Below are 71,329 nucleotides of genomic sequence, written 5' to 3' on the forward strand. Positions count from 1 at the left end.
TCAATATTATTAATACAGCAAACCAGCACTGGCTCTAAATATGCACACACCAAGCAAACAAATCAAAGCAGCAAAAGAGGTCTTTGTGGTAGCACAGCTTCAAAGCTGAGGTTGTAATCACACAGAAGCTAAGGAATGCAAATGTGTGGTAATCAGAGTATTGTAACTCATCCATCCAAATGTTAATAGTATTTTCTCACCATATATTACATTAGCATTAATGGCTTAGGTTCAAATTCTGCACTGTTTTCTACAATTATGACTCATTTTTCAGCTAAGGGGACTATCCATGGTAATAAGCATAGCAGCAGCAGGATTTTTAAAGGCTTATGTGAGCACGCCGTGTGTGTGATTCTCCCTGTAATAACTTTTGAAACCCTCTGGCCAAAGCCAAGAAAATGCAAAAGCACAGAAAGATTGTTTAGGTGATTCAGCTCCTACAGGTCTGAGAAAATAGGGAATTGTGGAGAGAAGAGAGCTGCCACCGACAGGATGAGCTGCAGAATGAGCTCAGCCACTGCTGGACACTGGAGACCTCCCACCTTCCCAAACCAAGGGAGAAACTCCTCATCTCTCAGCTGTCCATGAATTTTGCTCCTCTCAGTGCCAATGTCCACAGAACTGCTTGTTAATTGAATGGTGTCTCAAAGCAAGCAAGAGGACACATTACAACATGTATTTTAGTGTGCCATATTCTGCAACTGTCCTAAAAGACAGAATAAACATCTAGGTTGCTCTGGGTGTACAACCTGACTGCTGCCCTCCCAAACAGAAACACCATCACAGAGACACAGGGCTCTGGTGCACCCAGGCTCCTACACTCGTGCCCTTCTCTGAATAATAATAACAACAACAGCAGCAGCAATGCCTGGATAAAACCCATTCATATGGAAAGCAGCAGCAGGCTAGACAACCCCTTGGCCTTGCATCATGCAGGGAATCTTGTTTCATCATGCTTTCCCCACCTGCTCTGGGTCTTCCTCAGGTATGGATAAGGTGCATGCAAAGAGTAAATTCTTAAGCCAGTATGAATTCTGTTACCTGAAAACACAGCAATGAATATCAAAGGATTTCATTCTAAGGGTTGCTCGAACAGACTTGCTTTTCCTAACCTAAAAAAGGAGAGCAGAATAAAAGCATGCTTGATTCTGTGTCATAACGACAGTGATTATTAAGGTGTTATAAGCCAGAGAGAATTGCCTTTATTTTATTAGAAACAGTCCTAGAAATTAAGTTTATTCCTATCTTGATAAAATCAAGTCTGTATCCTATCCGTCTCCTCCTCCTACATAACATTCAGGCATCTCCTCCTCCTACATAACTCAGGCGTGGTTGTGCAAGATTGTTTGGTTGATGCTTGCTCCTAATTCCCTGCTGCACTTTGCATATGTAAATCCCCAATCCCTCAAAGCAAACACACACAAAGCAGGGAACATCCCCGTGTGGAGAGGATGTTTCAGTATCTTCATTTCAGAAGTGGCTAAAAGGAAGAATGGCAAGAAGGAGTGGCTTGTCCCTGAGCCAGCTGGTGATGGAACCAAAGCCAGAGCATAGGAATTCCCGTGCTGGGAACTTAAGTTTAGGCTGGACCCCTCCTTTATTGCTCTCATCTGAACCCTCAGGAGAGTGGCCCAGCCAGCTCCGCATATGCTTATAGACACTAAAAACAGCCCCACTCTGGTTTTGGCGTTCATGTTTTTTTTCAATGACATTGAACTTTGAGCTGAACTTCACCTGTTCTTTTCCCTAATCATCAGCTTCCCTTTGCTTATACTCTTAAGCACGGATGAGAGCGGATGGCAGGTCGCTGGGTTAATCTGCATCTAATCCACAGCACAGTCACGATGGGGAGCAGAAACCGTGTTTAGCTCCCTGCTGTGAGCAGCTCTCCTGCCTGCTGGGGCTGGGAAATCCAGCAGGCTGATGCACTTCCACTGCTTTTCCACTGCACAGCCTGTAACAACAAGGTTTCAGCTCTGAATGGGACCGTTTCTGTGCCCTAGACAGGAGCAAACCTTCTAGTCTTTTATGAGCAGACAAGAATGTTTTCTTCTTGAATTTTTAGACAGCTGTACCCCAAGAAACTCTTTTTGTCCTGCTGTTTTGTCAGAGCATTTGGAGAAGAGAACAAGGTAGGCAACGCTGCTCATCAGACTCACTCTGCTTTCTGATCTCAGGGCTGTATTCTTTCCACCCTGAGTCACTGCTGTTGGAGTGCCCCAGTTTTGCCTCCCCTCACCCCCTGCTCTCTTGGTGACAACGAGGATGACTGTGCAGAGGCAATGCTCTGCCGTGGGATGCTTCCTTTGTGCAAGCCTTCCTTTGTATTTTGACATTTGTGAACATTCTCATCCTTTAGCACGCAGGCAGAGCCTGGATTTCAAAGGTAATCACTGCCTGCAGTGACAGCCTCAGACGAATATGGGTCCTGTGTTTTATCCATTCAGGCCCACAGGTAAATAACGTGGGGGTGGCAGGAATGATGGACACATGACCCAGGCTTCAGCCTCATTTCTAGCCTGTTTTAAAAAGGAGAGAAGCTTTCTGCAATTCTATGTTAGTTCATTCAACCTTCCCATCATTTCAGAGCCTATTAGCAGATTTCCACTGAATTTGAGAGATGTCCCAAATATAATTAGGTCTCTGAGTCTTTTTAGACCAGGCAACTGAAGAGAGACTTTACAAATTCTCCAGTGAGGGAGAGGCTGCTCTATGATTCCATCTGCCACAGACATTAACAAATCCACAGAGCTTTGCTTGCTCTTGAGACCCAAAATGATGGCAAACCAGACCTCTTTAGGTCACTCACTCCCAAAACAAACTTGTGCCCTAAGTTCATGAGGATCTGCTCCCATGAACCTTTATACAAGTGAGTGGTTTTGTTCTTACAGTGAATCCTGCCCCTGGGCAAGGGGTAAGGAGTGCCAAGACATCCTGTTTCTGCTGTGGAGGCACTGGCTTGCAGGACTTCTTTATCTGGGGAAACTCCAGCCTGGAGAGTTGCAGTTCTCAGGCTGCTTCAGAAAAGGAAAGATGATGCATGTTTTTGCCAGCTCTTGGAGGGGCAGGAAGCAGAATCACCTCAGTATTGGATGAACCTTTAAAAAAAAAAGTTGGATTCACTAATTCACTGAAGGTGGCCAGGGAAACATAGAAATGATTTAAAAAAATCCCTTAGGTCAATAACCAGTCTGCTTTTGGAGAGACACAAGGGTTCAGGGGGCGTAAGTTTAATTAAGCCAGTCAAAAACTGAAGGGAAAATTAGAAACCATTTCCAACAATGCTTTACAAAAGCTTCCCATTGAAACAAACACATTAATCGAATAGGAGCTGAGCCATACTTTGATACATGAGCCCCAGCCCAGGGTGCCTCTTGCTGCAGAGAGCAGCATTGTAAGGTTTCATTCAGAGCAGCAGTCTCTCACCGTTATCCTTTCCTCATTGGCAAACATCAGCTCCCTCCCTCTTTTTTTTTTCTCTCCCTTCAATTAAATGTTTAATTAAAGTACCATGACTCCCTTTCATTTGGAAAAGTAATTGAAGACACTAGTCTGTAAAAAACAGGCTGAGAAGCAAGCTGGAGTAGATAGAGCACAGAGCATCAGCAAGGCCTACAAAAATGCAGCTCTTAATTTGCCTTGGTGCCACATCTAATCGAGACGATGGTGAGGAGATACAGCTGCAAGAACATCTGGAAGGGGCTGATAAAGATGTCTTGGGATGGGTCTGAAGCAAGCACTGAGTGCAGCTTGCTTTTTTTCTGCATCCTGAATGGTCAGCTCAGCACAGCTGGGAGAGAAAAGCGAGGCTCACAAAAATACATTTTCTGCTAAGTTTCCATGCAGTGATTCAGGAGAGCTTGTTGAGTTGCTTGATAAGCAGTCTGGTGCCTAATAAGGATTTTCTGCTGTATCTTGTAGATCAGTCTTTGTCAGGTTACATGGTGGCTCATCACCCTGACACGTTCCAGGACTGGGGAACACCTCTGCTCTGGCTGCATGGTTCTTTTTCCAATATCTTTAAGAAACCTTAGCAGAAATTTGTGGTTACACAGATTATCTGGGCAGCCCACTTCCAGCTATTGGCTTGAAGATGCCCTGGTTAACTCTGACAGTTTGTTTTTTCTCAATCAGGCTTAAAAGCAGAACACGAGTTCCTGCTTTTCTATAACTGGGTGGAATTCCACAAAGTTTGAGCTTTTTATGCCTTCTGAATTTTCCATGCCAATAGCATTACATTTCTCTTCGCACATTTTTATTAGAAAATACTTGATTTTGGATCATTTTTCTTGCCATCTTCAATTGCTGCCTCGTGCCTCTGACACATTCACACACACCAAAAAGTTTCTGCTCTCTGGTGAACTGCTGCAATAGGGAGCTGCTCCCTGCAGGCTGTGCTTGGGGCTGTTTGCATCTGTTATTTCCAACCTAGATGAATGTTTGTGTGGCACACAGTCTTGCTTGATTGATTGAGGCCAAGAACAAGGCAGCTTGATTCATTACTGGAACAGTATATGTGCATGTCTGATTGATAGGGGAGGGCTTGGAAATGAACCTGGGTCAACAGTCAGGCCCAGGATCTATCTAGAGGAACAGGCATAAAGTAAAGCCTAACAGCCACCCCTGCACACTGTGGCTCAGAGTACATCATTCTACAGCCATGACTGGCTTCCTAAAATCCCCAGCACTCTGCTGCCCACACCTGAGGAAGTCAGTGTTAAAGGCTTCCCAAAATCCCCAGTACTGTGCTTCCCATACCTGAAAAAGTCAGTGCTGGATGCTGTGGGAACTTTGCTATTGGGGTGGGTGCGTTTTCTCCCCAGGTTTCTCTGGCTGCTTGTAGGCTGCTAGGGGGTCCGTGGAGATCTGATGCTCCAGACCCAGGAAGCTGCTAACCTTCTCAGAGAGAGGGTCCCACAAGGAACTGCCTTCTAAGGGGGTCTACAGCCTTCTAAAACCTCAGCAAACGGTGGCCATGGCCACAAGTGATCAGCTCTCAGTGATTTCAGCTCAGTGATTTCAGCTTTGCCTGTGAGGCTACCCCAGGCTGAGTCAGGGACAGAGAGACAGGAGCATCGTACAGCGATTCCACAGAGATCCCTTTATTAACCAGCAGCTCTGTGAAGGGAGCCAGGGACAACAGCTCCCAGGAGAACCGGGGAAAAACTGGGGTTTTTATGGGGGAGAGCAAGGGGGAAAGACCAATGGGTTACAAAGGATTAACATGGGTACTAAGGCACGGTGGGATCACTGAAGCCTTTGGGGATAGCTCAACATGATCAGAAAAGATGTGCCAACCTAAGGAACATCTTTCCAGAGGGTTGAGATAAGCTAATCACAGCCTATTCGAGGGACATCTCATTCAAGGGGCAACCCTCCAGGGCAGGGCTGCCCCATCAACCTCCACAACTCTCCCTTCTGAATTTAGTAAGAAGGCCTCCCCAACAGCTCTTTTAAAGCAACAAAAAAGGCATGAAAACATAAATAACACAATTAGAATCACAACAAAAATCCACAAAACACCTTCAACCAAAGATGAAACTCATTCCATTAATCTTCATTGTCCGAAAAGTTCATTGACCCACTCTGGGTAGTTTTCTACTTTTAAGTCCTTCACTTGTTCCTTCAGTTTCGGGATGTTTGCATGGATTTCGAGTGTGAGGAGAGGTTGAAGCAGCACATTTCCTCAAAGTCCTGGCAGCCATGTCCGTGGGCAAGCAGTAGGAGGTCAATTGCCACTCCATTTTGTAGGGATGCTTGTCTGGTAGTCTCCTCATCCCTTATTCAGCTGCTCCTTGGGCAGATGGACGGGGCTGCAGCTGAGAGCTGCTGGCTCTCAGTGTGCACAGTACAGCCAGTCAGCAATTTTCTGGCATGCTCCTCTGGCATTGCAAAATCTAATACACCAGCATGGAAACACACTGGAAATGTGTCAGTTTTGATGAGATCCTCCCAGAAGCCAGGCAGATGCAGAATGACATCCTCCTTGCCAAGCACTTTTTGAAAGCTTCTCTACCTCCCCCCAGAGCAGCCCACCTGGCAGGCTGGTGGGGAGATGGCAAGCAGGAGATAGAGTCTGCCAAGCCCCAGTCTCCTGGCTCCTTGGCAGAGGGACATCCCAGGGCTTCCTGGCTGCTGGACCTCCTGGCCAGCTTTTGGGCCCTGGAAATGCTCTGGAGAGAGCAGCCTACTCTGTGAAGTCTCAGGGAATTCCTACTTCAGCCCTGAAGTAGACACAGATTTCTATCTTCATATTCCTTCTCCTTTGGAATCAAATTTGACTGAGGCTTGTTTCCTTGGCTGGGTTTTTTATTTTCTTGTTTCCTTCATTTTTGAATACAGAATTTCCCAGGGCACAGGAAGAACAGTTTCTAGTAATCTCTTCTATGAGTAACTTTTGGTGAGAGGAGACTGGGAATCTTACAGGAATTTTTTTCCTCCTGTAATGCTTCTCCTCCTTGGGTCAAGCAAAGCACTGGAGTCAAAGATGTAAGGTGGCACTGGGTGGAATGTGCATTTCACTCTTTCTTTCCCAGCACCTTCTAACTTTTCAGAAAATCAGTTGATCAGGTACATAATGATCCTTTCTTGGTTTTTTTCTTTCCTTTTTTTACTGCAGCTTTACCAGAGTGACTTCACCTCAAAAGGTCACTTGCTGGGAATTGAACAGTAAATGGGACAACAAACAGCATCCTGATGTCACAGATCCCTGCCCTGGCAGAGGCCAGGCAGTGTCATGAAGAACCACCCTGGCCACTCTGGCTCTAGGGCACACATGGTGACAGCCACATGGCTCTGCACAGGCTGGGAAGAGGCACAAGAGAGTCTGTGGTGAGATCTGTCCAGTTCAAGCTCTCCAAGGACCTTAGCTGATGTGATTGTCCTTGTGCTGCCCCTGATCCTGGCAGATCCACCTCCAGCCTGTGTGAGCAAGGTGAAACTCGTGTGACCACTATGTCCTAGAGAGAACAAGAAGTTTTCACAGGCAGTGATCCAAAATGCTTCCCACAGGCACTCCCAGGCAATTTGATACAAATCAGTTGGTGGATTTTGAGGATTTTAGTTGAGGAGAAATACTTGAAGGCAGCTCTGGGGCATTCCCCTGTTCAGGAATCTGCAGTATGCGTCAGCATCTCCTGGCTGCTCTGTCCTGAGGGATGGAAAGGGAGGCCAAGGAGGGGAGTGAAAGACCAGTTTCCCCAGGCTAAGCTCAGAGACTGAGAGTGCTGCTGGAACAGTGACAAGACCCACCAGAGATGCCAGCAGGATCTCCCCTGCAGTAACCCCTTGGGGGTCATTAGGTGACGTTTCCTTCTTGGCACAGCTGCAAACACATTCTGTTGCCTCTGTTTTGCTCTGCTGGTGTTGTTTTCCCACTGACTTTAGTGTTGATGTAACATAAGCACTGCATCTCCTTGCCATCCTAGGATGAGGTATAATGTGAGGGAGGCCTGTTTTTCATTACTGTTGAACTTGCAGCACAGGAACTTTCTCTGACGCAGTTCACGAGGGGCTGAGGGGCAGGGAGGGAGGGTTAGTTATTACCTCTGTTTCCTCTTTGGAGCATGAGCTTCTCTATCAAGCTCTGCCATCTCTCCCAGGGGCCAGCAACTAATTCCTCCATACCCCTGCACGCTGGAGCCTCTCTTTATAAGAGACTTCCAATCATGACAAATTATCTGTGCTGATTTTGTGACATGAACTGTTACCCATTAGGGAATGAACTGGCATCAATAAATTCATTTCACTTACAACCTCACACTGTGCATGAATTGAAGTTCTAGAGGTGAAAGACATAAATTTACCAGGTGGGCAGGCACACAGCTTCCCCCTAAGACTGTGCACTTCACCTTTGCTACGTGAGCTGCTTCTGCTGGGCCAGCCCAACATTAATTTTGCATAGAGTAGATTTCTCCTGTTCCATGCACAGCCCATAAGATTTATACCTGCCTCAAGTAGCTGTGTGAATAACCTCATCACAGGACAAAATCCTGGTTGTGCTTTTACCAAAAAACCACACCAGCTTCAAACCAAACACAGCCTTTTGCTTTAAAAGATAAGCTAGTATTTAACTAACATCTTCTGATTTCCAGGCTATGCAGACTCAGTAATTAATGAGTTCCCCCATTACCCTGGTAGGGCAAGTGAGACAGCATTATTTATTAGTCAGAAAGGAGTTCCCATACGTGGGGATCTACATCTTAGTCATTCTGATGGTAGATTCATCAAATTATTCCAGCATATAAGGCTTTCCTTCTCCCCAAACACTCTTGTCAGTCAAGTGGCTGAAGATTTCACTCATTTACCCAAATGAAAATCTCACAATCCCCCGACAAATAAAAACTTCCAACCATTTAGTTAAAAGCCTCTTGTCATGTACATCTGCAGAGAAAGGACTAAAACAAAACAAAAAAAAAAAAAAAAGAAGAAAAGGCTTTCCCCAAAAGGGGCACACAAAAGTACTCAGAGTGGAGAGGAATGTAGCTGTCTTTGTTCCTCCACTCTCCTGAGAGCTCCTGATCATGACAGGGATCCTGTTAGGTTGTGCACTATGGACACCAAGAGAAGGCAGCCCTCAGCCTGGAGCACTCCCTGACCTTGTCCCCCTGTATGAATGTTTGGAATGGCTGTTTTGGAATACAGCTTACTGGACATAATATAAAATAGGGGAGTTTGAGGCTGAGATCTCTCCTTTCCTTTTGTTGAAAAGAATTAGACATGGTCATGGCTGACAGGGCTGTAAACAGATATTAAAGGAAAGGAACAGACAGGGATGTGCCCTTCATCACCCTTAACACATCCACGGGTGTGGGTGTTGCTGGATGGGTGGAGGGAGTGGAGCCACAGGGGGTGTTTAGGCTCACATTCTCTCCTTAAATTGCTTAAGACAGAGCACTGGGCATGCCAGGCTGCTCGTCTGACCCAGTGAGACCTTTTTTGTGTTCTTATGTTAAAAGGGAAGGCTGAAAATTGCCCTCAAAAGCCATAGGAAGAGAGGCATAGTTTTGTTGGGTCTTCCAAATGCGGTAAGCAGTGGAAACACCTCCGGGGTTTTTGCTGGCTGAGTTGCTTCCTTTTTGCTTTCATCCGGCAATCACACACTTTTCCCATCCCTCTGAGGACCAGGCCTACCCCCAGCAACAGCATACAAAGATCACATTTCTTGTGAATGTGCAGGAAAATCTGTACAGTGGCTGGGCAATGAGTCTGGTCAGGAAATAGCCCCTTTTACGTTGTTTTATTGTATTCTGGGGCTTGGGAGGGGGTTTAGCTTTTGGCAAAAGCATCAAGTGTAGTGATTTGGGAATACTGTTTAAATGCATTACAGTGCTTGTTGCTTAAAAGCTTTAGTCCTCTCTCCACTTGTATATTCTGTGCTCCCTACTTCAACTACATTAATTCAATGAACTGAATCTCATTTTTGGTAAGCATCCTGTTGACCTCTCTGTAGCTACAGGAAGCTCTTCACCACAAACATTGTCTCTCTCCAGTCATAGCTTGTCAGCTCCACAGAAGAGAGATTGTGGTCCCCTCTCTGCCTGGAAAGTGTTTATCTTGCTGCCATAAATAATTGGGACAGGCTAGGAATGGACAAATTGCCCAGGAGGATTTCTGAGGGAGAGAGCAAACCCTAGACACACCTCTGGTTGCCGATTTCCCCAGAGACTCTCCACTGCACATGAGAGGGAGGGATTGCAGGTCCTTCCGTGCTTGCTCCCCACGCAGAGCAGCAGGACCCCAACCCTTCCTTTGGGTTGTTGTGATGCCCTCCCCTCCAAGGACATTTAATGCAGACACAGAATACTCTGAGGCCATATGTGGCCAGGTGGTCACTCCCAGGGGCACCATGCCATGGACATGCTGCCCCTCCCTCCTCCCACCTGCATCGTCCCACCTCACCACTGACCAACCTTCTCCCAGCCCATCTCCCATGGGCAGAGGGCTTGGAAGGCTCCTGTGCCTTCAGGATCAGAGCCAGGCACACTGAACATGGGAGAGGTCACAAGGAGGGAGAAGGCAGGGAAATCCACATTCCTTCATAACATCAGCAGCAGGCAGGACCTGCTCATATTGAAGCTCTGGTGCATGAAGAATTGTACTCCAGTCTGATTGTTTTATAAAAATCTGCTCCGGCACCTGCCCAGAGCCATGATCACATCTTCAGTCATGTGGCCAAATGCCTTTTAGTTTTAATCATTTGATCAAATGCCCTAGTGAAACAGCCATTTGTTCAAATGATTGAAAGTTTGTCATTTGACCAAATTACCAGTCTGGCAGGATGACTAATGGGTCATGCCACAATGTCAAATTCTATTAATGTCACCTGGGAGAGACAAGTGAGGAAAGTAAGGGTTAAGGGGGGAAGTTTGTAGAAGTGTTTATTCCTTTGCCATGTACACCTACACACACACAGGTGTGGTCCCAAGGAACAAGCTCTGCAATCACCAGGATGGCTCCATATCCACCTGAGCATGAAGAAGATCTTCACGTGGACATCCCTCAAAACCTGGGGAGAACAGCTTGTGTCACTGAAGGAGCCCAGGGCTGCTCTGTCAGAGGGCAAAACTGGATCTGGAATCTACACTTGGACTTCAGATGAGGACTGCCACTGCTGGGACTTGTTGGAGGAGTAAACCTGGCCAAACCATGAGCCAGAAGCCACGGGTCAGTGAGAGCAGTCCCAGCACTTCTAATGCCTCTGGTGCTACTACACTTGCACTGCCTGGATCAGCTGGGGACACTGGAATAATTTTCTCCCTCCTTCCCCCTCGTGTTCCTGGAGTTGCCTTTCTGGGATGGAAGGAGAGGAGGGAGTGGAAGGAGAAAGACTAAAATGTGCTTCTGGAGGAAGTAAGAACTGACAGCAGCCATATAAGGGGGCATTAACCTTTCATAAACCTGCTCTCTGGCCTGTGACTGGAACCAAGGAATAAATATAATTCTTGAAGTAAGTGTTCTGTGTGCAGCATGGCTGTTCTGGTGCACGCTGGCTTCCTGTGAATTGCAGTTGTATTTACAGGGTGTTGGTATAGAAGTGAGATGGATTTTGCTAACATTAAAGAAGCAGCAGACTTCAAGCAAGAGGCCAGCACTGAGGAACCAACCTCTCTCCTTTTTAAGGAAGGATTTACCACAGACATTCCTAGTGAGTGATGATGTCCTTAGAAAACTCACACACCCTGTATGGCTCTGTCCCCACATAGGCAGGTGGGTCCTGTGGTGTGACCAACAGTTCCAGACCTCTGAGTGCTGGCAGGAGGAGGTGCTGGAACCAATTTCTGCCTCCCCCCTCTCAGCTGCCCACGTTTTGCTTCAAACAAGACATACAGGGGATGGTGGGAAACCACTTCTCATGCAGATGTACAACTTAAGATGTACAATTGTTTATTCTGATAGCAGAGCCCTGCCACGTGGGCACAGCCAGTGAACCCTACACTAAGTCAAACATAATAATAACAGTCTGATTATCTGACTTGAACTCTTGACCTGCAGATGTGACACACACCAGGCCAGGAGACAGCATGCTCAGGAGGTGTCTGTGTGCACGAGCATGTGCACACACAGGAGCATGATCTCTGCCTCCTCAGGTCAGCTGCACTGCTGCTCCCTGCAGCCTCTGAGCAGGCAGAGCCCTCTCCATCTCATCATGAGCCATTCGCTGTGCAGGTGAATGACGACAGAGGTCATTAGTGCTGTCAGTTCCAATACAGCTTCTTTCCCTCAGCCTGGATCAGCACTTCTGATCAGCATGTCAGGGCAATACGCCCTGCAGGCTGTTGCCCAGCCTTGGAGGTGCTGGCTTGAAGTGCATGGCTCAGCACTGTGCTGTGCCAGGGGCATGGTGTCATGTGTAAAAACAGGGCAGTGACTTTATCTGTGTGTCCTGCAGCCACCACATCTTTCCCCTTCTTGTGACTAGACCTGGAGTGCTTGAGATTTATCTGGTCACTGTGGCTCCTGCTGCTGACTCTCATCCCTGTCCTAAGTTGTCAGGTAAAGTTGACAGGAACTCCAGCCTATGCCCTGTCTTTCCTTTCCATTTCTTCCAGCTGGCTTGTGTACCTCTTCATTTCAGCCTTCTGCCCACAGGCTCTGTCCTCCCCAGCTGTGTGAGCCTCTTCCACACTGACTCCAGGGCCTGCCATGGAAGAGAGGTGTTATGTACACCTTGCAGATCTACATATACTCAAGGACTGTCTGTACTGTGCCTGGAAAATTATATACACACATGCATGGAGGAAGCTGCAAAGAACTATATTGGTCATAAAAAGATCACCAGTTTAGCCTCAGCTTTAGGTAAATGTCTCAAGCAAACCCATTATGTATTCTGTGTATACACAATGGGCTTGATTTGAGATGTATTTATGCTCAAGAATATTATGTATTCTCTTTATACACCATGCAAGGTTAAATTTTTTTGAAAATTTATATTTGCTTTTTATCATATCGACGATTTATGGCCAGACCTCCTGAATCTATTTGAAAGTGTCCATTTATTCTCTATTAACTCTCAAAGTGCTGGAGATCACAAATTCACTTGCTGCTATTAATGTATTTAGGAGCTAGACTCAAAAAAGTTTAACTAAACTCTTCTAGAGGAAACTGAGAATCCAGATTTGACCTGTTATAGATAGGGTCGATGTTAAAATCTAGCTTTATATTGGAATTTCTGATTGGGGGCATTTGGATTTATAGCAGTGATTTGGACCAGTCTCTAATCAATTCCTTGATAGTACTTTTTCATCAGCTGATCTGACAGCAGGAAGAAGGTCAGGATCATAAATTCCCCCTTCCTGAGTGCCAGGAGAGGAGGTGGGAAGTGCACCCCCCAGGTGAGCAGCCATGCCAGGACTCCAGCCTCCAGCTGTCTGGAATCCTGGGAGCACTGATGCCTGCCACCACCCTCTCAGGAGCTCAGCTTGCCTCAGGACACTGGGAAGTGTGACCACACACTTTCCAGAACTGGCTGGGTCAGGTGGGAATGGGTTGTCAGCCTGAGACATCAGCACAATTCTCCTTCACCCAATATACAACTCCTCCTGTTCCTGGCCCTTCCCATTTTCCTTACCATGGCCTCTCATGCTTCCAAAACATCTGAGGGATGCCAATGCAAGCCGGGCCAAAATGTCCTTTGAGGGAAAGTGTGAGCAGAGAAAATGCTGCTGTTGGCACACATGGCATGAGCTCTGCAGCAAGGTGCCCTGAAGTTGGACACTCATCACCACTATATTTAGCCATCTGCCCGAGCTATCTGATCCTCAGCACTGGGGAGTTTGGATCTAGCTTTACACAAGCTTAGCTAACACTGCGTGGGTGTGTTTGAGCTGCAAAGTGCTCAGGTTTGGACTCAGTCCAAAAGAGACACTAAACAGAGAAGAGGAGAGTGCTTTTCAACCCCTGGGCTACCTCTGTGGCTCTTTCCCTTCCCAGGTGCCATGTAGCTTTCAGCAAATCCTTTTCCTCACACTCTCTCTCCCAGAGTTAAAGTCCTGGTCCCTCTCATCTCCTTTTGCTTCTCAGTGTCACCTTTTCCTCCTTGTCTCTTTGTGCTTGCTCCTGCCATGATCCTACATCCCTCTTGTACACTGCACCATCAACCCCTTCCTGCCCCACATACAGGCAACAAAGGCTTTGGGGGTGCTGGTGTATTTGTTTATCCTCAGAGGATTGTCCAGACCCTCTCTCCCCACCTCTGTGAAGCCTTTGCTGGAGGAGGAACATCAGCAGGGAAGTGTGGGGCCACAGAAATACCTGAAGTACTCATGGCCAGGGTCAGGAGGCAATGACCTCTGCTTGCCTTGGCTGGTGCTGGCTGCCACCTCCTCTTTTAGGATGGTGATCTGACTCTGCTCTGTGATGGCAGCCTCCATTTTCCCACTAAGTACAGGAAGTGCAGTAGGAAACCAAATTCACTTCTCCCTTAGAGGCTGGAATGAACCAGAAATTAGATATGCATCCATATTTAGGTAATGGTATTTGCCAAGTCCTTCAATATCCTGCAGCTCCAGTCGCAGCTGTCTGACTCCTGCAAGATGTGAGAAGGAAGAGCAAATGTCAGTAAAATCACTTTATCTCTATCAGACCAACATCACATCAACTATTTCAAGGGCAAACCCATGCCATCTCATCCCTCCCTTGTTCTTCTATAAAGGTTTTATTCAATAAACAGGCCTTTCCTCTTGGATTTTTGGAAAAGATTTAGAACTCACCTTTACTAGGTGGCAAGGTTCCCGTGTCCACCAGTGATAAAGTTTGCATCTTCTCAGCTTCATCGATGTGAACTTTTGTGACTTTGCTGGATCTGCATTGCATCTTGAACACTCAGGCCCCAAAACAACAGTATAGCACCATATTCTTAAGATTGAGCTTCAGATCCTTCAAATTGAAGGCCAAAGGAAAACACCCAAGAATCACTGATTCCCACGGGATGAGACAGTGACCACGTCTCAGTGGGAAAGTGGAGAGGGAAGGCTGCAGGAAGGAAGGAGCAGACAATACCTCAGGGAATCAATGCCCTGTGCTGGAGGCACCACTGGTTGAAATGGGAATGAGGTGTTTGTGGATCTTTCCTTGCTTCTGAGGGAGTATGAAAGGAGAAATTCTTCACTGCTGTGCACAGGAGAGCACAATTCTGACTGAACTTCACAGAGGTAATTTGCCTGGCACTGCTGCTTGGCTCAGGACTGGGACACAGACACTCACACTCTGTGAGGGCTTGGGCTGGTTCAGCCTGAGTCTCAACCTCCTTGGACATTGAAATACTCAGAAATGGATTTTGTTGACATGAGGGAATCATGACCTTTTATTCAGTGTAAAATCTGAAATTGCCAAGAGATTTTTAATGAGTCTTAGCTCAGTGTGGTTTTCCAGAGCAGCAGCACAGGCATCTCTGGGAAGTGCTGTAATATATGGCTTTTATCTGGCAAATGACTGCTGCTGGTTCTCTGAACAAGAAATTAAGGGGAAGGGCTTGTGATTTTGATATATACAATATTCTCTTTTTTTTCCTCTTGGTTCCTCTCTTTTCAGATGTCTGTTATCACACTACAGGTAGAGCAGCAGACTGTATGGCCTGTAGGAATAATGTAGAATGTGGGGAAGGGAATAAGGCATTAGAAGTCATGCGATCAGTCTGGGAAATCAACTGGGGAATGCATAAAAAACAGCTTAGTTTTATCAAATATTACTTTTAAAGGACATGGACAAGAGGGGATACTGAGGAAATCTCCTCCAAAGCATTAAAAAATCTTTGCTTGAGAACAGCTGTCCAATGAAACATATAGTAAATAAAAATGCAAATCCTAAAGCACAATATAAAACCCCATATAGCCCCAAGGCTGAGAAAGGTCACCGTTTTGGGAACAGCAAAATCTTCCAAATAATTGAGGCAAGATGGAGCCCCAGCATGGGGGTAAATACTTATTGCAGCTCCTGAGAGAGCCTTGTCAGTGTGGAAACCCCAAAGGCACTTCTGGAAAGAAAGGCTGGGAGTGAGGGAGGACTTCTTGGCAAATATTAGCCTAAACAAACATAATAATAGGACTGGAATCAACTCAGAAACTGCCCAAAAAACCAGATCCAATAGCAAATAGGACCCCCTATCTCCCTATAATCACACGTGCCCAGTCCCATCCGTGAGCACAGTCTGGCTGGATCGAGCATGGCAGGAGGGAGCTGCAATCCCATTGCCAGCTAGCTGCTCTCCTGAAGTCTGGCCTGCATTCAGAATAATCTTTTAAATCCCTCTTCTCATCTCTTTGTCTGCAGCTGTGGTGAGCAATCCCAAAATGACTGGGCTTTCTGCACGCCCTCCATTTGTTCAGTGCGCTGACCTAATCCTCTTTCAAGGGCTCCTGGGGTACAGCAGCCCAACCACTCGGCCACCTTCCCAAGGACCTTCCTCCACCATGGACCCCAGGATTAGTCCTGAAACATGAGACCTACCAGAGCCCTCTGCTTGGCATGCTCCTAGCTGATTTTCCAGGGCCAGCAACCTCATCAAGAGGAATTTCCTTTGACGCTTCCAGTGGGGAAGAAAACGCTTTCAAGAGGGCTTTAAAAGCAAAGCTGCTGCTGGCTGATTCTCTTGCAGTAATCCAAGGCAGAAGAGGAGCTCACAACCGTGGCAGAAAATAGGTTGTTGGACCAGAGATGCTCACATGGTGTAGAAGGGGGCATGGAAGGCACTTTTAGGATGGGGCTCAGCAGCTTGACAGTTCAGGGATAGAAATTAAGGCTATGGCAAGGAAAGCCAGTGGGTAGGAGCTGGCACAGAGTTTCCTGAGTGTTATCTAGTGCCTGGGAGAGAGACTGAACAGAGAGAACAGTCCAAAACAGCCCCCTGGGCTTGCAGACCTCACACCCCAGAATGAAGGGTCAGCAGGGTGGCTGTGTGGGACCAGGGTGAAAGAGATTACTGGGAAAAAGTTGAGACAGGTTGCTGGGAAAAAGTTGAGACAAGAGAGCAGAAAAGAGCCTTGTGTGCAAAACAGAAGCTCAAAGTGCAAAAGTAAGACAAGGAAATATTTTACGTCTTTTATTAACCCACTTGAAGCAGCAGGACAGAGAGCAGTATTGATAAATAGTCGTACTGGGAAAATTTGCAGACCTTTCCTTCTGGCACCACTCCACCACTGGCAGCCATGCTGATGAATTAACAGCTCTGGTATCTAACCCTGGTCGTTGCTGTAGCAATTTGGAAAACAAAGCTCTGGGTGTCCTGGCTGCCTCACGGTTGTACAATGACCCCCCCCACACCCCAGACCCAACACCTACACCTTTGGCTTGCTCTTGCTTTATAAGGAAAAGAGGCCAGTGCCCTGACCTTTGCAGCACTTTCCTGGCTGCCTGCCTGGTTGAGGAGGCTCTGTGGAAAGGTTACCAGGGGTTGGAGAAGCAATGGTGAATTCAGGAGGGAAGCTCAGATGTTCCTTGTGCCCGGTTTTCCCTTCTCTGCCTATTCCTACCAAGGCTGCTGCAGCAGTGTTGTAGTGTCTCACAGCACACAGGGCAGGTTTTTTGGAGTGAAAGGTTTTTCGGATAAGCAGGAGCAGTGGATGAGCCTGTCTCTCGGGCAGTGAAGGCAGTGTGTGAATGAGAGGTCACTGCTCTGCTCATCAGGGCTGGGCTGGTGTCGGTGACTGTTCCACTCAGTGGTGCCCAGCACTGTTCCTGTGTCACGCAGTGCCTATAACTCACAGAAATAAAGCATGTCCGACACCCCTCTGAGACATGTATTCTATATGAAAATTTGGTTTATTACTGTCAGACCCACAAATCTGGATCCGCTGTGTAATTCTACTGGCGTCCATCAGTCAGACAGACACATTTAATGAGAAGGAGAATTTATACCACTACTTCCTATATTGGCTGCTGCCGAAGTGCAATCGACAGTCAAGATCTTCCCTTGCCAAGAAAATGATTCCTGAAAGAGTGCTGGCATTTTAACATTTCAGGAGAGCAAACCCACAGATCTAGGGATGCCTCCTTGCTGGATGCAATTCTCTTGTGCTGGATACAGAATCAGGGCATCTGTCCTGTCTAGGCACGTGGGGGATGTGCAGGCAGTCGGTGGAATAGACAGAAATGTATAATGGATGGTCTTGCTCAGCACTTGGGAATGTATATTCCCCAGTCTTCTCAGGAAGCAGCATGTTTGATTTCCTTCAGCTATTTTTTTAAGGACTGTGTTGTGAATATTGACGTGTTTAGGTGTATTTGCATTGGCTGTTGCCGTGGGGGCAGGGGGGGCTTCTCCAGATGCATGTGGCAAGTCAGGTACCTGCCTCTTCTAGAATAATGCTGCTGAAAATCCCCTTTTCTCTTTATCTTTCTTTCCTTTTCTTCAGAAACCTTTGCCACCATTCTGGCTGCTGCAGAGAAGTCAGTGAGGGCTTGAAGGAAGAGGTTTCCCGGCATTTCAGCATTTGGCAATGCTTTCTGTTTGTCAGAGATACAGCCATAGTCCAGGTCTTCCCCCACACAGGGTGCCACTGTTGCAGCTTGCATTACATTTGTGCTCTGGGATTGCCCCATTATTAAACTAAAGCCTTCAGCTCCCTGTGACTGCACATCCACAGGTACAACGTTCAGCCATGAGCAGGAAAGCAGGAAACCCTCGTGCTGTGGTTACACGGAGTACACCAGCAGTGGGATGCATCTCCCCTGAACTGAACCCCGATGGCAATTTGTGTTTCAGGAGGCAAAGTTCTTAGCAGTGATTTTGCTTCTGTATTAGATGCTTTCTTCTTCTAAAATCAGGTATCTTGCACTTTGACTCAAAACTCAAAAATAGAAAAGGGGATGAGTCTTCCTTCTGAAAATACCCCAGTTCTACTTTTTGACTGAATTTAGTAACAGTTTCTCTTGAGCAAAGAAATTTTCACTCTGGGGATTTTGAGCCAGACAAGAGACTGAGAAAACAACGTTTCCTTCCAAAGTCAATTTGGACCAAGATCATTTTCTTTCCTCTGATAGAGAGGTTTTCCAGTTTAGAGCAAGGTACTTCTCATGCACTCTTCATGCTTTACTGAGGAGCAGAGGTCAAGGGAACTAAAAGATCAAAGCTGCATAGGATAAGACCTATCAACACCTATTGTTCACTCTGATGCTGAGCCACTGCCCTGCACATAATGCTGCTGGCAAAACCCACACATACATGGCCCTGCAAAGAAAATGGCACTGCAGTTTTTGCAACTCAGAAAGTATGTGTTGTGGGTGGTACCTAGCCTGAGCCTTCTCCACAGCATCAGCTCCCCACCATGGGAGATCACAACCAATACCTGTCATGGCTCTGTTGGTGGTCCAGAGGCAATGCTATGATGAAATGTTGAAATGCCAAAAAAGCCTTGAAAGTGTCAAGCATCCTCATTTCCCTTTGATTTAAATGGGAGCCAGAAGCACACAACATCTTGCAGGATTTGGCCGTGTTTCAGCAGATGCTGGCTGAGAAGGGCAAGAAGGAGGACCTTGGGAACTACAGGCCTGTCAGTCTCACTTCAGTGCCTGGAAAAGCTATGGAGATTATTCTGGGAGGTGTTGAAAACCACTCAAAAGACATCCCAGTCACTGGCCACAGCCAGCACTACTTCATGAGAGGAAATTCCTGAAAAACCTGATTTCCTTTTATGACAAGGTAACCCACCTAGCTGATCAAGGGAAGCCAGTTGATCTAATTTTTCTGGATTTCAGTAAAGTTTTCAACACTGTCTCTCACAGAAACCTTCTGGACAAAATGTCCAGCCCACAGCAGGATAAACACACAATGTGATGTGTGAGCAGCTGGCTCACAGGTTGGGCACAAAGGGTTACAGTGAATGGTGACATCAGACTGGTGACCTGTCACAGGTGGGGTTCTGCAGGGCTTCATTCTCAGCCCTGTGCTCTTCAACATCTTTATAAATGACCTGGATGCAGGAGTGGAAGGGACACTGAGCAAATTTGCAGATAATACAAAACTGAGAGGAGCTGTTGATTGCGTGGGGGGCAGGGAGGCCCTGCAGACAGATCTCAACAAATGAGAGGATTGGGCAATCACCAATTGTATGGAGTTCAAGGGCTAGTGCCAGATTCTGCGCCTAGGATGGGGCAACCCTGGATGTACAGACAGACTAGGGAATGAGATGCCAGAAAGCAGTGAAACAGAAATATTCTCTCATTCTGTGACTGTCAAGACTGTCCTTTTCTCCCCATATTTTTCCCCAAGGAAGAGATTTATTTAGGATTTCCACTTTGCAAAAGCAAACTAAGGCAAAAGCTATTCCAAAGGCAGGGAAGAATAACTGCAGTTCCCTTTCTGTTTTCACGTTTGCAGCTATAAGGGTCCATTTTAAGTGACTAGGGGAAAAAATTGTGATGCTATTCCAACAGTGGAGCAAATTATTCTTCACAAACAGAGCTAATCGAGGCTGCGGGGTTGCAGTCATTCATTACAGATGGGAGTTGGAGAAGAATAAAATGCGTCTTCTAGCCAGCTGCTAACCCCGAAATTAGAGCAGCCAAGAACTGAAACTTCCTGTCTCCAGAAAATGGTCCTGGTTCAGTGTGAGGGGGAGATTCCTGTCTCTGGGTTCCTTTTGCAGCTCAGCAGCCCTCCTGCCAGGTCCTTGCTATCCATCCCTGTAAGGTTTAGCACCATCATCCTGGTCAGATTTTGACTGCAGCAAACAGAAATCAGGCACACACAAATAAGAGGCGTGCGTGAGGATGGTGATGCTACAACATCCCTGGTTTGTTAAAGCATTAGGCTCCGAAACACGAAGTTACCAGGGGTACACCAGCAATTTTAAAACCTGTGAGCTGTTCTCATCAGGTGATGGAGCCTGGTTTCATTTCTTTCCCCTGGGAAATCCCCTGAGGCAGGAAGGAGGTTGAACTACCGTGGTTATAACTTTGATATCTGAATGAATATCTGCTAGCCTCAGGCAACCGGGCTTCTGTTAATTTTGACCAGGGAGCATGATACACTGTGGCAAGCCGTGTCACTTAGGATTGTATCTGCTTAGACATGATGCCTCTGAGTAATGTAATTTATATTTCATGCACAATTGAAGCAGCTAATGGTATAATTCTCCAAGGGGGAAACAAGTTGTTACAGCATTAATTACATTGCAGTTGCCATTTTTTTCTTTCCACCCTGTGCCGAGCACTTTGGAGTCATCAGTTCAACGACAGCAGAAGCTGGTGTCACATCAAGGGGTCTCTGGCCCTGCAGGCACAGGGCAGGGAGGCTGGGGCCACTTCCCTTTGGGGGTGGCAGGCAGGTGGTCCTGGTTGCCCAGGGCAGGCTGCCTCTTGCATGTGCAGCCCAAAACTGCAGCCTAGCACTGGCAGACAGGGTTTGGAGAGGCAGCCAGACAGCACAAACAGCATTGGAAGGTTGTGAGAGATGTGGATCCTGGGCATCCCAAGGGGTGGTGAATACTTAAATACCCCAAGATTTGGAGGAGGGATGGCTGAGTGCCTGTGTGTCTGCACTGTGACTGTGGCTGCTACAGAGCAAGGATAATTCAAGAAGCCTGTGAAGAGTGGAGGGAAGTTTAAAAAGCATCTGATGTCTCTGCTAGCCCAGCTTTCCCCTCTGCACAGCAATCACAGAGAGGGTGCCATGCTTGAGAAAGCATCTGCAGAGGAGATGAGCACAGACCTAGAGAAGCTCAGCTACCCCAGGTATTCCAAGGAGAGGGATTTGTCAGCAAAGGGAGCTGGGGACTCTCAGGCACTGGGAGCTGGTTTCGGGGGACAGTGCTGACCAGAGTGACCCATCTGGAGGCCAGCAGTGCTGCAGGACAGCCCTGTGACCACGGCTGAGCCATAGCAGCAGCCTAGGGCAGGCAGAGAGGCCAAAGCAGCCTCAGGCAGGGCTTTAGGAGCTGCTGGCTGTGGGTGGCTCTGGGCTACAACGGGTGCTTCTTTTTGCAGTTTGCATACGGCATCAAAAACCACAGAGCCAGCAGCTGAGCTAGGAGGTGTAAAAATAGAGCCACTGGTACATAGCACAGCGTGCTCAGGCTGGATGTAACCCGAGCACACACTGATGTCAAAAAAAGAGGGAAGGGGAAAGGGAAGGGCAGAATTACACAACTTTGGCTGCTAGGAAAAGCTCTGAATTAAAAATAAAACTCAGTGTGTGTGTTTTGGCCCAATGGCATGTCTCAGAGGGAGCCAGCACTCTGAGCTGCCAAGTGCGAGGCCGGGATCAAGAGGAACATCTGTGTCTGGACTTCCCGCACTGTCAGGACACTGGCAGGCTGGTCGGGATGACATCTCTGATCAGGGGGAGAGGGAGGGCGTTGTGACAAGGCTGGAAGAGGAAAGTGGCCTTTGCCTATGCCGAGAGCACTGCCCTAGCAGCAAGAGTTGTACACACCAAGAGCCAGAAACCCTTTGTGGTGAGAGCTGGTGCCCAGATCCTGGCAGAGTCCCACAGAGGGTGCTCAGGAATGTTCGTGTCCCTTTCCTCTAATTCCTCTAGGCGCTAATTTCGTTCAGTCGTTTATGCCAAATGATAAAGGAGCTGATTGCAGATCCATATGGAAAATGATGCCGTGCATCTCTGCAGAGATATTCCAAGCATACCATGGGACATAAGATCTGAAGGAGGGAGAACTAGAAAATTATTTATTCGCAGAGAAATGCAGCTTGTAAGAAGCCAAGATTATTCCGTTCAGTTGAAGTTAAAACTAGAAAACAGCTTTGGCAAGAAAAAATGTATGCAGAAATTGTTTCTAAAAAATTCATTAATATCTATCTGTTTCACAGAGCCACTTCCAAGAGGAAACATCTCTATGGGGAAGGGAAATTCAAGTATCATTCACTGGAGGACTCAAGGACCATTCTCCAAGGGGAGGAGCACAAATGCCCTCGAAGTGGTTAAATATAAATCAGTGATTAAATAATGTTAGCATATTAGCTATTCACTCATTTGGGGACTCCACCTCCCCAAGTGATGTTCTCGTCCCAAAGCTGTCAAATCCCTCACACTCTGTCCCTGACTGAGGGGATGCTGCTGTTTACACAGGAACAGAGTAACCTCCATCGCTGTGGGATGTGCTCCTGTGACACTGTCCAGCAGGATGGAAGACTGTATTTCAGTCCCTTTCTGCAGCAAACCTACAACTGAGCTCCAGTCTGTAATATTTTAGCTGTGAAACTTAATCCACCATTTTTAGCTTCTTTGGGGTGTGTTTGCACTATTCTGGTGACAGCAGCAGAGGTGTATCTTCAGTTCCTTGTGCATTCAGCTCTGGATCCCTTATCTGAGGAGCAGAACTCTTCTTTCTTGGTCTCCATATAAATCTGAAAAGCACAGTCTGATCCAGAGGCAGATATGAAATAGATGTTCTCCTGTGGAGTGAATCCTTTTGGCTGATGCAAGCACACAGCCAGGAGGACAGACACAGACAGGCCATGCTCAGGGCTGGCTAGATGCAAGCCACCTTCAGCCTGGAAGCCAGATAGCCACAGGTCAGTTTGGGCCCAGGCTCATGGGGGATCTGGACACTGGGGCAGTGTCTGAGACAGCTCCAAGAACGCACCCAGCAAGCCTGGATCTGGCTGAAATCACTCTCAGCTCTGACACTGACCCAAAGTGCTGGTCACCAGCTGAGATCCACTGGACCTCCTACTAAATAAAATTTGCATGTTTTGGGATCTGTCTTGGAAAGGATTTTTATCCTTTTTAAATTTTTTTTAACAGATAATTCGTATCAGGTTAGGCGACCGTCTGAAGCTTATCACCTTGGGAAATCAAGTTAGTGATGTGGAGAACTTCCACATGGTCTGAGGTTCCTGACTTTAGGCATAAGGTATTTCTTTCACTATTTGTTTAAAATCAGAACTGTGAGCCACACAGTTTAGAGCTGGAGCTGAATTTCTGCTTAATCTCCACTTGCAAGAAAAGTGTGTCATTTTTTTTCCCTTAGCAGTGAGGTAATTAAAGGAAGAACAAGGCAGATTTGCCATTCTGGGAGCTGTTGCTGTATATCTGGGCTTCCACAGAGAAGGCTGGGTATTATTATGAAGCTGTTCCAGTGGAAATGTCAGAAATAGGCTTCTATTGATAAACAGGTAGAAGCCACGCTTTCAGATAGGAATATTTACCTGCCCTGCCATACACCCCAGCTGCTGCTATGTCCAATACATAATAATCCAATCCATTTTAATAACTCACTGCTCTGCAATAGCCAGGATTCTCCCCATTTGAAGGAAAAGGGCCACATTAACATTCAGACTGTAATGCACACATCCTAGGAACGTTTATAGCTGCTGCCATATACCCAAGGACCTGAATCAGGGCTGGATTCCACATCCCCTCAGGCTGCCCCAAAATTCAGAGGTATTTGATTCCAGGATCTTCCAGGACTCCATTTTTCAAATCCAAGTGTCTGTAACATGCTTTGTGCTGCAGCCTGCCCGCTGTGCCAGGAGCATCCTGAGAGCTGCTGTCACACAGCCCCAGGGGCAGCTGGACAACAGGCTGAGCACATTGTGCTCGTGGGAAATGGTCTGGGAGTAGGGACAGGGCTGTGGCACTGCCCTTGGAGCATGAGTCACAGCAGAGGATTGCTCACAAAACTGAGACCACCAGGGCTTCTAGCAGCAGGCACTACTGTGTGGCCTGGCATCCCCTTCCCATCCTCATGCAAGAAACAACAGGTCAATTCCAAAAGGTGAATTCCAAACAGGTTCAGAGAAGTGGGACCAGACTGTTGCTTTATCTAAGGCTCCAATGACCTGTCTTTGCCCTTTACACTCCTCAGTCATGCTGAAGTACAGCCTGGTCTGCATGTGTGACCATCTTTGCTATTCCTCCACAGGAGTAAAGGCATCTCAGGCATTTAAATCCAGTCCCACCAGCAAGCCAGGTCCCCTTGTTCCCTGCCCCGCCTCACAATGCCAATCCAGCTTCAGCAGCACAGCATGGCCAGCAACCAGCTGGAGAGGCGCCAGGAACACGCAGGGAGCTCTGCTGGCATTGGGAAGGCTGGAAAAGAGCAGCCAGAAATAGCCAGTGTTTCGTAAGAAGGGCTGGAGCCGTGGCCTCACACTGCAAACCAGCGGAGTTCTGATAAGCTTTGACAAAGAATCCAAATCCTCTTTTAATTTCAGCCTTTTCTCACCTCTGGCTCAGCACCAGCCTTTCAGGAGACACAGCAGAGGGGATGAAGAGAACAGTGAGAGTGTGCCAGGTGAAGAGAAAACCTGCACCTTTGCATGTGATGAAATTATTTTTGCCCCAGCTTCAGATCCCGTTGTGAGACAAGTGTCCATGTCTGCAAATGCTCCCTGGAAATTAAATGGTGACAAATCTGAGTCTAGCCAGCAAAGACTTTCACCCCGGCTCTCTCAAAGTTAAGCAGGTTTTGTTTTGCTTACAAGTGTTAGCCCCCAGGAAGGGAGGGACTGACCCTCCCAGCTGGGGTGCAGGCTGGTCCTGCCACCCTCAGTGATGATCTGATCGTGTGACAACTCATCTTTCTGTGACATTGGTTTCTTTAATTAGAAGTTGTGATGTGGAAAGGGAAGGAGTTAAAAAATATTTGCTTAATATCCCATTAAGGAGGATGAGATTGAGTCAAACATGCCTTAAAATCCAGGAGTGCACCAGCTTGGCCACCAGAAAACAATGTGAAGACCGGGGGGCAGGCAGCCTTTGGCAGATACAGAGAGTGAATTCATCAGGCATGTAGGACAAGCAGGAAGCCTGCATGCCTGTTCTAAACCTACCCAGATCTTCCACAATGGTGTTAAACGTGTAGCTGGCTTGCAAGTAAAAATTACTGGTCAAGAAATAATCTAAACGCAGAAAAGCCCCTGCTTTTGGATGGTCTTTTAATTCTTGCCAGATATATGAGCACTCTTTCTTGTGGCTCAAATGGAAGTAAAGCTTTAGACTGGTTACCTATAAAAGTGAGAAAAGTGAGACTCCAGCAGCAGGTTCCTGGAGCTCTGGCCAGGTATCCATCAGTGTTGGTCTGGGTTCATAGAGCCCTGGCCAATTCAGAAAAAAACACTTATGAGCCACATGAACACATGGAGGAGAGCTTGGGACACCTCTGCAGAGAGACCTGAGACCTGGCAAACTGTCCAGACCAGCAATTCACAGAACTCTTTGGGGAAAAAAAAATAGAAAAGTGCCAATTAAAAAAATAAAATTAAATTAAATTTAAAAAAAATAGTAATCCCTCCTGTGTCCCAAAACTGGTCCCAGGTGAGTCTGCTTTTCAGAGGAATCACCTTATACTGTATCACCAAGGAAGCTGCTGCACAAGCTGAAGGCAATACTTCCAGATTTAATGCAACAGCCACATGCAATGACACACACAGTTCATCACAGAGGCAGGTAGCAGGGCCCTCTGCTCTCATTCATATGAATATAATGCCTACAGCAATGCAACACATCAACATTTTTAGAGCCAACAGTTTGACTTTCATTGCTCCGTTATTTTTAATCGCTTTAATCTGCGTTTTTAGCATTCTGCTTCTTCTCTTTTTTTACTTCCAAACAAGACAAAAAGTATGCAGCAGCTAATACCTCTGTTTTTAATGGCTTGATAAACAATAAAGGAACATTAAGCAGTTCCCCAGCCCCCGGAGCATTGGTATTTTTAAAGATGAGGTTGATCAAAGAGGCTGTGAACTCTAGTGGAGATGGATTGGCTCTGCACTGTAATGTCAGCATGGAGGCTGCTCCAGCGTGGATCCCAGCCTTTTCCTTTCCTCTGCTTAGTGCTCCTGCAGCCCAAACTTCTTTGCTGAAACAAGACTCAGCCAAGTACAAAAAATCCCACATTTCTTCTAAAAGCTCTGGGACAGCGAATTAATTAATTATTTTTTGTACAAGTTGATTGTTCTTGCCACTGCTTCATTTCAAGCAGAGAACAGAAAGATCCTCTCCCCAAGGCTGCTCTCACGTGTCTGAGCTCTCCCAGCCTGAGAGCAGCAGCATGTGAGGAAGGAGGGGAGAGGAGATATTAGTCCATTTATTGTGACCCAAAGACACCCCTACCTCTGCCATGACTCTGCCTGATGTCCTGGAGTCCCAAGAGGCTTTTGGCAGCTGTGGGGATGGCAAACACCCCTATGGGAAGCAGCACAGCTCCTGAGCCCACCTGGGTGCTGGTGTAAGGAGACCCAGTGAGGAATCTGCCTTGCCACCAGCACCGGGGAACGCTTCTCACCTTGCTGCTGTTGCCTCCCCCTCAGCTGTGCACACAGAGGATTGTGGAGGGATGCCTTGGCTCTTTCTGGCTGCCTGCTGAAAGGAGCACAAGCATCCTAAAGGTTTTGGGTTTGTTTTGCTTTCTTTTGTTTTTCTTTTTTCTTTTTTTAGGGGGTGGAGGGAAGAGCAGAGGGGCATGGCAGAGGGACCCATCAGTTTTATAGCAGCCTGTCAATCCAGTGGTACAGGAGGGTCCTGATCTCAAACACCCTATATTTGCCAGAACCAAAGGCATGAGTCCTGTGTGTTAAATGAGGTGAAAGCCACCCATTCCTTACTTCCAGGCAGCACCAGGACTTTGACAGGGACAATTGCTTTGGCAGGGGACCCAGCATCTGCTGGCACTGACTCTGCATCTGCTGCCTCTTTAAAACGTTCTCTGCTACATTTCCCTGTGGCAGTGCTGTTGCTTTCTCCTCCTTGGGTAAATCTGGATGAGCTTGGTACAGAGCAGGATGAGAAGGTGTGGAATAGCAACTGGCAGTAAAATCTTATTTTGGTGGGAGAGTAAGGAGCTGGGGCAGATCATGATATACACACAGCATTCTGCATGCAGTGGCACAGGTTTTCTGTAGCAGGAGACTGGATCTTGGAGTTTGAAAAGCCAGGTAGGAGGCCCAGAGATGGGCTGAGACATTTGGGGCAGCCATCAGCCCTCACACAGCTGCTGGCTTCTCTGAAGCAGCTCTGAACAAAATCAACACCAAGCCCTGAAGTCCAATGGCTTCTCCACCCACCAAGGGGGGCACTCTGGGAAACTGCTCTCCAGATTTTCCCCACTGGCAGAGTACCCACACCAAAGCAGAGCTGCAAAGCCTCCATATCCCATCCCCTGAAAATATGCTGCTGCTTCCCCATATCTCCCAGGTCTGTAAAGCTTGTCAGGGCACAGCCTTTACTCTCTAGATTTAAGGCAATGTAGTGACTATAAATATTGTGCTTTGAATAAAAGAGTTGTGAATACTAGATGAGTCCATCTATTGTTAAATGTCATATTTAAATGTTTTAACACTCAGAGCCCCAGGTGCTGCACCACCAGGTGAGACCACACAGCCCCCCCAACCATTTCACTGTTAGTGTTGCTCAGGTAGGACAAGGAAGCCACAGACTGGGATGGTGGTGGTGCTTTAAAGTTTTGCCAGCACAGCCATGTCACACATGAATGTGAAGAAAATACCTTTCTGGCTCAGCATGGTGCTGGCACAGTCTTTGGACAGGTCCACACCCTTCTGACAGACCAAACCTTGCACCAGCAGAGCCCTGGCTGGCCTGAGGTCTCATCACACTGATGCTCACTTTTCACCAGTGCCCACTAATTATGTCAGTGGTGATGGGGAGGTTGTAGCTGCCTGCCTAATTAAGCCACAGTGAGAACTCATCAGCTACTCTGCTCCTGCTCCTTGGTTTTGCATTAGTACACCTTGTTATCACAAGGGTAGTGCTTTATTCCTGCCATCGTTTTTTCTCATTTTGGAGGGTAGTGATTTATTTATTTTATTTTTGCTCTGCTTTTACAACTCCTGCTCTTTTCCTCCTCAACTGCTTCCACAATGGAAGGCAAGATTTAACGCATTGGAACATCACAATTAGCCCCATCATGCTAATAACTTAAAGGAAACAAATAAATAGTAGAAATGGTGGCACTTTGGAAATTCCCCTGTGCTGCAGGAAGAAGACCTGCTGGTCAGGGCACATTGATTTTTTTCTGAATCCATCCATGCAGGATTCAAGGACAGGACAAAACACTATTAAGTCAGCAAGCAGAATGCAGTAAATAATGAGGGAGCTGGGGAGGGCTGAGGCTGTGTGCTGACTGAGCCCAGATATAAATTTTGGTGAGCTGTACACCTCAGCATCACCATGACACTGCCTCTGGAGTGCCAGGGAAACCCAGATAGGAAAGAGGAGCTGGAAAAGCCCCTTGGGACTCCAGAAGTTTTCCATGTTGTGTTTGTTGTGAAGGCAGAAATAAACTCCTTCCCATCACCACAGGATTCCTTGCTGCTCTGGAAACCTGTGTGGATAAATACCACCTCTTCTTCTGGAGTGCAGCATGTCTGAGCCAGATGAAGGCTTTAGCACTGGGGAAGTTTTGCTCCAGAAGTGGGGGTTCCACCAGCAGGGTTTAACTGGTGTAGCTGTGTCAAAGCTCTCTGCCATCATCGCATTGCTGCTGTAGCTCTGCTGGTGAAGCGCCTTTCCCCATGCAGAGATGCTCTCTGGCCTGAGGCTTGTTTGTGAAGGAAGGAGAGGGGAGAGTCCAACAGATAAAAGCTTTCCACAGAGCAGCAGGAGGGAGAAGGCAACCCATTAGCTTTTCCACTTCTTTGTTTGCCTTTGTCATCTCCAACCCTCGGCGTACTTGAGCACGTCAGCTTCCCTCAGAGTTCAGGGGAACGAATCGAGGCCGTAAAAAGCTTTGTGCAATCGAGTATTTGCAGGGCTGGGTCCTGGTTAAGTGATGTCGGGAAAACAGAAAAGAGATGAGATCCCTGCTTGAAGACTCAGCCTTGGTATGAGGACTCCCTGCTTCTCATGCTTTGGCCCACACAGAGCTGCAACACTCCATGCCTTCCAGGAGGGTGATTCAGAGCATCCCTGCAGAGAACCAAGAGCTGCTTGTGACTCATGGTTGTCAATTCTTGTGATTTAATCACCAGTGCTATGCTTCACTGTGGTTTTTCTTCCAAAAGTACTGAAGAAATCAGTAGAAAGAAAATCAGACAGCAAGAAATCAGCTATTTTTTTGCTGGAGGAGAATTCTGTCTTGACATCCCTGTTACAAAGAAGAACCTGAAAAAAAGAGATTAATTCTTCTGGGCCAGAAACCTATGAACTGGTGATCACAGACAGCAACTTTCCAAAAAAGTCTCATGATGTATTAACTGATTTTATGGTTTGGGATGCTGATATATGACCCTTGGGCCCTGGGATGGACTGACAACATTGGAAGAATATGGTGTCTAATACATTTGAAAGAAAGCTGTGTTTATTCATGTTGAAAACATTAAAAAGGAGCAAGTCTGAAAGTAAATCAGAAAAAATATTATCTCAATTTACATTAGCTGTGTAAAACAGTGGTGGTCACTGGCCTAGATAGGCAAAGATGCCACTGAGATTACACCAGTGCCAATGTGACAATGCAGCCTGAGATGAGCTTTTCCTCGGAAGGAAGGAAACTGAAACTGCTCCTGCACTGAAGTCATCTTTATTCACTTCTTTATCCTTTCTTTCCTCCCACTTTTATGCTCTTCAATGCCCTTGGCAACACATGCAGCCCCTCTGCTGGGTTTATTGTCAGCACTGTACCTGGTGGGGAGGGGAGGTTTGGTTGGATGTGACCTCTGAGCCCCAGAGCACCTCTGGCAGCCATCCACCCTTTGGCCTGCCCTGCCTCTGCCCCTGCACTCCTTGGGCTGGCCCAGGTGCTCTCAGGGAAGGTGGCTGGTCTTTTGGCTGGCAGGGAACAGGGCAGGCTCCCCTGGACTTGCAGCCAGGTCCCACCTTCTTCCTTGCCATGGGACACTGCTGACACTGGTGACCGAAGTCCTGACCCCCAGCATTGCCCTGGGGTCTTTCAAGCCCCTTTCCTCCTTTGGTGGAGACAGAGAAAGGCAGGGGACAGCAGATGCCATTTGGCTTTGGTCCATCTCTCACAGAGGACAAGAAACCACCCTCTCCTGTGACAATGACCTCAATGACTTCTTGGGTCAGTCCTAAAAATGTTGCCAAGCTGTGCTCAGGAGTTTCACTGTGTTTCATTTCGGGTAATTCTCTCTAATTTTCTCTGCTTAATTCTTGGTGTGTTTGCAAGCTGGTACCTCTGATGAGGCACAACAGAGACACTCCTCAAGTCCTACATTTTGGAAATTAATCCTAAAAAAATCCTAACACACCTACTGCAGTATGCTGCAGCCAAGTGTATTTTTTGTTTCATCCATAATGTTTGAAGTATAAAAGAAAGGCAGCAGCATGCAAAAATAAAAGGCAAAAGAGCAGAATAACCTACACCATAAAGTGGCTGTGAGAGAGCAGCTTCAGGTGTGTTAAAGTGGAGGTGTGGGACTTCTCATCCAGATCTCATCTCCCATACTGGTCTTCTGCTGTGATGCCAGTGGCTACAAGCCTTCACCTCCTCAGGGGAAGGTGAAGAGTTGGGTGACAGGTCACAGAGAGAGATGGATCACCAAGCTGAAAGAAGAGCCAGTCCTGGGCTTCGGAGCTGGGAATGTCCCCATTTCACAGGAAGCTCTGGAAATGATCCATTATCTCAGCCTTACTCTCACCTCTGCCAGATGATACTGCTTGAGTCTTGTGTACATCAGTGTTTCCATCACTCCCCGCCTAGTCTCCAGTCTTTGCTTCTCAAGTGTTTCTGAGCAGGAAAGGTCAGTTCCTGCCCTTTCAGCAATCTGACAGCAAACATCTGGACCCAGAGGAAGTTACTTGTTGGCCCATTCAAACACCAAAGCCAGGTGAGCTGTCCAGGTGCACTGAAGCTGGACTCTCCTGGTGATAACCAGCAGTAGTACTGAAGGAAGCCCTGGCACTTGTGAAATCAGCTTGAAGAGGAACACATGGCCCCCACCTCCCTGTGCCAGACCAGGAACATTTTCTTGACCAGGAAATTTCCCCACTGTATTTCCAGGCATTTGTTGCAATGCTGTTTCACCATCCCTGCTTGCACAGGCTCTGCTTTTCCTCAGTGCTGGCTTATCACAAGTTAACCTGTCTACATTTAATCCTCAGAAATGCAAATGATTGCCAAAACCCTTCTGTGTTACAATTTTAGGGGCATTATTGTTAAACTGCATTTGGAAAAAGTAAGGTGGCAATTCTCATGATCCAATGATTTCCTGCTCTAGTGAAAAGGCCATGTGGTGGGACTATCACTGAGAGAAGGATAGGATTAAGGAACTCCTTGCTTATCCAATTAGAAATCCCTCTACAAAAGAGAGCACGTAGGAAACCTGAGGGACTCTAGAGTAGTGGCTTGACCCTGGCTGGATGCCAGGTGCCCAAAGCTGCCCTGTCATTCCCCTGCTCATCTGGAAAGTCTGAGAAGTCCCTAAGGGATTTACCAGCTTCTTGAGGGTCTAGGTTGATTGTGAATGTCTCCAAACAAGATAGTTAGGGTTATTCCTTAATGGATTTGAGCAGAACTGGGTCTGAACTGGGAAAGCAGACTTCAAGCTATTTTCTTGATCACAGCTGAGCCTGTGACTCTCCTCAAGACCTCAAAACCATTTTCCTCTTTTCTTGCTGAGAAAGAGGAACTGAAAGGTTTGAGATATCAATATTTTCGTGACCAAAACGATCCCATTCTGTTCTCTGCATAGCTCCATGACCTGGCTGTGACACAAATAGCTCTGAACATTCAAAACAGCCCCTGATTTTGGATGCTGCGTGGGATGTGTGTATGGAAGGTGCTCTCCATGCATCTCCTGTCCCACACTGCACATTTTCAAGTCCCACACCTCCCCTCTTCTCAGCCACTCTTTTTCTAGAACTCACTGCACTGAGCTGTGCACAGAATGTCATTGCTGTCTTTGTCTTGCTTGGAGGCTCAATCCCTTAATCTCTTTCCCTTGTTTATTCTAGGCAGGGGGACTCCTGCCCAGGTTAAATACCTCCTTGCAGAAGTGTTTAAACTGGCAGTGAAACATCTCCTTGTCCCTGTGCTCTTGTTGGTGAGGCAAAGTTCTCCTGCACTGCGAGAAGGCAGCACCTGAGGTTGTGCATCCCAGCTTGGCTACTTCACAGGAGCTCTCTCCATCCCAACAGACACCCAGCAGCATCCTCCTGTTCTGCTTGCCCCAGTCCTGTGACCTCCAACCAGTCCTTTGCATCCCTTCCTGTTTCCCCATCCCAGCCAGCTGCCCTTGGCATCCCTCTGGGAGCCACCACCTCAGCAAAGACAGATGATGCTCCCACACGGTGAGCAGCAGAAAATGGGGAAGTAAACCGAGCTCAATCTAAACCTCTCTGTGAGAATATGGGAGCACCAGAGGGGTGCAAACCCATAGTGTCACAGACTTGCACACTAAGCAGCCCAGGGCACACTGTGTGGCCAGCACAGCCCTCTTGCTCTGCTCCCACTGGAGCCCTGTTTGGGGGAGAAGCCCTCAGCCTGGCTCCTAATGCTGCTGCACATGCATTTTGGGCTTTTTGAGCTGTTGCTCACAAACAAAAGTGTTCAGATGAAAAATAAACCTCTTAAAAATCCCAGCCTATTCACTCCTGGCAGTCTGGTATTCCTTCAAACTGTCAGACTTAGCAGATTGTTTACTGGAAACGGTTCAATTGGCAGGACCTTCTGCTGTGCAGATGAAATTTTAAAATCCTGTTTCTTGTTGCGCTCAAAGTCTCTCTTTCCACTACACGGCTTCACAGAATTATTATTCACTTGTTTCCCATTGAATCGAAAAATACCCTCTCTCTTTCATTTCTATGGAAAAAATGTGCGGGGGATATTAGCCCTCATGCTTCAGGACACCAGCCAAGAGCTAAGTGCTTGGGCTGCAGAGAGAAGTTTCCCCGAGGGACACAGCAATGCAGAATGGTCAATTATCCCCAAAGAGTCCCAGCTGGCTGAGATGGGAGTCACACTGTCCTGCTGTACAGACAAGTGGTACACAGCATGGCCCTCTCTGTGGACCACCCAAGGGTCTCCTCATCCAGGGAAATCTTATTCTAATAAGGAGAAGTCCACATGATTCCTAATCTTGAAGATTTGTTATTTCCCTTCCTGTGCACAAGTACAGCAAGAGAAAGAGCTGTAACCTGCTTTCCCTGTCCTGTTGCTGCCTTTGCAGTGTGTCCTGTGAACAGCTACACCTGTGGGGCCAGGACCTCCTGCTTTGGGTGAAATGTTCTGCTACCTTTTCCCTCTGGTTAGATCAATGTCTGCCATGTGCCAGCAGGAAAGAGTACTTCAGTCACCTTTGGAGCTTTGTTAAGGCTTAAGGCAGAAGAACCTGCCATGAAACAGGCACATTCTGTGTGCCACCTCCCCATGGCAGAAAGGTACCACTACCCATGGGTCCTGCAATGAGACTTGATTGTTACAAGTTTGATGTCCATTAGTGGAAGAGATGATTGCAGTCCTGATCAAAGGCAGGGAAAACCCCCAAAACACAAAGTTCAATGGGTTAATATACACTCAGATTAAGGTAGGAATGCCCATGTACCTTCTCTGAGGAGGGAAGCTTTCAGTCCTTTGGTGGAAAGCCTCAGAAATAGTCTGTGGGTGCTTTGGGGGTCTTTGATGAGTTTTGACCCCTTCTAAGACATGACAGCTGCCTCTCACACCAGTAGTGGAGCCAGTTATGCCCCATCTGAAGGGATGAATCAGGATCTTTCCCGAGGGGAGTTTTATAGCTGAGTGAATTGTAAGGGAGGACAACTGTAATGATCAAAAGCACCATCCTGCCTCCACGGGTCTGCTTTCATCTGGCTCAAGGTCTGGCTTGTAACCCTTGGTGGTGGGTGCTCACCTCCTCTGCCTTATGCAGACCAGAGGCTTCAACACCACACACCCAGAAATTCACCTCCTCCCACTCAGGGCTTGCAAGCCCAGCCCAGCAAAGCACCCACTGCCTTCACAAATCAGCCCTTGCTTGAGACATCAATGATTTACATTCCAGTCTCTCACAGTGGGTGTCAAAACAAGTTGTTCTAGTAAAGTTTCTCATTAAATCAATGAAATTATCTCCAGAGATGGGCCTGATGTGCCGTGTTAGGATGTCCCATGATCACTCCGTCAGTAGGTGGAGCAACTTCCTTTATCCTCACCTCCTCACCATTAACCCAACCAGAGATCCTGTTCCCCCTGCTTACAGCTGCATTTCACAACTGAACAGATCGTACCCCACAGCCTTAACCTCACTGTGGTCAGCCTTTGCGGGCATCTATGATTCCTGTACACTCCATGATTCATGCTGCTGTTGTCCCAGACACATGGGGGCCTTTCAGTCTGATGAACACTTTCTCATGTTAATAAAACAAAAGCCCAGCAGCACAAACAGGCAGGATCAAAAGGGGGAAACCACACAAATCTCAATTAGCACATACAGCCCTGAGTCTCTAACTTTACTTCTCCCTCCTGTCACATTTCTTCTCCCAGCACTTCCCTTCAAGGCACGCAGGTTCAGTGAGTGAGGACTGGAAAATATTAATTTATGGAAAATAAAATGGGGACCAAGAAGCATAAAACACCAAGTTTTGCAACTTCCAGCCTCTGCACGTTGATGGGACAGAGCTGGGGAGCTTGGACATGTCACACTGAACCAGTGATGTGGATGGAGTTGCAATAGCTGTGGAGGTTGGTTTCTCACACAGCAGAGCAGTGGGTGATCCTCTCTGCAATGAGAGACAGATAAAAAGGGATGGGGAGGGCACCACCAGCAAAGCTGCCTGCTGCCAGAGAGAGGCACAGAGCAAGGGGACTCTGGGAGCCACTTGCTTTGTGCTGCAGGATGTCTGGGCTTGGTCCCAGAGAGGCTCACCACAAAGGTGAGCCGGTGCACCTCTTATTCTTGCTAAAGTAGCACAGACTCTTTTTAAACCCTTTTTCGTTTTTGTTTTTTTTTTTAAGCCATGCTTTCAAGTGGGAGCGCCGTGTCAGCCAACAATTTGTAAATCTTCTTGGGTAAAAGTGGTTTTTATTTTATCTCCCATACAAAGAGATGACCACTGACTAGTGTGTAGTCCACTCCTCCCCCATTCAGGCTTCCCTGAGCACCTCTGGGGCAGAAAAAGGAGCGCTGGCACTGGGTCCTTACCCCCGTCTCTCTGTGATGTCAGCGAGAGGGACACGCTCACAACAAACAGCATCTTCTCTCTCCCAGCAGATCGAGTCGTTCGGCAGCGATATTCCCGATCATCGCAATGCCGGTGTCACGATCTGATAGATGTGGCTGTGTCCGGAGGTCACTGCCACGGGCTGTTTCCTTACAGCTCAGGCGGTGCTGCCCCGCTGCTGCCCCTCCGTGCTGGCGGGCTAAGCTGGATCCGAGCGTCACGCATGATGTACATCACAACTGCCTGTAGGATAGCTCTGAAATAACAGCTGATTCCCGGCTAATAGATTCAGTAATCTGACACCCGGGCTGTAATAATTGTATCTGAACAAGGCAGGCTCCAGCCTCTGCCAGCCTTATTAGAATGAGTGATTGTTTCCATCAGGGATGTAGCTCTGGTGCATTCACCTTTCCCGAGCTCCGAAATACAAATTGAGCTTCTGACCTTGGCAGATACGACAGCTGACCTGTTTCCTCCTTTTTAAATAAGGAGAAAACAGGCTTTGGAGAGAAAGTGCTTGCTTTCTGCAGGCCTCCTTCTGCCAAGCTCCTCACTATCATGAGATCTTAGTCAAATATTTGGCTTGCTGTTATTAGCCAGGATGACGGGCTGCCTAAACCGCCGAGCTCTTTCTGTGAGGCACAGAGGCACAGTCCTATCTTCCTGCTGGGTTTGGGTTTACTCCTAATTTCTCTGCTCCCCAGCACAGCATGGTTGTCAAAGGCAGCCCCTTTTCCCTGTGACTGTGCAGAGATCCTAGCAGCTGCAATCCAGGGGTGTTTGTGACCAGGGAATGGCACCAGGGACAGGGCTCAAAGATGCACTGCTGCTGAGCTGTGTCCAGCCACCCTTTCCCTGCTCCGGGTCCCAGGCAGTCCCCAAGGGGCTCCCCGGGGATGGGGGGCAGTGAGCCCTGCTGGTGGGGCACTGATGCTCATGAGTTGGAGCAGCACCCAGGCTTGCCCTGCCTGGAGAAGGAAAAGCTGCCAGCTGTACTCGCAGCAGCAGCGTGGGAAATGCAGGACCAGGGAGGGGATGATTCCCAGCAGATTTTCCTTGGGAGCGGCAGCGCCATCCACTGAAATAAAACCACCTCCTGCCCTCAGCCAGGAGCCCTCCTGCTGCCTCCTTTAGTCAGCAAGTCAACAGGCCTCGGCTGCTGATCCTAAATTTCCCTGGTGATGTGCCATGCAAGCTGCGTTTTCCAATGGGCTGCAAGCGCATGCTGTGGCCGTAAATACAGCTGGGAGGGAGATTTAGCCATGGTCCTCCCTCTCTTCCTCATATTGCTTTTCCTGAGGTTAAATGTCAAACGTGTCTAAAATATCACTCGGGTCTGCAAACCCTTATGTGCTTCAGGGAGGGGCCAGCCGGGCTCCCCTAAGGGCTTTGTCCTGATTTATGGAGGTGTGTGGCACAGAGCTGTAAATCGGGGCACGCATCAGATAACGTCATGGGAGAGCTGCATGCCTTTTATCAGAGCTGGGGCTCTAACACGGGCAGGGGTAGGAGCAGGGACAGCCCCGGGGCGTGCAGCTTGCTTTTCTTCCTCCATCAAAGACGGTGAGAAAAAAGCTGTCCCGCCTTGGTGGCTGCGCAAAAAATTGTGCCTCGGCTCATCAGTGGAGGCACATGTCATATCCTGGGAGATTCCCGGTGTTTCACTCTTCTGCTCCTCTCTAAGTGAAGAGCAGGGCTGGCTTGTGGACCCCAAGCAAGTCCTGTAGGTCTGGTGGTTCGGCACAAAAGAGGGAGCCAGGCGTTCGAGTGGCGGGAAGGATTTATGTATTTTACTGTCCATCTGCAAAGCAAAACAAAAATAGCTGAAACACCGGTTTTCTGCTTTATCGGCTCTGTGAATAAGCATATAAATTTCTATGACATTTCTGGAGGCTTGCTGAAGGGGAAAAAAATTCATCCCTTAGGACCTGGCCAGCAGCAGTGGCAGCATATGGTCTGCTGAAATCAGTGGCTGAGCGCGTTTTTTGTGTGTTAGCATTAAAAAGGTGACTTTGCGAGTAATTTCAGAAGCAAGGAGGGGTTTTCTCTCTTTTCCGTTTTTTTTTTTTCTTTCTTTTTTTTTTAAATCCTGTCTAAGATGATGCAGCTGTCACAGCCAATAACTCTTGAATAAGGGAGCTGGCTTGCGTTCTCTTGACTGGGAAGCACGAAGGGGCGCTGGCTCTTGGCCACCTCGTGGAAGCAGGTTCGGCCTCTTCCTTGGAGACACCGGCGAGAAAGGCAAAGCACCCGGCACAGACGAAGACAGGAGTCGGGGATGTTTTAGTTTTCCCAGCAGCTGCATCTCCCTCTGAGAAGGAGTCGGGGCCCTGTGAGTCCGTGGGAAAGCGGCCTCGGTCTCCAGGCTGCAAAAGAATGGCGGGGGAGCATCATTTCAGAGATGGAGCTCATTGGGGGGAAAAACAAATACAAACAGGCAACTGTTTATGGTAGATAAAGTGTGCCTTTTTCTCTTTCATCGTTGACTAAAACCTCGTGTTCTTTCCGGTGCGGGAGGCAGGAGCCGTAATGCGCTGTCAGAAAGATGTCTTTCAGCCAGGCAGCACCTCTGGATGTTTATCTCCCTGCCATTGTGCTCCGGCGCTTTGAAATGTAAAGGGAAGACGCTGCTAATCACACCGTTGCTTAAAGATCAACAGCCAGGCGAGATGTACTTTGTCACATTTTCTCTTTGGTCTCTCTTTTTCCGTAATGAAAACGGTGACATTCATTCAGGTTCGCATGGCGGTGGGTTTTTAATGAATCGCTCCTGCCCTTTCCCTGGGCTCTGAGGCCGAAGCTGCCTTTGGAGTATCCTGATTGCCACCGGAGATGCAGATCCAGCCACTGGGAGAGCACATCTTGGTATCACACCTGGTTTCCTCCGGTTTGGGTTGAATCCACCCTGCGTTAGGTTTGAGTCGTGTTGTTGAAGTCAGAGAGGTTGCAAGATGTAAGCAAAGGCTGGAAGGCAAAATTCTGATGTTGGATTTCTTATTAGTGGGAGTACAGAGAGCTTTAGGGGTAATTAAAAAAAAAAAAGTGTAGAGTAAAGGAAATAAGTACTTATCTGTGGAAAGAAATAAAACTCAATATAGAAGACGTCTCTTCCTCCCATCCTGGTCTAGGCTTGTAAATAACATAACAGAAAGGATGAAGTAAACATGGAAAGCTGGAGCAATAAAGTACTGAAAGGACGTGGTTGAGGGAGAGGGATATTTTTATTTTAAGACAGAAATTTCCCATGTTCCTATTTTCTCCACTGTGAGATTAACATAGAGGTCTCCATTTCCACTTTCCACTATATCCTGCATGTGGGGAAAATGCAGCAAGTCAAATTCGTACAAAGAGTAAAAGAAGAGGGAGAGAAATTTAGCTTTTCTAATGCTGATTAAGAAGAGCAAACAAAGAAGAGAGCAGAAATGTGAACCACCAGTCATTTTCCAGCAAAGGCTCCACTGAATCCTATTACAGGAATATATCACAAGCAGTATGAAAATTTTCATATTTTGCCTGCCCAATGCCAAGGCAAGTATCATCAGCCAGCAGTGAGAAGGCTGGGATACACAGCAGATAAAGCAGAGTAACTGAAAAAATGCATCAGCAGCACGAGTGTGTGTCAGGCATGGAAATACCACCCCCACACCAGTCCTATTGGCTTTCCATGAGCCTTTCTTGTCCCTTTCCCAGTCTCCTCTGGGAACAGCTCCCTGATGCAAGACTAAACGTGGTTAAGTGCTTCCTTGGAGCACAGTGAGGGTGAAGCAATGGCTCATGCACAAGTCACAGTCCTTGGCCAGGCCAGGAGACACAATGAATATTTGAGTGGCATCAACCAGCTCTTCCTGTGTGGACAGTTTCAATCACTGCCATGACTGTGGGGTGCCCACTGCAGGTCTGCAGGTGGCTCAAGGATGGCAGTGAAGCTGTGGGTACCTCGAGGTGTGGTGCTCACAGAAGGCAGCCCACCAGGTGCTGAACAGATCCGTGTGTGTCCCCAGCAAAGAACACTCACCAGCCCATCCACAGCAATATAAAATTGAGGGGTGAGCTCTCCTTGTGATAGTCAGGCTGCCTGTCTGAAGCTGATGCAAGGACAAGGGGCTACATGGTGCTAAGCACTGCTTGCCTTCAGGGCCTCTTCCTACATGATAAATACTTATTTAGATGGTGCCCTGCAATGTGCCGTTGTACACGACCCATAAATCCTGGTGTTAAATCGGTAAAATAAAAATCCAGTGCTGCGTCAGCTCGGCCTTTGAGAAGCCAAAGCTGATAAATAGGGTTTGATTGGCTCTTTCTACACCGATGCCCCAGAGCAACACCCTCTGCATGAGTGTGATATTGCTGCAAGCTGACAGTACAAAGGACAGACGCGTACCCGTGCCAGCCATTGAGCCGGCTGCCTGGATTAACCCTGATTTCCTTCCCTGACACTCCTTTCTTCTGCCGAGGAGGGAAGCCAGGCGTGAGAGCAAGTCCCTTTGCCTGTCATGCTGAGAACGTGGTGCTGGCAGCGTAATTCAGCGTGCTAAGCCCGGTTCTCCCCTCCCTGGTCCCTGCTCTGCGGTGGTCTATCTCCATAAAAGCAGAGGATTTACACCGTCTTACACAAGTGGTGTGAGAAGGATCAGGCTGTGACAGTCCTGACTCCCAGCTTCCTGGGAAAGGCAGAGAACAGCTGCCTTTCAGCTTTCCTTGCATCCCTTGGGCTCTTTCTATTGACAAGGATTTCCTAGGATGTGGGTGAGGGGAGGGAATGTGGGACAGCATCTCACATGCACCTTTTCAGGTTTAGCCTAAATGCCTGTGGGAGGAGTGGCACCATCTCCGGCAGCAGAGCAGCCAGCTCACACCCCTCCAGCCACCCCCAGCACCTCTGTTGACATGACAAACAAGCAATAAATACAAATCTTATCTGTCCGATAAGGCGAGTTCCCCGTGCAGCAGGAAGGAGCCTCTCCATAGAGATGGTATCTGTGCCAACCCAGGTGACACCCTGAATTCGGCAGCAACACAGACTCATCAGGGAATGGAAAAGCAAGAGGCAACCACGCTTTTCCCACTGCCTTTTGGTGTGTGCCCAAGCAAGCCTGGCTTGTGGCAGTGCCAGGAGTGGTACCTGCCCACGAGGAGCCTTAGCTCTCAGAGGATGCTCTGCTCCTCCCTGCCGTCTGTGTGCCTGCTAGTGGCCAAGCTGACGAGATGCCAGGGATGAGGTGCCAAAAAGCAAAGCCAGTACACTGCTCTGCTGCTGATCCCCACTCACCACCAACTGGCCCAGGGCTTGCAAGAAATCAGCCCTGGGAAGGAGGCCAGCTGACCAGGAAGGAAGGAAAAGATGCTGGCTGCTGGAGGGAGGCTCCAAACCCCTCATTGCCTCTGGGCTTCCCCACGGGCAGGCAGCCCCTGTGTGTGCTGCAGCTCAGGGCTGCATCTCTCAGCTGGCTGGCTGGGGATGCTTTCCACCGTCTCCAGTTGGCTTGAGGACACTGCTGCATCCGACTGGGCAATGACCTCTGTCATGTCTTCATCAGCACTAAATGAAAGAGATGTGACTTTCCTGGACATTCATTCCCTGGAAATGTTGTGTAGGTCAGAAATAGACGCTCCCAAAACTGGCTTCTTGTCCAGGTGCTGGCATCCCAAAACACATTAAGTCCGGATCAATGATGGTTATATCCACTGCAGACAGGAGATGGGGTGGGACATGGCATACAACCATTCCCACTGATTGTGGAAGCCCAGTGTAGAGCTAAAGCACAGGCCAGACATCTGTATTTCAGTATATGCTGCTTATTATTAAAGCCATAGGAACATTTTAGTTTTCACTGATTCACCATCCAAATGGAAAAATCAAAGGTGAGAGAAAGGAAGGATATGTCCTTCAGACTCAGCCCAGCAAGCAGGGCTTTTACTCAGCTCCTTCAGGGGAAAAGAGATACAAGCAAGTTTGGAAACGACAAGATTTAAAATAAAGAGGCAGAATGTTTGGAATTACAAAATATTTTGAGTTATTAAAACTGTCTTCTCTTGTCTGACCGCTGGTTAAAGTCAGCACAAGTGAGTAAACTTCCGTCTGCAAAAATCTCAGCCATTGCTAAGATGCTGCATAATGGATTGGAGCTGGGCAGGTGTGGGACCAAATGTCTCTGCTGAATGAGAGAGATGTGCAGGCAACGCTCTGGTTAAAGCACCTACCAGTAAATAGGCTCTCTTTTGCTATTTGTCCATCTAAGATCATATTATTTTTAAAAGCCCTGGGCAGGTCACCCTTGAATCAGTAATATTCTCTATGTCTATATGCCTATTTTTTTAATAAAGAAAATGGCCTGCATTTCAAATCCAAACTTTTCAAACTGCTCAATTAGAGCAGAATATTGGAGTCTTCAGATAAATTTTCTCCCTTATTGCTGAAATTTCAGCTGAGAAAGAAAGCATCTTGTGCTCCTTTCTCGCACATCTAAATTCTGAAGCATCAGCTGTTTTGAGGGGGAGGGATAATAACTCCCTGTTTTTAACATCCAACTCAATACGTTTGTGAAAGGGATTATACAGCACCTCGTCCACCCACAGTAAGGGATTGAATGTGATGACCGGGGAGGGCACCTCTGCTCTCATGTTTAATTCAGGTGATGTTTTCTGTCTCAAAGGCAAGGAAAGTGAGCGAGGCATTTACTTAGGTTGGAAGGGGAGGTCAGATTTAAGTTTGAGTTAGCTCAACTCGGCCGCCTGCAGTGTTATCTTGGTCATCACTAGAGAAGAGTTTGGGATCAAGGCCAGGTTGGATGGAGCTCTGAACAATCTGCTACAGGGAAAGGTGTCCCTGCCTATGGCAGGGTGTTGGAGCTAGGGGATCTTGAAGGTCACTTCCAGTTCAATGACTCCATGATTCTACAAACTGTGTTCTGCCCTTGGTGCTTCTTCCTACCCTCAAACACTGAACCCAAGAAATCTGTAGCATTGTCCCCATTTTACAGAGGGCAAGAACAAGGCACTGGAGACAAGAGCCATTGTCAAAAGCAACCAGCGTGGTGAGTGCAGGACAGGGGTGCAAACAGCCTTCTGCTTTCTACTCATGGTGTCCTATGGAGACGGTGGCAGAATCATGTGAGTTATCTGGGTGCCTTTGTTTCCACAGACTTCTAGTTTGAATCAGCATATAAAGGGCCCTGACTGAAGGAAAAAGTCCCAGGTGCTGATGGGACCTGGCAGACTGAGAGGTTTCTCTACCAGCACAACACAACCTGCAGTAGAGGCAGGGGCCAGGTATCCTAGTACAGAACAAGGGAAAGAAGGTGTGTGAAGGGCTGGCAGGGTGGTGGGAAGAGGGGAAAAGGCAGGTGGTCATAAGGGGAAAAGAAAGAAATGTGAAAAGGATCAAGAAATGGCGTAAGGAAAGAGGAGAGAAGATTTCCTGAGGACACGGAGCACAAAGGCAAACAATGGTAGTAATGGCAGTGGTGGTGAGCACAAAGAAAACAAAAAGGAGTGAAAAGCAAAGGGAGAAAATGAGAGGGACGCTGGAAAAGGAGAAGCAGAGGAGAAAGCAACCATCCTGCCAGCCTCTGTGATGGCTGTTATTTGCAGATAGGAAATGCTGCCTGCAGAAAAGCTGATTGAGGCTGATTGAGGGAAAGAATGAGCCACATGTGACAGATGTTAGTCACTTCGCGTAATGCCCTGCTGGAAGGCACTTGGATTCTGCAGGGATGACAGCACTCCAAGAAGCTGCATGGAGCACAGCAGCCCTGGGAGCAGAAGGGAAGGAAGATGAATGGCAGGAGCGCTTGAGTGCCCTGATCTCAAAAAGGGAAGAAAAGAAGAGAGAGGCGAGTGGCAGCCTCTGCCTGTTACGTATTTCCTGCCTCCCTCCATGCTCAATCTCCCTCATCCAAAACCAGGCAAAGGCCCTGAGCAGTTGGGAACTCACACTCCTTCCTGCAGGAAGCAGGGCTGCCTCCCTGCCCCTTGGAGCAGCTGTCAGCACCCATGCAAATTGTTTCTAAAACAATCTCTCAAGCATACCATTTACTCAGGTTGTTTGGGAAGCAATCTCAGGCAAGAGAAAGGGCCAAAATGATAGTTTAATTGTGCTTTTGTACCCTCATGTCATTTTTCCATATTTTCAATCTTTAAAAAAAATCACTAAGCAGCAAATGGCACAAGGGTTTTTTGTGTGTAAGGCCCTCATGGTTGCAAGCTTTTTCTTTAACTCATTTGCCCCAACTTTAAAAATGCAAGGGAAAAGCAAAACTTCTCAGGGACTACTTTACCTTCAGCATTTGCAGTGAAGCAGCTGCCATATTAGATCATATTCAAATAGAGCCCCAAAGAGGTCGGGAGCAGCATATTAGCTGAACTGTTTATCTGCAGCCAGCCAAGGGGGGATGGTGCTGCTCAAATCAATTTTCTATGCTCCGACTGGCCCATCTTCTTGACACTTAGATGTCACTGTACCACTGGTGATAAAAAAGCCTGCCAAAAAAGGATGGATTTGGATTCACACAGGGTCCTACAGAGCCAAATGAGAATTGACAATATTAGTCTTTAGGACAATTTTACAGATAAAATTAACCAGAAGAATAAATTTTCAACAGTTCACTTAATCTGATCTGCTTTCCATTGCATTGAATCTTGCTCCCATCCACAGTTGCCATTTTAATACTTGCAAGCAATGTTGGCTTTTTTTCTCTTTTTTTGTTTCATGGAAAAAAGATCAGGCACATAAACCAGGATATACATTGCCATGAAATGCCAGTCAAAAAAGAACCCACATCTGGTTTCTGTAAAAAGGAGGAGGAAGTCCTTCACATAGTTTAAAAGCAAGGAGAAAAAGTATCAGCATGTTAAATTTGGGCCTGAGGTACAGTCATTGATATGATCTGAACCTTAACTTTCCCTAAGTTCATCTGGCTTTGGTCTTAACTTTATTATTTGGATAACTAAACAGTAAAGGCTGAATCTCAGTCCCAGATCTGGTTTTGAATTTAAAATAACCAACAGAAAGTTCAAGACTATCCATATTCTATCTTACCTTTGTTATAAACTATGCAGGGCCTTGTACATCTGTGACTATCGTTCATGGTACTAGAAATCAGAAACTGAGTTAATAATAATACATAACACATGTGTAACACTTTCCATCCTTCAGTGCTGCACAAATGACCGAGTGTCACAATGAGCCTCTGGAATGTTTCCCCATAGCAGGCATAGTGACATTTCACCCAGAGGCTGACTGTGTTGGTCAAGGATACCCAGAATATGCAGAAGCAGAGGCTGGGGCTGTGAGGCAGAGCCAGGGCAGGTGGGGATGCCTGCTCTTAACACTGCACTACACATCAGAGTCCTTGCATGCTTTTCTTTTTCATATTTGTGCAGAAGTTTTCCACATCTCTGGCTGAATATTTAGGGAAGCATTTCAAAAACTGATTCAGCTGGCTCTCCAAATGGATTTGGAAGAAAATACTTGGGGTTTGGCTAGGCTGAAACTATTCTGCCAGCAACTCCTTTGAGCATTTTCAGGGCTTCAGTCAGGGATCTCAGCACTTGCCAGGGAAAAAGGAATCATTTTATGCTGGCCCTGTGCAAATTTACCCCCATTCAGGACTGCTCTAACCCTCAGAAGGACAACCTTCATTCCTGCCCCAGCACAGCCCAGGGCAAGTGGAGGCCACAGTTACACAGGTCCAAGGGCAGTGGCAGCAGAGCCAGATTTTCCCTGCACTTTCTCCTCTGGGATCTCAAAGGCAGCAAAGGAGCTGGATGCTGGAGATGTAAACACTGACAGGATGACATGGGTTTGCAGTGCCAGCCTCCCCCTGGCATTGCCTGGATAGAAATGGGAAGTGCCCAGTACTAGCAGAGAAAAGAGGTACAGGAAGCCCCAGGCTGGGATGGATGAAGAAGGGCATTAACACAGGGAGCAGATGGGATGAAAGCCACACCAGTCACCCCAGGGGACAGAGGTCATTTACCACTGTTAAGAGTCCACAGTCACCTCTTGACCCTGACAATGTGCACATCTCTGGATGCTTGGTGAAGAGTGGTTTGCTACAGCTACCAGCCACACCATCAGCTCAGCTGGTGGAGATCACTGCCAAAAGCCCTGCAGGGCCAAAGCACCATTTATAGGTTGGCAGCCATTCTTCTGCTTGTCTCTTGCTTACAGAGGGGTTTCTCCCTTTTGCTTTCCAAAAGCTGCTGACAGTACATTTGGAAAAAGGAGCAACTTGGACCACGTCGAGGATGCAAAAGGAAGTGCTGTCATCAAATAACTTGTGCAACTGCATTTGGTGCCTCTGGGTACAAACACTAAACCAGCAGCCAGGGGCTAGGGTGAAGCATGGAGCACAGACCACATTCACTGATGAATTTTACCTCTGTTCCTTGACTCTGACCCAGAGCAGATGACAAGCACTGCAGCAGCCTGGGCTCTTCCTGCTATCCCCACGATCTATCTCCAGTACTACCCCAGCAAACCTTAAGCCTTTAAGCTGTACCTCATGCTATGCCATAAATTTTCATACCATAAAAGTCAGCTCCGGTGCGCTGCAACACAGCCCTCCTGTTACTTCAGTTGCTTTAAACTGGGGAAAAAAATGTGCAAGGGGTCACAGCCATATTTTAGGACCACAGGGCCTTTGGGCCCAGAGAAGACCCAAGGCTGTATTATTTATGCACAGCCACTCTGCTTTACAGGAAATACCAGCATACAAACTATTTAGTGTCCCTTGTCTTGGGGACATGAATCAACTCCTGCACTATTTTATTTAACAATACTGATGCATGCTTCATTTCTGGGTTACAATAGTGGGAAAGCACGAAAGGCAGCCAGACCCCCTCAGTGTCCTCAGTCCCCATGGCTGGAGGCTGGACTGAGTTCATATCCTTCCTCAGCACCATGCAGAGAGGCAGCAGTCAGAGAAACTGGGGAAGGTCAGACACTGCTATCTGAATCTCATTTACAGAGCCAGCAGTCAAGCCACAGGTACTTCCAAAAAGCAAAAACCCGACTTTCGGCCCAGAACTGAACATGTGTTCATTTCTGCACTTGAAAAAAATGCTGCTGTTAAGGGGAAAAAAAAACCCTTAAAAGCCACTGTCAAACAGTTGTCATCCCCTGGTGCTCAAATGGATGATGCTAGAGGAGGCATAAGGGTTTGTGCAGAGAATTAGGTTGTTGCTAATTAATGAGGACTGCTGCATCCTTCAGTGCCCAAAATGGCCATTGGTGGTGAGGATGACAGAAGGAGGTCTCACAGTTGTGGGATTAAGGCAAAAGGCTTGATACACTGATTTGTATCCTTCACCACCATGGAGCCCAGAGTGAATTTTAGGGGTGTTTTAACCCAAAATTTGTACAGGTTGTCAGGACTTGGACAAGGAAGTGGTGGCTTGTAGAGTATCAAGGCTGTGAGATGAGGGGTTAAATTTGCATTCTGTGCTGTGGTGGGAAGCAGGGGAGCTTTAATCTGGACATACAAAGTGTGAAATATAAAGGAAAAACAGAATCAGCCACCTGAAAATAGAGACAAAATTTTCCGGTTTTTTCTCCTTTCTCTCCCCTGTACTCAGCACTTTCCAAAGAGAGTCAATAATCCCTGTAGGGGTCAGCCTCTGGCTGCCAGCAAAATGTTTGGGAGCTAATGAGGTGAGCAGCCTGGCTTTCCTCAGGGACAAAGAGAGATGCTGAGCAGCTGCCCAGCAAGTGACCATCCCACAGCCATTCCCAGCACTGCCCACTGAACACTGGGGACTAGTGCATGATAAGGAACCAAACCAGAGAGCAGGGAGAGCTGAAAGCAAGAGAGTCCCTGGACAGCATGGCAGAAAAAGGAAGAAAATACCCTTTGCAGTAGATGGAAGTGATTGCAGAGAGTGCACTCATGGCACTTGCTGCCAGCTCCAGTCAAATTGACTTTCCTGCCTCTGCTCTGCCAAGGAGCAGCACAGCACTGGGCTCCTGGACTGTTCAAGTGAGAAGTATGCTTGTCATGAATTGCTTTTCCTGGTGCTTTTTCCTCTTTTTTTTCTGCCAGCAGGTTTTTCCCCTAAACTGGAGTTCCTCACAGGTTTTGGCAGCACAGATCGGCTTCACCTTTCCTGGTAGGATCACTCAGAGGCTTCCTGGGTTGTCAGCTCTCCTGGTACCAGTGTTTTTTGGGAAGGGCTCAGCTGGCAGCCAGCAGTTCCCTTCTCCTTATTGCAGTTCCAGCTTCCATCTCCCAGGGCAATTTCCACCCCTGCCTCCACAGAGCCAGAGCTAGGACAGACAAAAATTGAGTCAGGGAGCCTGGTCCTCCTCTAGCAGCTCAGTGTCTGTGCCTCCCATCTTGGGAATAGAGGCAGGACCCCATCACAGGCATCCCAGGTGCTGGATCACTTGCTTGTTTTGGTTGCCAGCTTCCCAGCATGGCTTTCCAAAAGGCATCTGTGAGTCCAAGGTGCCAACAGGCAGCGTCTGCACGTGGTCAGAATTCAGCATAAACTGCAAGAGAAATGCATTAAAGCTAGAATAGGTCCTTTACACTTTGACAATTCCAGCTGGGGACTGAGTCTCTCTTATTTTGCTCTCCTGCAGCCCATGTTAATACTCAGGTAGAGTCAGAACCTGCTCTCAAAGAAATCTCTGTGTGGCTTGTTGATTTGAAAGACATCAGCATTTCCTCAGGGACAGCTGCCACCCAGCTGTACCTTTATTAGAGCAATTTTCTGTTCTCTGTCTCCTGAAAGAGATTTTTCTGTCTGCCAGAATAACCCCAAAGTCCTTATATTTAGCACACCTGACAGGAGTTAATCAGAGCTCATGCCCCCACACTTTGCCCCAGTTGCTGGTTTCCAGCCAGACTCCAGGCTCAAATCAGTGCATGACAGTGGATGAGGAGTCAGTGTTGCAGTGGGAAGGGGAGAGAGATAGGATCTCTGTACCTAGAACATGGACCACAGAGAGGACAAGGATGTGAGGAGATGCACAAATGGAAATTGAGAAGATGGCACATCTGGTTTCTGAGGAAAAACTCAGTATTTTTATGAGGAAGGAAACATTTCTGGTGAAAAATATTCAGGCAGAAACCCAACTGTCCAATGACATCCAGGCTTATCAACTGATTCCTACCAATCCTGACCCAATGACAGGGTTTTTTAGTGAAATTTCAGGAAATTTCCATCCCAGTTTCATGGTATCACATGGGCCTAGCAGTTTAGGCTGCACTAAGCTCTTCTCAGACCTGGCTGCATGGATCCCTCTGCAGGGCAAGCTCTTGAAGAAACCACAACCATTCAACCCCTAGGGGTGCCTAGGCCTCTGTTTTCAACCAGGGAAGCCTGCATTGCAATAGGTGCTCTTGGGGAGCTCAAATCCTTGCCAGGATTATCAATAAGGAAGATGTGTTAAGACAAAGGAGTTCTTTGCTTCACTTCATGAAATATGTGGTTTTAAATAAGACACACTCTGCTGCCAACATGGAATATTGGTAGCAGAAATGTGGCATATTTAAAAAAAAAATATTTAAGCAGACTTCTCTTTCTTTTTTGGTCTTAATTATATGAATGCTGTTTAAAGCATGGGTAGAAGGTATTACAGAGTGGGGCAATCTGTAAAGGAAAAACCTTTAGGGAAGGCAGTGGACATACTGTTATAAATCCTGTCCCAAGTGGAAAAGACTAAATAAAGGGATGACCACAGAAGGATGGAAAAAGCAGAAAAGGAGAATGGTGCAGTGAGGAAAAATGACAACCAGACAGTTGTTACAAGGCTGCAAGTTGGTCTGGAGGCACTGTAGTCCCAGCCTGATTTACACTGGGTTTTTGAAAGGGCACCACCTTCGAATCTGGGCTTGACCCACTACTGTCACAGGCGATGGCAGAATTACAATCAAAACCTAGATCCCATTCCCAATTTTGGAGGTGTTAGGATGTGACAGTTTTATTTAAAGGCTCTCTTTTAATGAAAAAGTGGGCAAACTGTGATCAAGGGGAAGGAATTGTCTCTATTTTCATGATCCACATCTCCTGGCACCCACAAGATATGCATTTCCATGCTCTGATCTGCGCCGCTGTGAAGGACACAGCTGAGAACAGAGCAGGGAGCTGCCGACCAAACGGCGAAAGGAAGAAAAAAAGGAGAACGCAGTTACATTTTATTCTTCCTAACATTTTGTTAAATTGGTTCAGCAAGCTTCCCTGAGTCTGTTGAGCTGGGAAGGGGAGGCAGAGAAACTTCATTAAGTGAAAGATTCTCAGAAATAATTGGGGGGCCAGGGATAATAGCGGCAGCCGTCATTGTGCTGGGAAAGGAGGGCACTTGCTGCCTATTTGTTAACTGGAGAAGCCAAGAGCATCTTTCTGCGGGGCCAGGGCTCGGGCTGCAAGGCTGAAGGGGATGTATATTTTTCTGGTTTAAATAGACATTAGGGGGCTCCATTTTTTAAAAAATAAGGCTCTGAGCTGCTTTGGCAGCCGATCCAAAGGAGAGCCAGCAGCAGGGACAGAATCCTCCCCCACCGCTCTCACCGCGCTCTGCTCCGGGGCTCACTCGCCAAAACCCTTCAGCCAGGGAAGGTGGGGACACAGCAGGGACAAAGTGGCTTCTGGAGAGGACAGAGAGAGCAAGGGAGGGAGAAGAAGGAGCCACACAGCGGAGCAGAGGCACAGGGAATCTTAGGGAGACACGGCATCTGCTCTGTGTGACGCGCTGGTCGCTGCTTGCCGATTTTGAAAATTAAATTCTCCCCACAGTGCAAGTTTGCAGCTCTATCACGCAGACATTGGAGCTTTGTTAAATAAGTTTGCACTTCTGCTCACGGTGGAATAGATGGAAATTGGGCATCTTTCTAAAGATGGTCTTTTCTTGTAAATACCTCTGTGCCTGGTGATATTATTTGCACATTTATCCACTTGGGCCCTAAAAGTATTCAGATAAAAAGAATCTATATCTGGCTAATTAAAAATCATTCACATCGTAATGTCTTATTAGTTTTATGAATACTGCCTTGCCTTTCTTGACTCTTCCATCCAAATCAGAAATATTCTGGGTCTGATTCTCATTTGCCCTAAGGCCCATTTACTCCTTGCAGGAAAAGTCGATCAGCCTCACAAGGAGAGCAAGTGAGGGCTGCACCCACTGCAAGCCTTTCCAGCTCCTGATGTGGCATAGAGAAATTTCAGCATAAAAATGGATCCCAATTCTTGAACATGCAATTCTGTCCAATAGTCTGGGTCCCACAAACTGCCCAGGAAAGTGTTTTTGCCAATATCAGTTATTGTTCCCCCACAAAACACTCGTATCCTTAGGTCCATTGTGACAATTAGTGATAAATCACTGCTGGGAGTTTGGGACATCCACTGGAAAAGCTCCTAACAGCCAGTTACCAGGAGAGTGCCAGGACACACAGCAACATTGTGCTTCATATTCTCTCTGTTTTTAATGCTGAGGGGAGGAGGGTAACATTTTAGTTCTGCATATACTGTGTCAGGGTAAAATAATGTTCTTTTCTGGCAGCACTGAATCAGCACATATCCAAAATTTGCCTTCTTCCGCTGCAGATTCTGCCCCCATGGAAATCAGTGAAAGCCTGAAGCAGACATACAAGGGCAGGATTTCGCCCATAAATCACAACCCAGATCATAAATACATGCTTGAACCCTCCCTTAATATGATTCATTAAGAAGGAGCTTTTACGGTTGGGGTGGTTTTAATTATCGTTGTGTAATTTTATTGTTATTGTTTCCATTAAACATTAACAAACATTCCTTATTTTTGGTTAACAAAGATCTTTCTTAGATTGCACAGTAGTTAATGAAAACCACATAAACACATGCAGAAAGATACCAGGACTCTCATTCAATTAAATATAAAACTTAGAGTAGAAGATCTATAAAAATCCAGATTGTAATGAATCATAAATAAATATGGAAAACTAACAACTGCCTTGGGTAGAGCAGTGAATTTATAGCCCAAAGATTTGCATTTTTAAGGTTTGTGTTGTTGTCTGTGCTGTGTTCACAGAAGATGCACATCCTCAATGCCAGAGCCCGCGGCCTCAGCTCATTTCCTTGGCTTCTCTAGACAAGCCCTGCAAATGCCATCATGCCCTGAGCTAAATCTGCCTTAGCCCAGAGTGACCTCTGAGCCTCTGAACCTGAACTGAAGCCACTTTCTGATCAATGAGTGAGAAGTCACAAGCACACCGGATATCCCAAGTGTTTGGCCATTGGCGGGATGGAGAGATATCCAGCAAAGTTGTCCCCACATGCACTGTGGTGGATTCAGCTGGCACCTCCAGGCAAGACTCTCCTCCTAGACACATTGGAGGAGGAGAAATGCAGGGAGAACAGTTCATTCTTGGCTGCCCCATGCCCAAATAGGGGTCTTCAATCATCTGCTAGGTTGAGGTTGCTCTGGTTTTCCACACTGGTTTGGAAAAACTGCCTGTATCTTCCAGCCAGTGACTGGCATTGGTAAGAAATGAGATGGATAAAAGGCTGCTTGGACTGCTGACACATAGTCCCTGAACCCACTGTACATCCAAATGAATTGCTGTTGAGAAACATGAGGTGAAAAGGGTTTAGCTGTGTTAAAATAAACCTAGAGTTGGGTTTACACTTGGAAAATCCCAAAAGGACCATTACTGTTGGGATAACTAACAAAGCCGAAGCACATAATGCATTCTTGCCCATTGAATGATGTCGAGCCTCTAGCTACCAACCTCAAAACTCATGTTCCATCCTCTTTCAAAATTAACCTCCACATTGTAGCATTGCAAGAACAATAAAAAATTTGGAAGTTCTTCCAGTACCTCTCTGAGCAACAGCAAAGCAAATTAGTCTCCAGAACAATCAGAGGCTTTGCTGGACACACAGGAATGTCAGCATTGAAAGGGTTAATGGGTGAGAGAAGTCAAAGGATTTGATAATGGCAAAAACTCTGAGGCATCTGCTCCAGCATTATGGGTGTGTGTCAGTCTGTCTGACACAGCTGTTGCCATGGTGGCAGAGTTCTGCCAAAAAACACAAAAAGAGTGCCTGAGGAAAACACAGGAGAGGGGAGATGGCTGAGGAGGGAAATAATTTGGCTTTTGTAGGTGGGGCTTGGTGCTGATACTGGGGGCCAACTAATGAAATAATGAGTCTCGTGAGCTCCATGGTCTTCCAGCTGGACAGATGTTCCAGGGGCTGGAGCCAGCTGTTGGGAAAAATGGAAATCCCTGGGAGTTTCACCCAACCTAACCTCATTCCCACTGCTCCAAGGAACGCAGCATGATGCAGAGCACTGCTGCCTGCAGTATTCACAGGGATGGCTGTAGAGAGCCTTGAGAAACAAGGCTTTCCCAGGCAGCCCAAGGTTTTGACAAATGTATCCGTGTGTCTGCTGCAGCTGTTTGGACAAGCAGGGGTCTAGATGTGACTATTAAACAAGGAAGTCACTCAGCTGCTGGCAGCCCTGGGAGGGAAGGGCTGGGAGCCCCAAGCACACCAGGAGTTGGGGCCACATGGGCTTTACAAAAGCCCAAGGGGGACCAAGACTGAACATGCTGGGCAAGCAGGTGGGGATGTACACACCTTTGGGCCTGAAGGGGCTTGGAGGGATGGGCTGGGGAAGTTTGGGGTGAGAGAAGTTAGATGGGAGCAGTGGGAGCCTAGAAGGGAAAATTTGGGTATTTGTACTCCAGAGCAGGAGAGAGAAAGACTGGAGGGGCTGTGGGTCATGGGTTGCTGGATATCCTGAAGACACTTGCCACTCAGGCCCTTGACACACAAACATCCAAGGAATTCCTTAACTGGGGCTACTTCAGCACAAACAAAGCGAGAAGCTCCTGATGCTGGCTTGGGAAGGCTGTGGAGTCAGATGGGGGGTTTGTGGCCCCAGAGTAGGAGGAGACCTGCCTTCCAACACAGTGGATAACCAAGAGTGTGTCAAATCAGGCCAGCAAGGGAGGTTTAAGCAGGTGACAACTTACACAACGCAGAGGAGTTTGGCCGCACTAGGGTTTGCACATCTCATAGGGTGCAGTTTTCATGTTTGGTTTTCCCTCCATCTCATCCCTCTGGAAAGAGGAACTCGTGGCTCAGTGCTCCCCAGGGAGCTGCAAACAGGGTTCTGTTCCAGCATCCAGCGGGAGCACTGGCTGCCGAGGCACACGGGGCTCTGCAGGCTGACGCTGGCTGGGCTGCAGCTCCTGGCACCAGCACACGGCTCGTGTCGTTCCAGCGCGGCCAGCGAGCATTACAGAACAAGTCACAACTATGCTCGGCAAACCACAGGCTTAAAAATAAGGGAAAACACATTTCCTCTCCTCACCAAGGTGCGAGAAGATAGTGTTTCCTCAGGCATCGCTCTGCTAGCACAGTGAGGTGGGTCCTAGCTGGTGTTTAAAAGTGAAGCCAAAGCCAAACAGCTTCATTTGGGAGGGTGGGCTGGGGCCACCCACACAGAGAAACCTCTGTGCTCATGTGCAGTACAAGCAGCAAGTCAGGAGCAGGCTGGACATACAGGTGAGTATTTTCATGGGTCTGATGCACACCTGCCACATAGTGACAATTAACATTTCTGTGCCACTCTTTTTCCCTGTTCTTCTACCCTTAGATCAGGTGAAATAATTTCTAGTCCTCTTACTTTCCTATTATGCACAGAGTTAATAAAAGTTACCTCGGATGTTTTGCTAAGGATGTTTTAACTGTTTTCTGTTTTTAATCTGGACCTTCAGCACCATAAGAGGACAACGTTACAAGGATAAGTGGTTTATATGCCAAGAGTCTTTTTTTTAATTGATAGACTATTTGGTTTTGAAGGATTATTTACGGATTATTTGTCCGTAAATTGTCCGTATATTGTCTCCGGTGTCCAATTCCAGTATCAAGAAGATGGACTGAAAATCCTTAATTATACTTGCATGTTCTTTATGTGTTAAGAACCCATAAAACAAAGCACATGCGTGCTTTAGGCTTGTAATAGTTTGATGAAGATTTCTAAATTTTTCAAGCTGCCAGTCCATTTCAAAAGATGAATTACTTCTCTTAGGGTTTCATCTACCTAATTATTTCTGTCCTGATTACATAACCACTGTATATTTTTCCTCCTGCCGCTGCCCCTGAGCAGCACCCAGATTCAAGGGAGATGGTGTTACTGCCAAGCACGTTGGTGACAGGCAGCAGTGGCTGAGCTGTATCTGCGGGAGGATGCCCTTAGGGAGGGACACGGTGCACAAAGCCCAGGGACTCCCTCTCAGGCCCAGTGGTTGTGCAGCTGGCAGGCAGACACCAGCACAGAAAAGGTGTGAGTCCAGTCAGGTGGGTTTCATGCTAAGCTCTCTACAACCAGAAGCTATCATGTGGCAGGAAGGATAAAACCATAATATGATAGTGGCTATCATCACTGTGCTTAGGCTGTCTGCAGCACCTCGCTGGACAAAAGTCACCTATTTGATTACAAAATCATTTAGGTTGGAAAAGACCTTTCAGGTCATCGAGTACAGCCATTAACCCTGCATTGCCAAGCCCACCCCTAAGCCATGTCCCTAAGCACCATATCTATGTGGCTTTTAAATACCTCCAGGGATGGTGATTCAGCCACAACATGCTGAGGTCCTACTGCCCTCATTTTTCAGCTGAACTCTGCAGAAATGACGGGCAGCATTTCAAGTGACACTTGGGAGCAGAAAGCTGTGTACTGGTTTCAAACCAGCCAAGGAAACTGTGGGAACGTCCAAGCAAGAGAGCTGCTCCACAGCACAGCACAGCTACAGTTCAGTCAGTGTGATCTGAGCAGGTCTTGCAGCTGGCAGCCTCTTGCTCAAGGCTTGAAGGCACACGGGTGTGTGAATCTACAAGGAGGAGTTTGTCTGGACAGAGAGGAGGAGAGGAGTGCTTTCTCATCTGGAATGTTGGAAGTCTGCATGGCTAAGGGACAGGAATGACTGCCCCAAGATTCCAGCTGCCAGCAAGGCTCCCCTGACACAGAGTTTCACACCAACTCCGAAGTTCCCATGTTATAAAGTAAAATATGAGAACAAGAAAGCCTTTTTATTAGTATGACACTGCAACTGAGATAAACTTCCACTGTCGATAAACATAGTCAGGGCTCTTACGGTTTTTTTTTTCAGGAAGGAAAATTAGCCCTAACTGCCACACTTTTCCTCCTGCAACAAGCCATGACATGGATTGAACAACACAGAAAGACTGTTTTAAGATTCCCTTTTTCCCCTTTCCCTCCCTGCCAGTGAATGGCCTTTATCAGCATTACAGCTGTGTAATTTCTCTATTCCATCACAGTCCACACTTGACATTCATTTTCGGAGGAAAGGAGGAGTGACAGCAGCTGAAGCCTCCTGGCTGGGGGTGTGCTGGCTGCTGCTCTGCCCACTGCTTGTACCTTTCACCAGGACCAGCACAAGCTTCCCATGAGTCGAGGCCAAGGTGCCCACGCTCAGGAGAAGGGGTGATGGCTGCTCCTCCTGGCCTTGGTGGTGCAGAGGGGTGCAGAAAGCAAAGGGAGCAGCTCAGTACACTGGTATGTACCCTGGTACATCCTGGAGTGGGTTTGATGTGTCAAGATGCAGCCAATCCCAACATCAGTGTAAGGTGGGCAAAAAGGGAGCTCAGATGGACACAGGTGCCCCACCCAGTGTGAGGGCAGCTTTTGGGACCCTGGTGGGTGGAGGTGCCTGGTTCGACCCTACACCTGCCCAGTCTGGGCACCCTGCACAGCAGACATGCTGCACTTTGGCTGATCCTGCAGCCTGGAGCAGAGCCAGGGCTGCCTCCACGGGCCTTTGAAACCCCTGCCCTCCCTGCACAGGCAGAGGCTTTAAAGCAGTCGGGCATGGAGGAATGAAGGGGAGAGCACAGGAGAGGAGCAGGGGGAGAGCAGGAGGGGAAGAACACTCCTCACTGTCCAAGCCACAGGGTCCCCTCCTCCTTTTCCACCCTGCCAGAAAGAAGCGTTTGTTTCCAGTGGATGAATTGCAGCCCCTGCACCTGTGGTTATCAGCTTCAATATATTTTAAATTTAACCTGCATCATCTATTTATACATCCAGCAGAGAAATACGTTTTTCTCCAGCCTCAGGGCGGGGGCAGCAGCCCAGGAGAGGGAAGCAGGGTTGGCTGGGGAAGCTTTACAGCCAGGCTGATGATCCAATTAAGTCAACAAAGCGCCCCAGTGATGTGATCTGAGGGTTCAGGAGCTGGGAGTAAAGAGGGAACTGTGGCAGAAGGCAAAGCCAAGCAAACATATGGAATAAGTTACTGGGGAGACGGTTGAGGCAAAGTGCAGAAATGAGTTCAAGAGATGCCTGGGTTTTTCTCAAGAGAAGGAAAAGGATTCGAGGGGGTCTGCTTGAAAAAGCAGGAAGGAGGGATTAAGATAAAGCCAAAAGATGGAAGCCTGCTGTGCTGACTGGCCTTTGCTTGTTCCCGGAGCGCATTTTTTGCCTTCTTTTTTCCTTTCCCTTTTCATTTGACTGCAGCAGGTATTAATGTAATTAAAAGATGCAGGAACTACTGGAGAGATCAGCAGTAAGTTAAGGGCACACAGAAGGGAGTAGGAGTGGGAGCTACCTAGCAACCGATGTACAGGAGCCAGTAAAATGCACAGATAGGCAACATCCAGGGGAAGGAAAACAAAGCCCAGGACCATGAAAGACAAGCTCAGATATTGCATCCCCAAAGTCCTGCAGTGGTGTGAGCAGCAGAATTGATGGCCATGCAGTGAGCTGAAGGATGTCAAACCAACCCCAGGGTCTTGACACAAATTCTAACCTGCCCCCGCCTCTCTATTGCAGTGGCCTTGTGCCACAGCTTGGCCATGTCAGGGCAGAGCTTCTGGAATGCTGGGTGAGGGCTCAGCTCCCCTGCTCACCTGGCTGGGATGGTAGTGGCAGGTGAAGGAGCTGAGAACACAGGTGGGTGGCTGGCAGGGCAGCAGGAGTGGGACCTGGGAAACCCTGTCTGTGAGTAGAAAGGGCTATTTTGGCCTCTGTGTAATCCTCAGGGTTTACACCACCAGGAGAAGCCTGTCTGGTGCCTCCAAAACCCCACCTCAGTGGGGGTGAGCTGTGGAAGGAGACGAAGCTTGTCTGCAAAGAGTGTCCCTGCTATGCTTTGACCTGCTTAAGAGCTTTTTATAAAACTTATTTACAGTTAAAGCCATGCGACCTTTTATTTCAGGCAAGACCTCATGTTTGATCCTGTAATTGTGGCAAGATTTGTATTTTAAAGAATACAGTGTTACAGAAAATGACGCTGGAGAAGTGCTCATCCTCTGTCTCACTGTGCTTTTGGGAAAGACAGGAGCCTTTCTCCAGCAAGCCAACCCACTGTTTCCTTTTTAAACCATAAGTTCATATTTTTATTATTTGATGTAAAACTTGTTTGGCTTCAAAGCATGGTGGATTTTTCCAAAAGGTCAAGCAAAACTGGACAAGTTGTCTTTTAAGTCACCAAGCTTTAAAAAAATATCACTTACCCCACTTTGAAAATTTGCCCTGTGTATTCTTTCTTTGATGTGGGACCTTGTTTACTTGACTGTTGTTACTGTACTACAGAGCTTTTCGCCCAAGTGAAAAGAGCTGAGAAACTATTTCTAAAAAAATATGGTATAATTAAAGAGTTGAGGGGTAAAGAGAGAGAAAGAACTTTTAGCCCTCCTGAGGCTGGTTGCTGCTGCTGTCTCTCCCAGAGTCACACATGTCACCTTGCCATGGGCTTTCTCCCAGACCCTGAGCAGAAGCAGCTGTGGGACTGAAAATGAGGGCTAGAGCTCCAATGAACATTTCACAGCTTGATCCCACCCTTATTTTTATTTATTTATAGATATTTATATATTTTTATTTCTATATCTTGCATGCTTCTCCATATTAACACTGGTAGCTTCTGCCATGACTCCCCCTTGGTACTCTTGCATCGTTAAAAATAAGTGCATTCATGCTTGCAGGATCAGGGACTTGTTTTGAAGTAATGGATTTGTTGCAGAATTATAGCTAACTAGCTGTGTCTTCTGCAAAAAAAAATTTTTTTTTAAATTGGTTATGCTGGTTTTTGAGTTTCAGGCCATTAAAAATTACCCAGAATGTACAGTCACTCAGTAGCAGCTTCGTAGATAAGGATTTAATTATAAGCCCTGCACTCACTATATACTCTTTGAATACCAAATGTATTTTGTGATTGCTTTCAGAGCACACTATTTTTTTTCCCCAGAAATTTGAAGGCAATTGAGCAATTTTACAGTCTGGAGTCCTGATTCAGCAGCCTTCCCTGTTCAGCAAAGAAATGATGTGCTTAATTCCAATGGGACTTGGGCATATGCCTAATTGGGACCAATGTTTAAGATCACATTAAAATTAATATCTTAATTTTTGTACCATTTCTCTGCCCCTGTGTGGAACACAATTTGGTTCCATGACTCAAACTTTTATATGAAGAGGGTTTTGTTAAATCTCCACTTGGTTGCAGATGTTCCTGCAGTACTGCAAAAAGCCCAGAAGGTTTAATGGAAACAGTAGTTGGTATGTAAAATACTTTGAATATGTCCTATGTATTACAGCTTATGTATGTATGTATGGTATTTGAATACCATGTACGTATTCAAAGGAGGAGGAAGAGAAAAGGAGACTTTGGAGATGCCCTTGAGGGGATTTAGCTGAGCAGTTCAGCATAAGGATAACTGAGAGCAGGCTCATAGCTGGAAATTTTCCCTGGTTGGTGACAGCTTCCAGCTTCTCTCTGTTGTGGGGGTGTTGTGTGTGTGTGTGTGTGTGTGTATGTTTTTGGGGCTGTGTTTGGGTGGGGTTTTTTTGCTTTTGTTTTTGCAGCACGCCTTGCTTTCTTTTGCCTTCCCCCTCTCACATCACAATTCTTGCAGTTAGCACCCAAGAGAGCCAGGTTGGGTCCCTTGTGTTGGAGACCCAGGTTCCAGTGCAAGCTCTGGTCAGCTAAAAGACTTGTACTCAGTCGTTCTTTGTCCTAATCATTTGGCTACTGGCCAGGCAGGCCTGATATTATATCTTCCTCCAGCTCTGGCTTTAAGCAGAAATTCCATCCTTTTCTCGGTGAAAGTTTATAGCAGCTGCTGTTCTTCTGGGGAACAAATCAGATCTGATGAGCTTGCGCTGTCTCATGGAAAAGCCATTTTATTCAAAAATTTCTAAGCAAGCCAGAGTCAGCACTGGCTTCGTCCCAGTGCTCTGTTTGATGCATGATCTGCAGGCACTGGGGATTGTACTGCCAACACCCTGTGACCTGGGGATGACTGGGAGCAGGAGCCCTGTCCCTGAGATCCACCCTTTTTCCTGCTTTCTCATCCAGTGGGATCAGGAGAGGAAAAGGTGGTGGTGAACAGTTCCTGGAGAATATGTGGGGAGCATCATGATCATTTAGCCAGGATGGGTTAAACAAACACTTGTGTGCTAAGCCCCCACTGCTGCTGCTACATGGTTGGGGGCACTAATAAAGATGTGTGGGGTATGCAGAGAATGTACATGGCAAATGGCTCCAGCAGTTTTGTTCTGCTTCCATCAACTCCTTAGCTTCACTGAAGAAAGGGCTGACCAGCTCAGGGATGGGACTCTGCTTACAGGTCCCATCAACAGGGAGAGTGCATCAGGTAAGAGGATCTCCCGTTTAGACCGGAGCTGTTATCTTACACACCATTAAAGGGCAGATAAACTTCACCTGAATTTTCCCCAGCAGGATTTTTTTTTTTTTTTCACCAGTGTGAAAGATAACTGCTCCTAACTCTTGACTTCATTACACCAAAATGCATATGGGCAGTTTCAAATTGCAGAGTCCTTTGTGCCTCTGTTGTCTGTGACTTGCCACAAAGAGAAAGATGAGGAGGACAGGACTCTGGAAGGGCCATATCCCTCTGAAGTGCCCCAGCTGCACAGCTTCTCTCCACGTGTGTTCATCCTCCCTCTTCCCTTGCTGTTGGGGCACCAGCAAACTGAGCTGAAGTCCTGTGAGACTTCCCATGTGATATCTAGGGCTCTGAACCCACACATCACCCCAGAGCACAACATCCTCATCCAGCAGCCTCTGTGCTGCAAGTGCCAATGCACAGCCTGGCATATCTCACGTGCAAGTTTGCTGTATGCTGTCTCTTGGGCTCTTTCAGAGCACCCTGCTCACTGAAGACCATGCCATTAGGGCCTAAACCACAGAGCATCTCCCTAGCATCTGCTCAGATCAGGAGAGTGCACTGCTGCCCAGCTCATTTAATGTCTCTTCCCCTGGAGGACTTCAAGCTTTGAGAGCTTGGACATGTGGCAGTCCCCATGGAAGTACCCAAGGTAAACTGATCTCCTTTCCAGCCCCTTGGTGAAAGCACAGGTGGGGACAGCAATGGACGAAAGGGCAGATTTTCTTTGGGGAAGTTATTGCCAGCACATTCTACTCCACTGTACTGCAAGGTAGTACCTGGATATTAAATAAAGAGTGTGGAGGTTTCCTCACCATTACAATAACACTGCAAACTGCTATGTTATTTATTGTCATATCATTTTTTGCCAAAGGCTTTAGCTCATCTATTGGTCGTTAGAAGGAGAAGCGTTTGCAAAACAGTTTAAAAAAAAAAAAAAAGACATCTTGCACTGTTATTCCTCATCTTCCATTTCCAAGCACTCTACCTCAGGAACACGGTGAGACTGCCTGCGCACAAAACGCTGCCAGATGTAGAAAGCAAACGAGCTGAGAAAACGAAATGCTTTTTATCATTTCTTTCAGCTAGAGTAATCGTACGTGTTACTCAGAACAATTGCAGGAATGAAATTTTCAGGGAGAAGTGTGATTTAGCTGAATTTCAAATTCCCTTTTTCTCCTTCAGATTCTTTTTTGCCTGGGCTGTTGTTTTGGTGGGGGGGTTTTTCACACTAGCTGGAACTTGTGGCTATGGCTAGTCATCCTGGAGGGTCTCTTGGGCTTTCCATGACATGAACAACCCCAAAACACCAGCTCTGCCCGTCACCCGCTTTCTTCTTTAGCAGCAGCCGCTGAGAGCAAACAACCACAGCGCGCCGGCGTTCGCGGCGTGTTTGCTTTTCTCCCCCCGAGCAATCGACTCGTAATTGCAGAATATTTGGAGGAAGGGCAGAAATGAGGGTCAGGACCCCGCAGCCCACGTCGGCCAGCTGGCCCTGCCGCTCTGACGTGACGTGAATGGGCAGCGAGCCCGGGCTGAGCCCGGCCGCGGCAGGCGTGGGATGGATGGAGCGGGATGCGCTGGAGCCATCCTGGGGGATGGCGTTCCCAGGGCAGCGGGATGGATCCGCTGAGCACGGCCGGCACAGCCTGCCCGGCCCCTCGATCTGTCAGCAGCCACTGGCTGCCGGCTTTTGTCATTCAGATGATGATGTCCCCGTGCCTGCGCCGTTATTGGGCTCTTAATATTTAGCAGCCTGTCAGGCAGCTTTAATTAGCTTTTCTCTAGAGTGGTCCGTGGGTTGGGGGCTGCTGCGAAAGGCGTTTGCAGAGGTTCAAATGCAAGGCAGCTCAGGCTTAAATGAGCAGGATCGTGGGATTAAAAGCAGCGCTAAAAATCTGCCCTTTGTGCTGCGCCTTGCAGCTCCGGGGGCGCTGATGAATGAACACAGCTGATGGAGGGGAGCAGCCTGCCAGCAGAGCCCAGCAGCACACACAGCTGAGCAGGGGATGCCCCTCAACCCCTGTGTCCCCATACTGCTGGGAGCCCCAACTTCACACACACACACACAGGCACCTCTCCCCAAAACACACTCCGGCCCCAGAGGCAGATCAAACGCCCAGCTCTGCCCCATAAAGGACACTCAGAGCCCAGATCAAACTCCCAGCCCTGCTCCACAGAGGACACTCAGATCCCAGACCAGCACCCCAGCATTGCTCTGCCTCTTTGCTTCCCCCTGACCAACCACCGGCTTCCCTACCTCACTCCATGGGCCCTCCACTCCCCAGTTCCCCATCCAGTACCCCTTTCACTGGCCCCAGGAATAGCCAGGATAATACCTTAAGACCCATTTGCCTTAATTTTGTCTATTCCCAATCTACCATGAGCTTTGCACACCCCAATCCCCACCCCTGATGTGTCCTATATATCCTGTATGTCCCATCTATTCCAGACCAATGGCACTGGGGAGAGTGGCCATGTGCTTGTGCACAACCCAGGAATAATCCTGCCACGACCTAGGGTGGACCCATGAGCCAGAAATAATAATTCCAAATATTTTAAACAGCCAGAGGAGACTGGCTGAGATAAAATGTCAAGGGGAACTCCCTGCCAGTACAAACAATATGAATTACAGAATCAGTAACACAAAGTATGATTAACTGTTCGGGCCCAGCAAAATTAGGCTATGTCTCAGCAGTCTGAAGGCAGAATAGGTGGTTTGAGAAGGGCAAGACTGGTGGCACAGGGGTAAGGCTGAAAAGAAGCCAATTAGTGGTTTTGTTCATGGCTTTTGTGGTGTTTCATGACCTCCCTAGTGGTGTACATTCTTCAGGGGTCGGGCTGACCTGGATGGCTGGGATTCAGATGTTAATTTTACTTTCCATGCGATGGAAGAAGTGGCCAGCCTGGCGTTTGAGGTTTGGGAATACGCATTGCTCCTCACCAGGTTGGAAAGGCAGCTTGGCACCCAAGGAAGCACGTACATAGCCTGGCCTGGCTCTTCCTAAACTTAAGGCAAGTTTACAGTGGCCAGGGTAACTAATTACATCAGATTTCGAATATTTAATGAAAAAAAAAAATCCTGGTATGGAGCAGCTCTGGCTTTCCTCATGTTTCTCAGTCCATGTTCACTCCTGTACCATGAAATTCCCACTCTGCCAGACAGAGGATCATTGGTCCGGGCTGGCTTCTCAGTGCAGCAGAGGTGAAAGCTGCACAGATATTTAACAGTAATAACTCTCACATTCGAGCACTTTGCAGATATTTACTGCAGGCAGCAATATCTCAGTTCTACAGATAGAGAGTTTAACAGAGACAAGGATAACCTGAATTGCCCAAGGTCCCAGAGGAGAAGTGTGGTATGATATCAGAGCTGCAGGTCTAGTATCCTTCACCTTGCACCTCCATGCAAATCCTGTTAGACAAAACCTTTCTATATTGAAAGAAGTCCTTCTTTTGGGGGAGATCAGTCTTGTGTCCATTAGGCAAATTGCTTCTCACAGCCTATGAACTCCTTTTGAAGTCTGTCCTGAACCCCCATGGTTCTAAATGTTTATCAGTTTCAGGTGATCGCCAGTCAGAACTATTTTTAAAACTCGTCAGGAATGAATAGTTTATTTTTAAAATGCTGGAATATTCAACAAGATAAAATCCATTTGCTTAGAGACTTCTTGTGCAGCTAATCAGCTCAGTAATGCATCGTTTTGATAGAAAGCTCTCTCCTCTTTGCTTGGTAAACATGGCATACATTATTCCTTTCTGCATGATGATGTTAAATAAGGGAAACATGCTGCAGACAGGGTGGTTTCCTGTGCTGCTGATTTGATTCAGGCAGTTTTCAGATGACAAGATCTCAGATGCAGGAGGGATGTGGTGACTACCTGTGGGGGTTACAAGCAGTCCTGCCACTGCCTGCCTTGGTCTCACCACTTGGCCTAAAGTTCATTAATTTTAGGCTTCGGGAAGGGCTGTGGGGTTTACAGATTAGATTTGCTATGTGACTCCCATTCTGTGGGAAATGGTCAACAGCATAATCTTGTATGGACCCACCAAGCTTCTGGACTCCTAACACAGAGGCAAACAGAGGGAATCCAGGCAGGCAGGATTAGCTGGCAAACACACCTAGTTGTGATGTAGGAAGAGCCAGAGGACAGGAGATTGTGGGCGAACACGCTGGCACAGCTGAATCAGATGTTCATTCCAAGGAGGGAAGGAGCTGGCTGCAGCCTGCAAAGGATGCTGGCAGCAGCCTGCAAAGGATGCTGGCAGCAAGGAGAGGCAGGGATCCACTCCACAATCTGCTCTACAGAGAGCCAGGATGTGATTTGGGGTGTAAAGCTGTATTAGTGTCCAAAGTGCTGCTTGGCTCACACAGGAATCCTTTGTGTCCTTAATGAAGGGAAAAAGCAGGGCTTTATTCCGAAGCTTTGTGTATAATCAGATGCCATGTTGTAAGGCTCTGGAAAACACACCAGAAATAATAATTGGGAGGAAATAAAAGGTTTAGTTCAAAACAGTGTGTGATTTAAATAAGAAGTGAAAAAGAAAGTGCGCAGGATTTGAGCATCGGAAGAATGAACTTTTAATTCATTTGCATTGAGATTACAGGGGGAGGGGCAGCATTTAAACTGGTATAAAAAACTAGTTTAGATGTAAATGAGAGATAATGGTCTTTGGTAAGGAAATAAGCAGGGGGATGAACTTTGGCCGTCAGGAGCCCGAAGAAAGTCCTGGCGTTGTCGCTGGAGCTGGAAGCCCCAGATGCAGTAATTAGCAATGAGTTTGCAGATCTCAGCACCGGTAGAACAAAAGGGCATCGCTGTGGAGCTGGGCTGCCAGCTGGGAGAAGGGGAGGTGAGCTGGTGCACCACAAGGGTTCATTACCCAGCGGTTTGCAGAGGGGAAAAGAAAAGATCCGAGGCTGCAGCCTGGGGCAGGCATAAAAGCAATCTGGGGTTTGTGGGGTTTAACAGTTCCCAGAGCCCTGGCATTTTCAGCTGAAAAATTCCCTCAGCAACTGAGCCAAAGGGGTCGGGATTTTTCAATAGGTCTTGCGATGCCCATGGAGACAAGTGCTGCTATTCTTTAACCCTTAAAGGTTCAGTTGATTAGTTTGGAGCAGGGAAGCACACTGCTGGAGGGATGTGATTGGGTTTGTAATCATCTCATGTGCCTGTGCTCACCTCCTCAAGAAGGAAGAAGAAGTAGGAAACAGGTCACAAACCCCTGCCTGCTGCAGCCATGCTGCTTCTTTCCCCCCTCAGCCCAGGGTAATGTTTGCTGCACAGGAAAAGTTAAAGTCATGTCCATCCAGCCCACATGCATCCCACATCCTGCACGAGTGTCATTAGCCAAAGTTTGGCCCGAGATCTGAGGTTTGTTACTGATATTATTTGTGTTTATTGGAGAAGAGCTGATCCTAGTTTGCTCTGGGAAAAGCCCAGTCTTCCCCCCAGGGTCCTTCGGCTCATGGAGGGATTGATTGATCTGCTTATTACTATCATGTTATTATTATTTAATTGCTCTCAAGGACTGGCCTCCCTGGAATGCAGCGTTTGTTTCTGCTGAGGCCATCATGGCCCAAATCCTCCTACCCAGAGCAGCTCCTGGCGTAGCAACCCCCCTGCTCGAGAAAGAATGTGCCTGTGCTCCCTTCCCTGCGAGTGGTGCAGAGCCTTCACTACAGGCACTGCACCACTGATGAATGCTGCTTGTTGCCACCTCTCCACGGCCCGCCTAATCCCAGCCAGATTTGTTATAGATTTACATGCAGAGTGACCTGGTTTCTGGGTCCTGTCAGGGAAAAAATAACTCTGTTGTCATCTGAGTGATGCATGAGGCAGGCAGCTCCCAGGTCAAGCCCAAGCTTCACATTCCCAGGACTGGTGGAAGAATGAGAATTAGCCTCCTGCTTCTGTGCCACTGCACTTAACACCCCATATGGCACCTAAATACAGCCGGGGGTCCCACCAGCCAAAGGTTCTGACCTCTCACAACATCACTGAGCAAGTCCTCATCCCTCGTGCCAGGCTTTCATGTTTTGCAGGTGCCATTCTTTTGTTTATTAGTTTCTTACCAACACATGTCAAGCAAAGTCCTGAAGCCCATCACAAGGTTCACTTCTCTCCTTTCCTCCCTCCCTTCTCCATGCTAACACCGTTTCTCTGCAGCACTGTCTTTCAGCTCCTCTGCCCCTGCTGTGCCCTCACCCACTGCCCACACTACTCTGAGGCCATTGCTCCTGCCCCACAGAGTGCCCATGAGTGCCTGTGTGAGCAGGAGGAAGGGAAATAGGCTTACTGCAGTCTTCTACAGCCCTGGCTTTGCAATATGGATGCCAGGGTCCCATCTCTTGCTGATGGGTGCTAGGAAGCATTTCTGTGTCACTGCAAAAGGCATGGAATGCCCTGGCAGGGGTGTCCCCAGGGGAAGGAGGAACAAGAGACAAGTTTCTCCTCCCTCCTAAACCTGGACTGGGAGACAACTCACTTCAAACCTGAGGCTGGAGCCTGGCCCCAGCATGGAGCAGGTCAAGTCCAGCAGAAAGGAGCTCCATGCCCAGGAAGAGCCCAGGGAAGTTCCTGACTGGCTTCAGGAGAGCCCAGTCCGGGAAGCCACAGGCTGCACTGCCGTGTTTTCAGTGGAGTGTGAGAAGGAGGCATAAGGTCATAACCTTCTGATCCCAAGAAGAGCTAGGGAGGGTTCTTCCAGATATCCAGTCCCTTCCCTGACACCCATGCCCCAGCATGTGCCTGAGCAAGCTGTTTGGTCTCCAAGGCTGGAAATGTGCCATATGGTACCCCTGGCCTTGGGGAGAGAGATGTCTCTGCTTCAGCCCAAGGTTTGCAAGCAAGCTGCTAGCTGAAAACACAGACGTGGATGGAGAATTGATATTTGAAATGCAGAGGTGAATGGAGGAAAACCATGAGTCCCTCCTCGAAAGAGCAACATGCTGACATGGGCAGCAGCCATCTGTCCACCGTGCTGGCTGGCCTGCTCCAGGCAGCGTGCAGCTGGCACTGCCAGGGGGAACAGCTCCACTGTGCCGTGTCGGGCTGGGATTGTTTTAACTTCCCTTTTATTGAAAAAAACTGCAGAGGTTCCCAGCCAGATTCACTGCTGGCATCGCCCTTAGCCACACAGCCAGAGCAATGCCAGGAGCAGATTCAGCTCCAGGATTTGACTGTCTTCCAAAATGTGGGTCGGCACTGGAAAAAGCCACTAAGGTAGGATCCTCCTGACTACTGCACTAGAGCTCCCCACAGCTGGGGGAAGGGAAAGGCCATGGATGAGAGTAGAGGGGAGTGTAGGCAGGGGAGGGCTGTACATCCTGCAGAGCTGTTTGTAATAACCACTCTTAAAATGCTGCACTGTATGGATTGGGATTGCAGGTGTTTCCCATACCTGTCATGTAAAGTTCTGCTAATTTGGCAGCATTATAATCGGCTTTTTCTCCCTCGCTTTGCTTTTCCCAGCAAGGGGATTCTGGATCAGCAGACCCAGTTTACATGACACTTCACACCCTTCCCTCTGTGCATTTGGGAAGAGCAAGCAATCTTCAGTCTGGAAGACAGAGCTTGTTTGGAACTTGTGCCTAATTCCCAGAAACTCAGAGCTGAGCACCCACCACCCAAGCTCAGGGGAATCTTGCACCAAGATGAGCCATGCTGCATTTGTTGACCTCTCTCCCCCTCCTAGTCCTCTCTCTCATTGTCCGGGTCTTTTTTAGGCAATTGAGAAGTGCTTTGTCATCCAGCAGGTCAGAGGAGCCCAGTCCTTTGTAGCTGGAAAATCTCAGAGCCACTGGAACTCCCAGCCAAGTTCCCCCCTTTGCTCCAGCAAGGGTCTTGTCCCTCACTGCTAAGAGGACAGTGACTCACACAGATTTGTCCAGCTCTGGGGCAGGAGGAGCTCCTGCCTCCCCCGGCCTCTTTGTCCATCACTAATTTTCATTTCCAAGCTGTCTCTTGATTGCTAGTTTAAAAATTCCCCGCAGCCATTTCTGATGCGTCTCAGGTATAATCTCCCCAGGGAGGCTGCGCCCCCTCACCACACGCTCCCTGTGCTCCTGGAAAGGCCGGGCTGATTGCATTCATGCATCACTGTGCAAACCTACGTACTGCCACTTCCCTCCTGGGAGGATTTCTCTGTCTGCAGGAGGATCCCTGAGGAGAGGAGGGCAGGGGAGGGATGAGCAGAGGAACAGCGGTGTCACCACTGGATGCTGGGGGCACGTTCAAGGCTGCTGGAGCAGGGGCAAAGGACACACTGAGGAAGGAGGAGAAAAAGCAGGTAAAAAGGAAACACCTCAGGTCCTTTCTTCATGTCTCAAGTGGGCTACATCACCTATCCACACCACAGGTGAGTGCACACCTGGCCACACTTTGCCCATGTATATATATATATATACATATATATATATATATATGTATGTATGTAAAAAATAGACAAATCTCTTGCATGTCTCTACCCTGCCTGGGGGTGAGAGCACATCTGCTAACACACACTTTCCATGGAGGTTGGAGAAGAAAGGGAGCCTGTGGCCATCCTCTGTTTGGGGCAGAGCATGGCAGCAAAGCTCTGCATAACCTCCTGAACTTGGGGCTTCACAGCAAATTCCCCTCCTGCCCCAAAGGCAGCATGGGCACCATTTGGAGGCTCTGCAGCCACCCCCAAAATAACTCCAAGGTATCCCCCACCACAGCTGCACATTCATCCCCACTACCAGCACAGGCACACGCTCCGGCTGCTCCCATCCCACTCCTCAATTTTTATCCAACGTCAACAGCTGCTCTGCCACGCAGGAGTGAGCCAGAGGAACTGCTGGCTTTAAACTGGCTCCTGGAGAGACCTCCCAGCTTGTAAATTTTCCAGTTAATCGTGTCCCAGTAGAGAGGACACTCAAAATCAGCAGCGCCCGGCACTCCGGAGCAGCACAGCCTCCTATGGGTACGAGTAATCCTTCAGAAAAGCATCCAGGGGAGAGGGGAGTGCTTTTCCCTGTGCTCTCCATTTGCAAACTGCCAGCCCGTGATGGCTCTTCCAGCGTCACTGTTATCACCATTCCTTTTCCAGAGGCAATTAGCCTGCTTCCCCTGCTGTTTGCACAGGCCTCACAGGCAGCAACAGGGAGACAGAAAGATGGGAAGTTAAACATGATTGCAGAGCCACAAAATCAACAGGAGGACAGCAGGGGCTGGGCGTTGCCTGAAATGGGATGTAAAGCCCGTTTTCTTTCATTCAGCAACAGATTGATTCCCAGCCCAGAGGGAGCCGCTGGCTGTAGGTCAAATGGCACATTGTCTTCCCACCGTTGAGTTTTTGCTCTGCCAAAACCAGCTTTTATCAAGAGTGATAACAGACTTCCTGGGCCTGGAAAGCAACAGTCCTGTGACACTGTTCCCCTCCAGGACGTAGGTGATGGTGCCCCACACACTCGTGGAACATGGGACAGTGATGACCGTCCCCTGCCCAAGGGCCATTGGGTTCCGTGGAGTGGGGCTGTGCTGTCAGACTGCAGCACAGGCTGCCCTTGGGCAGTCTGCACCTCCTCAGTCAAAATGTCCTTCCAGTCCCTCTGTCTTCCTTCTAGGGTGTGAGAGGGTTTGGGTTATGCAGGGCTGACCAGTGGGAGAAGGCCAGCACAGTGCTAATGTGCCTCTTTGCATTTTTGTTTTCTTGCTGTCATCCTGCATTGTCAGAACCCACAAAATCCAGAAATGACCTGGATCCATGCTGACTCCATCCCAGTTCCACTATAAGCAGCAGCAGGATGTAAATGCTGAGTTTTGCCTAAATTTTAGTATAATTCCTTGATTTTGTTAGAATTCTCCAGCAGGCCACTGTGGAGGGGATATCTCTTTTCCACTGCCCTCTTGCTCCCTCTGTCCAGGCAGGCAGATGAAGATGTGAATGTGCTCATACCTGAGCCCATGCTCGCCTGCTCTCAGTGAGGATTGTCCCATGGCAAAGGGAGGCAAGTCTCCTCCTGTTCTGCAAGGTTAGAGCTGCTGGGACATTCCCACCTCCTCCTGCCAAAAGCACTGCTGCTGAAATCGCACTGCTGCAAATAAAACCATCTCCTGGCTAATTACTGGGGAACAGTTCACCTTCTATTTTTAGACCAGCTTGTAAGCTTGCATTGAAGATTACCCTGCTCCTGTTTTTCCCCTCCCTGCCTCTTTGCTGTACGTGCTTCTCTTCTTTTTTCTCCCTTGCTGCAAATCGTGCTGAAGCAAGCTTGGCTTCCCGTGTGGTGGGGGAGCAGGGGGCAGCCTCCTGCCTGCAAGCCAAAAACAGTCATTCCAAAGCCATTGACACCAATTGTTTTAGCTTTAGGTGGAGAGGGAGCGCGGAGCCAGGAGCCTCTTCTCAGCTTGCCATGCCCAGCCTCTGCCTGCTGAGTGCTCCCTCCACCTGGCTACAGCCTGGGACCTGCTTCCATCTGCTCTGCACGCTGTTCAAATCGCCCTGTCCAAGTTCTACACTCTTGCAAGACAAGAGGGACTGATAAAGAAAGGAAAAGACTGTCAGAGCCCTGGCCTGCGGAGCAATCAGTGCTTTCCGTGGAAGCAGGGGGCAGCTGGATGGGGAAGAGGGGGTGAAGGGATGGCCACACAGGCTGTAAATCCTGCTCTGAGCAGTGTGGCAGCCGCAGAAAGGCACGGCCAGGCACCTCTGCTTGGCACAGACACTCTCACCCCGCCGTGCCCGCGGTCGCAGCAGAGAGCCCGGGCTGCTCCATCTGCCTGCCGAGCGGGACCGGATGGCATCACAGCGGTGCCGGGGCTGCCTCGGGATGACAGCCCGCCCTGCCAGGAGCCCTGAGCTCACACGGCCTCCAGAGAGCAGGGGGGACACGTTCAAAGCCGCTCTGCAGCCCAGGGGCTGCGGGAGGCAGAGCCCCAGCCAGAGGCAGAGCGTCCAAGGCTGCCTGGCCGGGTTAACCTCGGTCCCCAAAGCCGGTTAGGCAAATTAGCACGGCGTTTTCCCCGAGCTAATTAACTTCCCTCACAGCAGGACTAATGAGCTCCAGCTCAGCACTTGGCTGTGGCAGCCCAAGACAGGGGATGGCCTCCAGGGCTTGGGGCTCGCTGCAGCCTGCGGCATCAGCTGGAATCGGCTCCCTCCGGGAAATTCCTGCTCCCACACCCACTGCACAGCCCTGGGCAG

The 71,329-nt window shown here is 48.0% G+C and overlaps 2 long non-coding RNA genes across 3 annotated transcripts; both read right to left on the bottom strand.

Annotated features, from left to right (window-relative positions):
• Positions 1-5,095: 5,095 nt before the first annotated feature.
• LOC148224966 (uncharacterized) lies at positions 5,096-24,201 on the bottom strand. 2 transcript variants are annotated; one of them, XR_015801828.1, is made up of 3 exons: positions 14,211-24,201; positions 13,753-14,026; positions 5,096-7,513 (listed from the first exon to the last, which is right to left on the bottom strand). It is a non-coding gene; the product is annotated as an uncharacterized LOC148224966 (long non-coding RNA). The 2 variants fall into 2 exon arrangements; XR_015801829.1 differs by lacking the exon at positions 5,096-7,513 and adding an exon at positions 9,752-12,139.
• Positions 24,202-25,773: 1,572 nt separating this feature from the next.
• On the bottom strand, positions 25,774-39,009 carry LOC148224967 (uncharacterized). Its single transcript, XR_015801830.1, has 2 exons — positions 35,506-39,009; positions 25,774-29,515 (listed from the first exon to the last, which is right to left on the bottom strand). It is a non-coding gene; the product is annotated as an uncharacterized LOC148224967 (long non-coding RNA).
• Between the last annotated feature and the right edge of the window lie 32,320 nt (positions 39,010-71,329).

The sequence above is a fragment of the Sturnus vulgaris genome, chromosome 2 (assembly GCF_052056855.1).
Source record: "Sturnus vulgaris isolate bStuVul1 chromosome 2, bStuVul1.hap1, whole genome shotgun sequence".
In the NCBI taxonomy this organism is placed as follows: domain Eukaryota; kingdom Metazoa; phylum Chordata; class Aves; order Passeriformes; family Sturnidae; genus Sturnus; species Sturnus vulgaris.